At 40.4% G+C, this 61,560-nt stretch overlaps 4 protein-coding genes across 4 annotated transcripts in view; 2 read left to right on the forward strand and 2 right to left on the reverse strand.

Annotated features, from left to right (window-relative positions):
• The window catches only part of ippk (inositol 1,3,4,5,6-pentakisphosphate 2-kinase), an 18,321-nt gene extending 4,391 nt beyond the window's left edge, over positions 1-13,930 (reverse strand). The window contains exons 1-8 of the mRNA XM_079242401.1: positions 13,781-13,930; positions 8,639-8,698; positions 7,075-7,170; positions 4,578-4,644; positions 3,299-3,417; positions 2,956-3,045; positions 1,787-1,845; positions 1-14 (exon numbers count right to left, since the gene is read on the reverse strand). The exon at positions 1-14 is cut by the window's left edge and continues 59 nt beyond it. Of these exons, the coding sequence (XP_079098527.1) occupies positions 1-14; positions 1,787-1,845; positions 2,956-3,045; positions 3,299-3,417; positions 4,578-4,644; positions 7,075-7,170; positions 8,639-8,698; positions 13,781-13,861 (586 nt within the window). The 5' untranslated portion in view covers positions 13,862-13,930. The remainder of the gene's footprint in view (positions 15-1,786; positions 1,846-2,955; positions 3,046-3,298; positions 3,418-4,577; positions 4,645-7,074; positions 7,171-8,638; positions 8,699-13,780) is intronic.
• A 3,040-nt stretch (positions 13,931-16,970) lies between these two features.
• On the reverse strand, positions 16,971-29,401 carry rbbp5 (retinoblastoma binding protein 5). The gene is made up of 14 exons (XM_079241450.1): positions 29,261-29,401; positions 27,541-27,566; positions 27,195-27,367; positions 26,390-26,530; positions 26,090-26,252; positions 25,723-25,832; positions 24,841-24,960; positions 24,445-24,598; positions 24,231-24,302; positions 23,852-23,969; positions 22,231-22,300; positions 21,718-21,953; positions 21,324-21,401; positions 16,971-17,304 (listed from the first exon to the last, which is right to left on the reverse strand). Exons 1-14 carry the CDS (start codon positions 29,277-29,279, stop codon positions 17,252-17,254), a joined length of 1,533 nt encoding a protein of 510 aa, XP_079097576.1. The 5' UTR covers positions 29,280-29,401; the 3' UTR covers positions 16,971-17,251.
• Positions 29,402-32,207: 2,806 nt separating this feature from the next.
• On the forward strand, positions 32,208-40,696 carry LOC306757596 (transmembrane protein 263). Its single transcript, XM_079242702.1, has 3 exons — positions 32,208-32,486; positions 36,427-36,514; positions 38,831-40,696. The coding sequence occupies exons 1-3, from the start codon at positions 32,280-32,282 to the stop codon at positions 39,115-39,117; spliced, it is 582 nt and encodes a 193-aa protein (XP_079098828.1). The 5' UTR covers positions 32,208-32,279; the 3' UTR covers positions 39,118-40,696.
• A 2,250-nt stretch (positions 40,697-42,946) lies between these two features.
• On the forward strand, positions 42,947-60,366 carry hgh1 (HGH1 homolog). The gene is made up of 10 exons (XM_079241910.1): positions 42,947-43,075; positions 44,943-45,057; positions 49,739-49,877; positions 49,969-50,106; positions 53,219-53,370; positions 54,058-54,158; positions 54,622-54,720; positions 56,543-56,634; positions 56,710-56,832; positions 58,687-60,366. The coding sequence occupies exons 2-10, from the start codon at positions 44,948-44,950 to the stop codon at positions 58,858-58,860; spliced, it is 1,128 nt and encodes a 375-aa protein (XP_079098036.1). The 5' UTR covers positions 42,947-43,075; positions 44,943-44,947; the 3' UTR covers positions 58,861-60,366.
• The last annotated feature ends 1,194 nt before the right edge of the window (positions 60,367-61,560 follow it).

Genomic DNA, 61,560 nt, shown 5'->3' on the forward strand with positions numbered 1-61,560 from the left:
TTCTTTGTCTGTTCCTACGCAACAGAAACAAATGAACAGAAGTGATACAGCAGCAGACATAAAAAGCCTGCAAACAGGCAGAAAACACAAAACTTTTAGTTTATTTCCATTATGACATCTGCATTGTGACATTTTTCTTTTCAGTGTTTATGACCAGTGTTTTTTTTTCCCCTGTCTCTACTAGCATCAGATAGACAGATTATTGGCAATATATCTCATATTCTTAAGATCTAAGTGGATCTTAGAAACTCAGTTTGCTTTCTATGTTGTAATTTGTTGGATTTTTCACACCAGCCTGCACATAGATCTCCCCGATAACACACAGAAACCCAGGGAATATGAACACCAGTCCTCTAGGTACGTGAATATCATGCAAGCATGTCCGACATAATGTTGAAAAGACAGCAAATCTACACGTCATGTTTCATGGTTTATTTTTATGAAAACACACGGAGTGTTCCTCCTAGGTAGCAAAATGTCCCGTGATCGTCTCAATGGACTGAATTACACAGAAATCTGTTTACATTCTGTCCACACACCCAAACAAACAAGCTTTCTCCTGAAGCTACATAATCTGTCGTTTAGCTTCAACATCCACTGCAAACCACAAACAGAAAGAAGACAGAAAAACCCATCTGAACAGGTTTAAATGACTGAAACCGCATTTACTACCGTACTCTTTTAGATCTGTATATCATAATCTGTCGTTCGTTGGTTAAAAATAATGTGTCTGTAAAACGCAAGCACCCGCTGGAAACAGAAGCAAACAATCTGAACTGCATCGTCTGCTACAGCCTGCTGTGAAGGCGATGGGAGGCTGAAGCTCCGCCTCCAATCCAGCCGTCAGAGTTTTATCACACATCCCTCGTCCTGAAGACGAGTCAGTACCTTCTGATAGAAGGTATGGAGCTCCAAAATGTTGTGAAAGTATTGTATCATACGGTATTGTATAGTACAGTGTTCCTTAATTCCGGTCCTCAGGCCCCCCTGCCCTGCATGTTTTAGAGGTAACCCTACTTTAAACACACCTGAATGAAACTAAGGTATCGTTAACAGGCTGCAAAGAACTTGCTGAGGAAGTTCAATAGTCAGACTCAGGTGCTTTGGAGGAGGATCGTGTCTAAAACAGGAAGGGGGGGGCTGAGGACTGGAATTGAGAAAGAAACACCAGTATAATGTGTAAAAAAGAGAAACATCCACTTTGACCAAAGATTTAACAAATGTTGTCTGAAAATAGAAAGTGAAAGTACCAAACAGCAATGCAGGTCATGTGGACAAAAACAGGACGAGCTGTTAGTGAGCAAACTAAGAAAATAAGTAAAGAAAATGTGAACAGAAACCATCCCGACCAGCTGAGTCTGAGCTCATTTTAATACGATGCTGATGCTGCATGCCTCTGCAGAATAAAATCTTCTCAGACTGTTATTCAGGAAACAAATTAAACTGAGAGAAAACAGTCAGGATCTCAACCAGACTTCATATTTACATAGGAATTTAAATGGTTCATGACAACCACCATCCTGCAGAGCTGATCTGTGAGCTGCTGGACACTAAATGTGATGCTGAGCTTCATCTTTCAGGTTGACGATGCATCTCTCACAGGTCAGAGGAGGTACGACCAACTAGCAGTTATCATTTACTCTTCCTGATCTGAAAAATGTCAGATTAATTTTCCTGCAAACTTAAATCAGGGATATTTTCCAGGAGTGATGACGCCATATTCCTTGCCAGGGATTACAGCTGATCACATGATGTCCAGGCGCACTGAAAGAGGTCATAAACGTACCCTGAGAACAAGTCCAGAGGACAATACAGACTGCGTCTCTTCCACTTCCCATTGGCAACCTGGAAAAACAACAGGAGGGAAGTGTCAGACAGAAGAGCGGGGAAAGATTTTAGAAATTATTAGATTATTTTATTTTGTCCTCTGAATCTCATTTGTAAAGATTTATGGCTTCCAGTCACCAAGCTGTGAAATCACTGCTTTTAGGAGAAGTATGAATCCATTTTCAGATCGTACGGTGAAGCTGGAGCAACCAAGATGGTTTCTAATTACACTGTTTAGCCAGTAGGAGTGTATTGGCAAGAATCTAGCGAGCTAACATTACGATATATCAGGATACACTAAGCAAGACAATATATAGCAATTTTACCTTCACAGGTAAACACTGAACAGAGGATCTACAATTCACTGTAGAATCAACTAAAACACTGATCTGTATGTAAAAGTAAAGATCGGTTGTTTAGATGACTTTAAATATAAATATTGTGACTTAAAAAAAGTGCCATATTTCGACATATCAATGTTTTCTTACACCCCTATTATGTGTCTGTCTGAGCAGATGCTGTAAAAACGTGGCAGACTGCAGGGATATACAGATTCACTTGTTAATCAAATGGAAAAACAGTGTATATATAAATATATAAAATATTACATATTTACTGAAGTCCTTCATGACATTTAACTGTTTACTTTCTTCTACCTCATGTCCTTGTTTTCTTTTTTGTTTTATTTTACCTCCAACATGTTTGCAAATTGAAAATGAAGGGAGGAGAATTCAGCAAGGAAATCCTACATATTGCTTTTTTAATGGTTTTAATGGTATGATACAAAGACTTAACTGGTAAAAGCTGGTTAGAAAAAAAAAAAAACATGGGACGAGGCTAAAAGTTCAAACGGACGATGCTTAGCTCATTTGGAAAGACAAAGAACACAAACCAGAAAGACATCATGTCCAGTCTAGTAGTTGACTCAAACGGGACATTTGTCCAGAAAATAGATCAGAGACAAAAAAAAAAGGGGAAAGAAACATCAGACTTTTGCTGTTCTGCATTTTACCAGACTGTCGCATCAAAGTCTGAGGTGGATTAAAAGCTTTTAGGTTAAACAGGGAAGAGATGTCTGTAAAGACGCTTGTTGTGCTGCAGCATCACTGAACTGTGTGTGTTATTTACCTTGTAGTGCTGGTGCATGCAGTAGCGGCACACTTTGGTCTTTATGTCTTTGCTGATGTGTTTTGGGGACGGCAAGAACCCACATTTAGGCTGAAAACAACACAAAGAAAGCAGCTGCTGAGAAACACACACTCTCCCAGTCTCATGCCCTGTCTGGCCAGTAGTTCTGCACGATGAGGACTGAAGTTTGAAGTAAAGATCTCTAACAATGTGGCTGCTTCCAATTAAAAAGCTGGGATTAACGGAAACCTTTTGTTTTATAAGCTGCGCTCCTTTTAAAAAGTATTTTAATTGAGATTTATTCCTAAAAACAAAACTCGTGATGCAGCATGTGTGTGTGTACCTTGATCTCGATGCAGAGTGGGGGGGTGTGTGTTGGATGGTGCACAGCAGGAGACGTCAGGTTGGGCAGGCAGAGCGCACAGCCGCTGTAGATGTCCATCACCTTATCGCAGCGCCAAGCTGATGCACACAGAAAAACTCATTCATGAGCCGGAAATCAGCCGACAGGGCAGCTGCTGATAACAGCTCTTATCATTGGAGTTTTCTTTTTCAAATGTGTCATCTCAAAGTGAAAGATATTTTACTTATGGCACGCTCTGTAAGGGCGCATTCACATCAGCTCTGTTTAGTCAGCTTTACACAAACCGTGGTCCGCTTCCTGGGGCAGTACAGGTCATTTTAGGGTCTGAACGTGTATTTGGTGAGGGTCGCTACAGCAGAGGAACCCAAGTCCAAATGGATAAATTCCTTCATGCGTGGTATTGAACTCTGCCGAGACACGTATCGAGTCATTCATTTGAGTCAGGTGTGCAGCAGAAAGGATGCACCTTAAAGCTGCAGGAAAATCCCAATTCAATTCAACTTTATTTATATAGCGTAAAATCACGGCAATGCCATCTCAAGACTCTTTACAGACATAAAAAAAACCTAATGAAAGCCAATTCATAACAGCCTATATAAGGAAACCAACAGATTGAGTTGGATGCCCCCATTCTGAGCAAGCACACTGGCGACAGTGGGAAGGGAAAAAACTCCCTTTTAACAGGAAGGAAACCTCCGGCAGAACCCGGCTCAAGGACAGGCAGCCATCTGCCTCTGCTGTGTGGGGGGGAAACACAGACTGAATATATTCATTGTTGCTCCTTTATTTACTTTCAGTCCGAAACATTTTTCCAGTCTTAGCCAATCAATGAGCTGGATTTTCTTCTTCTTTGTTTTTGATCAGTAGTCATTTCCTCGCCAGAAGCTGTTGTAAATACATAAAGTTTTACAGACAGTGTGATCACTTGAGTAACACACAATCCCAAACAATCCAAACAAAGGAGGAAAACAAAGTCATGTGTTGAACCCACAATGCACTGTTTTGTAGTCTGCTTCCTGTGTTTGGTCCACTTTAAATGGACCAGACCTGTTTGTAGACCGAGTCCAATTCCTTGATCTGAATCAGAATTCATTTGTGCGTTCACATTACCCCAACGAAGCCGACTTCATGAACAAATGGACTCTTTGAATAAAAAAGGCTGATGTGAATGTGGCCTTGGAGAAGCTTGCTGCTCTTTCTGTTCCTGACAGCAGCTTCAGCTTCATGATGTTACACACGTCAAACAACGCAGTCTTACCCGGTCTTTGATGCTGAACTTTGATTGATAGTTGTCGCACAAACTCCAGAGGTAGTTTGATTACTTCCTGTAGAGAAAATTTTAAAAAGAAGACAACGTTTTGTAGACAGAACATTTCAGCACTTAGCAGCTCATCAGAGCTTCTATTAAACAAACAAACAAACTGCAGGCGGTGAATTCATCACATATCTATGAACAGAGTCCCAAAATGTGGATCACTGCCATCACTGAGCTATCCTTTATCTGGCACTAAAACTCTTTTATCCAACTACCAATTCTGGAAATCTCATTTCCCATTTTGCCATCAGATGCCATTTAATGAATTACTTTCATATGACTACAGACCACATTATGAACGGTTTGTTTGAGCTCTGAAACTTACACAAGACAGATGCATCAGAAACAGAAGCTAAAATAAGGAAGCATCTGACCTGGGAACTGTTGCTCATGTGTTACCAACCCTCTAGACTTTGTTTCTATAACTCCTTTTTCTTTTCCTCTTATTTCTGCATCCTTTTCTTTCTTTAAAAAAAGCATTTTAAATTTACTTTATTTGCTTTTTATTATTAACCTTAAATTTTTAAATTATAATTAGATTAAATGTTATGTGCTAAACTTTATAAACTTCCTTACTTTTTTTTTTTTTTTTTTTTAATTTATTTATTTTTTTTACCAAGAGTCAAACTGCGGTGATTAAATGAGATTTTGGTGACCCATTCCTCCACACTGATAGAGCACCATTTAATTCTGCACCACAGACATCTGGGACGTCACAAAGACGTTGTCTGAACAGAATCCTTCCCTCGATCTGATAAGAAAAGGTCATCTGAAAAGCTTTGAAACATTTTCCACACGATAAATGAATTATTGACAATAATCAGCCTGGATGTTTCTGGAAAATTAAAGACAAAGACACAAAGTCTTCCTTGTGATGACTCAACGCAGCCTTCTCTGCTCTGAACTTATTTTTAGGGTAGGCGGCGTGATCGGTCATTTCAGGAAAAGCCCAAATGGAGCAACTTTCAGAAAGTCAGACTGGCTCATTTAAGAGAAAAGCAGCCATGGGACCAGTATTGATGATTATTTTCTGCTGCAGTAAACCATTTTCCAGTTCAGCGTTTTACGAGCCGTCACACAGACCTGAGATGACCGTCTGGTTCCAGACATTAAATCAACACCATGTGAGGACTTGCCGATGAGTCAACGGCACCGTGGACAGGACAAGGCCGTCCTAGCATTTCATACATATTTTAAAGAATTCTCACTGACATGAAAGAATAAATAAAAACAGCTGAACAAGGTTCCCAACGGCATCAAAATGTCATTTTCTCTTTTGCAACCGCTGGTTTTGTTTGTTTTCCTCCTCCAAGCTTGTTTTCCAGTTAGAGAACTACTCCGCTGACGCTGGCCGTGTGGAACAAAGCCCGTTCAGACATTCTGCAACCTAGTTTGTTCACAAAAACAGCATGATATTTGAAATGTGCAGAGAACAGACAGTAGTCATTATTTCTACAATGTTTCCATTGCGATGCTACGAAGGAAATGCTCAACTTGGAAATAAATTATGATCCTGTTTGCACAATGTGTTCATGCAAAATCAAAAACTTTTCCTTTTATGTATTAAAAGAAATGCAACTAAACGAGAGCGAAAATGCATATGGGGCTGGGAACGATGGAATGCTGCTAGTGGGTGGTGAAACGTTGCCATGACACACCCTTCTGTACGCATTACATCCTCATCAGACCAGAAGACACAAAAACCACTTCTATAGATGTGTATCAATTATCTGGGGCATGAAATCTCTGCGTCTTCTCTGACGGTATAAATGCTGCACAAAGAAGCAAGTTTTGCTTTAAGATACCAACTAACATTAATTTGACAGCGGAAACAGCATGGCGGTCCACCGTGGTTGTTGTCATCGTATCATTTGGGCCGTAAACGGCGCCTGAGCAGACCGGTGGCAAGACGACGTAACAGACATCATCATCGCCCCAAAAAGACTCCAGCTCACATTTACACAGACAGGTTTCACCTGAGTTTCGCTCTGGAGGCCGTTTCAAACCGTTGCAGTTCAAAACAAACTTGTTACCATAGCAACGAGAAGCCAAAACTTGACAAAACTTTCATGTTTTGTCATTTTTATCATAACAAAGGCATATTATTCTGTTTTTGTAGTTTAAATAAATAGCTTTAAAGCTCATTTTCTAGTTTGGTTTTAACTCTACTCTTTCTGTTTAAAAAGGCCCCTGCGGTTTGGGGGGGTCTAAATTTAGTTGCTTTTTTTGTTTGTTTGTTTTTTAATAATTCCTGTGGCCACCATGACATTTTGACAGGACATGTAGTAAAAAAAAAATCCCTTTCTGCTTTGACTTTGACCATTTTTAATAGTAATTATTACTGATGATGTATTATGAGATCAATTTTATATTAACTTTAGAATAAATGCCCAAAAAGAGACGTAAAACTACAAATGGTATAAACTCATCAGTGTCTTACCCCACTATGGATGAACTTCTCCCCCAGCAGGCTGCTCATCACGGTGGAGCTGAAGTCAACCATGTTCTGGATCTGCCTGAACGCCTGCTCTGCTGTCTGCACAAAAAACAAAAACAAAGTCTGGGAAAAGTTCACTAAACGACATTAAATTCATCCAGCAGGGTGGACTCTTTACATCCTTCATGCCCATGGTGATAGCTGACTGAGGATGGGGTTCATCTGGAAGACTCAACACAACCCTGGTGTATTTCAAGCTTCAACAGCAACCAGCACCAAGGTCACCAGTCACTAAACTGGAACTAGATTCTGGGCCAAGTGGGACCACACTTGGGTATATATTTAGATCAGAAACTTTGTCCTGAAGCTTGCAGTCTGACCCAAATGTAGAATCAGCTGCTAATGAAATGAGCTTGATGTAAATGAAGGCCTGATATGTAGCGTGTGCCAACAGGAATCACAGGCTGCAGATCATCTACTGGTCGTCCAGCTGTGTCGGCTCACAGCAGGTTTCTCTTCTCACTTCTGGATCTCTAGAATTCACTTCTGATCGGAAAACTGATATGTAAGATCGCTGTTTGGACTTTGAAGCAATGCTTCACACAACGCAAACAGAACCTAATGCCCATGGAGGACCACGGTCGGTTTACAGCAAGACCTCCAGATTATACGTGGAGTTTCTGGAGGTCAGCACGTTTCTGTACATAAGATGAATCTGCCTGGCTGTTAGGAAAAAAAAGACACTTTTGCAGATAAATACTATTAGAAATGGAGATGAAATTTTGTTTTATACGCCACAGTAAGCAGTTTGAGAAGACTAATGGTTGTACAATACAATACTTTACAATACTGCATCTATTCCACAACGTTAAAGTTGTTTCTTATATTAATATTCTTTGTTGTATGGGTTGTGATTGTTTTTCTGGTGCTCTGACCTACATCTCTGCAGTATGTCAGTAACAGTGTCAGTTTCATGTTAGAGATGTTTCTGTGTTGACACTACTGATTCAGTGATAAATATTAAAAACAGTTTAACAGCCTCACTTGTGTGCTGCCACATGCACAGTTCTGTTTTAAGCCAAGTGTCTCATTTGACAAGGTGAGGTGTGTACAATAAGTAAATAAAGTAATTTAAAATTTCTCTGTGGTGCTTTTGAATTCAGTGTTTATTCATATTTTCAGCTTATCCAATCAGATTGCTCCTGCCCAATGATATGAAACCTTTGCTGGGAGCTCTCAGCACAGGTGCAAATGCACAAAGGTCTGGTTCTTCAGACCAAATACAGAGAAGGTCTGAGATCCAGCTGTTTGCTGCAGAACTTAACAAACATGACCACCACCCATTTTCATTTGTATACAAAACAACATCTGTTCACAAGTATTAAGTGAAGAAACTGGCTCAGTTTAAATAGAGGATGTTCTGCTACAATTTCCCGAGTCAACAAGGTCTAAAACACCTGGCAGTCCAGCGCCCCTAGAGCAGATCTTTAATATAAAATACATTGTTAAAGAGTACACATGTAAAACATGAGGTATTTACTCTGCAAATATGAGACGCTGTGTTTACCTGTGGTGGATTTTCAGAGTCTTCTGCAGGATACTTGAGCAAACGTAAAACTCTGCAGAGCTGCAGAGAGAAGCACAATTAGAAAACTGGATGAGGATTATTTAATCAGAACATTATGCAAAACAATATATCTGCTTGAAAACATTTATTCAAGTTTCTAAAGTCACATCCGAGTAAAGAGCAGGACTCTGGCTTTTTGTTCTGGACTCTGAAAATCTAAAAAAAAAACCTGTTAAATGAGGCTTTTAGGTCTCCAGAGTTCAGATACATCACAGGCTCCTCTCTTTATACCAGCACCTGACTTTGGATGATGCTGCATTCACTGTACCTCAGAAGTGGGAGTGGAAACTCATTTGCTCTCGTTTTCCTGCTTTAAACACAAGGCTCCAGACAAGGCTAAAATCTGAGACAGCGCGAGTATATTTTTCATCTATTTGTGCAAGTTTGACCAATGAATTTACCGACGCTCCCGAAAAATACAAAGTTGAGCCAAGAGGTAGAGCTGATTGGAGGATGGTGAGCATGCGGGTGGATTATTGACATCTATGAAACTCTGAGCTGCCTGTAGCTAAGAGCTAACTTGGATCTAATGGTAGCTAACTGGCTAAGCTAAGTTACACTGTCAGCTGGCTAAATTGTGCTACACTCCGATACCTGTCAATCAAAAGGACACGCCCCTAATTATGCTGAATTTCAACGTTAAATTACTTCCAAATGGATCAGATGCTGACAACGACGCAGACACAGCCAGGAAATTCTGCTTTCCAATGAGTGGCTGACAACATGCGGGAAATACAACATTTTCTGATAAAACTGGCGCCACACTACTTTGATTAAACACAGCGCCAGTCTGAAACACAAAATGCCCAGTGTAATCAAAGTGCAGCTCCACTCCCAGTTGCATTTATAAAGCAGGAGGCAGTCGATCAGTGGACCGAGGGTACCGAAGTGATTCTAAAGTTTAACACAATCAGATATTATTGATTCCATTTTATCGCAGCTTTTTTGTTATGTCAACTGCTGCTAAGTAAAATATGAATGTAAACGCTTTAGTTTCTCCATTTATTGTTCACATATGCATCAGTAAACATGAGAGAAAATGTGAATATCTGTTTTGCAAACTGATTTTGATGTGCGTCCCGAGATTTTTGCTGCTAAAAGTTGAAGTTAGGGTTCATTGTGATTCTGGTGAAAAAAGTTAAGTCAGCAGTCCTGTTGTAACAATCATTTGTTATTCAGTTCACTTAAAATGAAAAGTGGCGATAACATTTTGTCTGAATATAAAACTCTAACCAAAGGTCTCCTGATTTTCTAATCAGCATTATTTAATTTCTTTCCCAGTCGGAAGCTGGAAATATTAGTTTCCTCATCTGTCACTGAATGAACAAATATCAGCAACGTATCAGAGAAGATACAGTCAACACTTGTTCACACAAGCAGCTAAAGACTGAAATGAAACATGGAGAGAAAGGTTAGCATGAAGTGGATATGTGACAAAAAATTATTAAAGGAGGTCTCAGTGGCGTTACAAAACCAACCAGCAGCCATAATGTTCTGCAATGTCTTTGAAGAAATTGCGGAACATAATGGCTGCTGAGTAAAAGTCTGGATTTCTGCTACGAGTCTGATGTTTGATCTGAGCTCATCGGATATTTATCATCAGTCTTCTTGTGCTGCTCTGATGTGCTCCAAAGGGTAAGTACAACCAGCCTCAAAAGAGGAAGAGCCAGAAAAAGATGCGGTGAAGTGAAGCTGCAGCTCACCACACCTCTGAAATGATCAACTTGAATGAGGGTGTTAATGAGGAAGAAAACACCAAATGTAGTTACTCTTATTTTAACCAAAGTAGATGTTTTGTAAGTTCTGGGAATTAAGTCAGCTTGTTTAAAAAGTAAAAAAAAAAGAGAAAAAAAGATGGTTTCTTTTAAATAAAAAGAAGATTTGGGCTTAATGGGTTAAAATTAATTTTACTTTCTTTTACTATTGTAGCAAATAACAAGCATGAAAACAAAGTTGTAGCAATAAAACACGTTTTTTGACTTATGTTCTGCAATGATGCTCTAGTTTTGTCTGGCTTTATGGACTCAGTGTGTCTCTTTCCTTTACAGCAGTGTAGCTTAAACTCACTCTGTTCCAGGCCACAGTGAGTTTAGTCCAGATCAGCCAAAATGAAACAGACTAAAACAGGGCCAGACTGGCACATAAAGTCAAGCCGGGAGTCATACGCTCACCCAGGCCACCCCAACTCATTACTTGTGTGCATGTGCTCACACCTGCGCAATTTACGTGTACACACATCTGAGCCAAGTAAATACCAAAGTTTGTTATTTTAGACCAAACTATCTACCTGTGACTTTAACACACACAACATATTAACTAATATTTTATCTGTCATACCAGGAAACCCCATATAGGACCTACTTTACATCCATGTAACTGCTTCAGCTTACAGCAGATTTAACAGAACTGCAACAAACCACAGCAGCATCAGATGGACGTTTTAGCAACGTAGCATCCGGGTCACAAACATCTTGTACATCCAGATTTCTCAAGAGCGTCCGGTTACAAGGAAAGGTTACCTTGTGATCATTACCTTAATCTGCAGCTCCTCACTAACCTGTATCTTCCTCACACATCTCATACATAAACTAACCAGGGTGTTACTGCTGCTGGTGGGGTGCGTTCCCCCCCTACAGTCCACCTGCGTTCCTCATCCTTTCTGCTGTTCAGCTCCGGCGCTTTGCTTTTGTTGATTAATCTTTAAAACATCTTGATCAGGTTACGGACCATTTGGTGATTTGTGACAATTGTTTAGATTGTGGTAAACCAGTCACACTGATGTAGAGCGAGACCAGTCAGGCAATTTGAGGCCCAGGCCACCGAGAATTGTCCCGCTCCTCCTTTGGGCCAGTCCAGGGTGGACTAAAACAAGTCTTTGGTATGAAGGAATACAACAAAGAATAAGAGTAACAACAATTCTTTACAAAAACAAAAATATATTTTTTAAAATAATCAATTATTTTAAAATTAACTTGATATTTTTACTGTACTCAAATTATAGCAGGACAAATCTGGACCGATATCTGAAGCAGAGACCCCGGCAGTCAGAACGGCTCAGTCGGGCTCTGACAGTTTTTTGCACAGTGCAACAAGGACAGCAACTCCATCATGCAAAGTCCATGGTGTGTCAGGGAAAATACTTCAGCAGGCATTTAAAAAAAAAGTGTAGATTTGTTTAGCCAACAGACGTGTCACAATGCAAGTTTGGACAAGTGTCTGTGTCTCAAGACATTTCAAAACAATGTTAAACAAATGAACTGATAGCTACAGTGGCTCAATCTTTCGGCCGCCCAGATGTGAGCAACTGAAGAACATTAATTATTCTGAGAACATGTCAACATTTCATCAGAACTGAGGAATGATTTCTTAAAAAAAAAACTAAAAAAAAACAAACCTGAAGCAAATCCATTTTCCTGTGGTATGAATCATGCCTACAAACATGCAGTAGTCACATCTGTTATCTTGTGCAACCATAGGTTCAAATCATACGTGGAATATTTAGGAGTAGTAATGCTTTCGTCGCACAAAATAAGACCTTTGTTGTCTGGTTTTATTCAGTTACTCTGCTGTCAAATCAAAAGTTTGCTTCCAAAAACTTCTTGTTGTGCATATTTCACATAAATAAAAGTTTAAATCTATGAAAAATAAGTGCATTCGGCTTCTCTGACCCTCTAACCACAAAAACTAAGCTCTTGTTTTAATGTGTAAAGTTATACACAACTTGAGTGTGAGTGTATATCAGCATCTCTGTCTGCATAACTCTCAGGGGAATCAGGGGCATCAAAGATGCTGATGATTTTTCTGTTTTCTACAATTTGTGTTTTAATATGTTCATTGACTTTACACATATTAAATGCAATATATAATTCAATTCAATTCAACTTTATTTTTATAGCGTCAAATCACAGCAATGCCATTTCAAGACGCTTTACAGACAGGGAAAAATAAAAACATAAGCCAATTCATAATAGCCTATATAAGGAAACCAACAGATTGACTTGGAAGCTCCAACTCAATCTCCCATAAATAAATCTGCCACAGGATCAATCCAATATCTGATAACTTTGTCTGAAAGCAGGACTGAAGAAAGCCAACGTAGTCAATTAGAACAAACATGCGTAACTATTTCTAAGAATGAAACCTGTCAGACATATTTACCAACCACTAGAATAAAGAGAAACCAAGCATGGCTGACATCAGACACACAAAAGCTTCACATTTCTGGCCTAGGTGTGACAATTAAACAACAATGAGTACTGTTATTAGGCAAATAAGGGGTGAACTGGGAGACGAGCCTGTAAGAAAACACAATGTGCACAAAAACCAGCACATGGAAACTATGACTAACTTGTGTACAGTTGTCTCTTAAGCCCCCTGCTTAAGAAATCTTGACAACATCTGATGTGTTTCAACACATGAGATGTGAATCACGTACTCCTAACATTCATCATACATTAATCCCATCTATGTCACTGCTGACACGAAGGGAGAAAGGGCGAGTCAGTGAAACTAACACCTATCCGGGACAGCTAATACGGGCAGATCTTCGTGGAAATAGGTTAAACAGATTTGGCGTCTTCTCCGGTGTCGGATGACAAGATGCCACCCAGTAGCCGGTGTGCTCGATGCCGGCCGGTGGCGGCGCAGTGACCCGCCGCTGTGGCCGCTGTGGCCGGTCTGCTTCAGCAGCTGCTGGGTGAAAACACCGGGAGATAAACTAACCCGCAGAATAACACATTAACTGTCCTAAAAACAGATTTACAACTAACAAGTCTGACTTGACACGCTTCTAAATAAATCCGTAATAAATAAGATAGTTGTAAAGGTTAAAGCTTAGTTAACATCTTTCATTAGCTGGAACAACTAGCCAGCTAAGCTAACAAACACCGACTAACGACAAGGATCGTTAATAAAATTATGTCGGCTTACATCATTATTAACACACTTCTTAAATTAATAGGGGACGTTTTGACAACATTGGACAGGGGCTTATTGAGTGTTAGAAAAGCCTGAAGAGGACGCTGTCAGTCCTCCAGCTTTAGCAGAACTTGTCTTAGCTTCTCGTTAGCCTAGCTGACTCACCTGTACGTGAGAGACCACCAAACTCTTGTTTCCTTCTCCGTGATATTTCCAGTCGTTTTCGTCCATTTTGTCTAGTTCCATCACACAAGCGACGACAAACTGAGCTCCCGTCAAAGACCAGAAAGGGACACACGACGGCACAGGGGCACACAAGTACTGCGACTGAGGCTGCTGGCTGCTACAACAGGAGCTTCAGACCGCAGCGATGAACTGGCTGATACGTCACTACTACTGACCGGAAGTTCAACATTAAAAGGAAACTTTAAAAAAAAAAAAAAATGAAAACGAAACTAAGATATTCCAAATAATTAAGTGCCAAAAATACTGCAGTAAATAATGACAAATTGTGAATATAAAAAATCTTTGCCAAAGACAGCGATGGTGAGAAGTTTAATCCATTTTCTAATTTCTGTGAATTAGTTTAACATTGCTGTAATCTTTGAAAGTGTTCTCCAGGTTTATTGGCAGATCTTTCAAAGTTTTCCTTTTGCAATTTTCAGATTCATTCATTTTCTGTAAAGTTCTGTAAAGGTGAAAAATGTCCAGCTTTCACCTCGAGACTGAAATAAAGTTGTCAGCAGGGAAAGATATTGTGTGGATTGAAACAGTTTTTAACTTCATAAAGCAGAAGCGGTAAGTGGTGAGCATAAACTTACACTGACATGAGTCCTATGAAAACTAACATTAGATTTTAATTATACCAGTTTGTTTTTATGCCAGTTTCTAGATTCAGATTGTTCACATAGTTTATTTTCCATTTGTACATTGTGACAGCCTCTCTTTTAATTTTTTATGTTTTATTAATTTATCTATTTATTGTCCATAGATAGGTAGATGTGGGCAGCACCTGGGCATGGTGCACCTGTCCTATAAAAACGTTGGACTTCCTGAATCATGACTTTTCATATTTCTCTTTCTCTTGTTTGTACCTGAGGAGTGTGTGCTGGGTGGTATGTGTCTTTGACAACACTGTGTGCCTTTTTATTGCAACAGTGTGTTGTGTGTATGGAGGGAAGCTTTGTTTTAATGATTATCTGCATGTTATAACCCTTTGAAAAGCCTCTTTGGTGGTATTTTCATACTAGACAGTGATGCCATTTGCAAGGAGGCTTTTGAAGGTGGGGAATGGTGGCTTGTGTGTTTATTTGTTCGGCCACTTAATTCAGACTCGCAAATTATTCAAACTTTTTTTTTTTTTAATGCTCCACAAGTGTTTTTGCACTTACAATATCTTTTTTTTTTTTTTTTTTTTTAAAAGCTATCAGCTGAAAATTTTGGAGGCCTGTCACAAATTTTGATATCTTAATTAAGATCTCACTGAATTTATTTAAATTTTTAAATTAACATAATGTTGAAGATTTGGAATAAAGTGTGTTATGATAAGTAATTTTAAACATAAAGTAAAAGTATAAACAGAAATAATGTTGTTACAATATTTCATTTAGACATGTATTATTACGTATTTTGATCAAGTACGTAGTTTTGATCATAAATCCACAAATTATTTGTATATTATTTTATTCTAGTTTTCTTTCTTTTTTTTTTATTTTAGTAATTGAATTTGGTGTAGTTTCATCTTATTTTGATTTAATTTAGTTTCTTTTAATTTTCTTAAATGTAGTTTTTACTCGTTTTTTTAAACTTATTGAGTTGTTTTTGGACATTTTTGTTAAATTCTTTCCTCATAAAAGCAATCATACTTTTTACTCTTTTATGTTGAAGTATTTACGAGCATTGTTCCGGTTAAATGTGTCTAACTTGACTGACGCACGCTGACGCTCCGCCCCAGTCCCGTCTGCTCCGTTGTGATTGGTCAGCGCGGACATGACCATGGTGCGAAAGGAGGCGTGCAGGGAAATACCTTCATACCTTCATGTGCTGCATGTTCAGACAGGCAGGAGGAAAAAGTGGAACATGCAATAGTTCATGTTATTAACTGGTAACGTCTGCATGTGCGTTAATAAAACACTTTAAAGAAAGACTAAAGTTTCTTTTAAAGCTGGGGTAGGTAATGTTGGGGAGCCAGCAAGATGTGAAAGTGGCTCCCTGTTTATTTTCTTACCTCCACTGACGTTATGTTTTTACCAGCGTTTTTCTGTTTGTGTTCAAGATAACTCAACAATTTATGAACTGATTTTAGTTACATTTTCAGGAGTTGTTGGAAATGTGAAAAGGAAGAACAGATTTAATTTTGGTGGTGATCCGGATCATTGTCTGGATCCCGGAATTGTTTAAAATCCAGGAAAGGTTTGCCTCTCCAAATGCTTTTCTAGTTCGCAGCTCTTTCCATCAACAATTTTCTCTTTCTCGACTGTACAGTAGGAGGAGGCAAATAAACCGAGCCGGGTCGGGAAATCCTTCCTACATTTTCCCAGCCATGAAGAAGCTTACGAAATATAAGAAATGAACAACTTTAATTCGGCCCGAACGTTTCGATTGGTCCGTTTTTACAGATTTACAGTAAACTGAGGGGTCTAACTATATTTCTTATTGTTCATGATTACAAAATGTACAGACTACTATAAGGACAAGGAACCACTTCAACCAGAGTAAAAACAAATGTCTCTGAGCAAGATTACCAACCCCAGCTTTAAATAGCCGGGAGAAATTAAATAAAACATGAGACAAGTTTTAATCAATCTTTCAACCACTGATCACTTGATTTATTGACACTTAAAAGATAAAATGTGTTTAAAGACAAAGCTCATTACCATGTCTTTCCATTCTAAAGACTTGTGTTAAACAGCTATTTATTTTATATGAAGTAAATTTACATGAAATGTAATTTTCTTTTTTTTTTCTTTTTTGTATTGATAATGACTCCTACAGAGGCAGCATGCATCAAATAATTTGGATTAGTTTCCCATAATGTCACAAGACGGGCTGTAAAAGTTGCAACTAAGAAAAAAAATGTAAGATTATCTTTGAATTTTTTTTAAATCCCCAGAGGTGTTGATCTGATGGGCTGACTCCTCTCTCAGCCTATACAGTAATATTTCCAGAGGAGCAAAAACTGATGTGAATGTAGCACTCTTACTGTTCTTTGTTGATTAAACTAAGAAAAAACTATTTACCAATCAGTATAATTCATCAATAATCCATAGTCCGATATCTATAGAACACATAAAAACACAGCTGTTCCTTATTTATAAATCACAAAGTTTTATTATGTATAAAAACAACAGGACACACAGTCACGCACACACACATACTCATACGTTGACAAGACACAGGCGATCTATACATGATGAGTCCTACAGGGACAGAGGATGTGAGATCTATACTGTGACCACTTGCATTCTTCTCGGTTACTGATGTTGATCCGAGCTGGAGAAGCTTCCTGGGATGCTGGTCTGAGGTTTGGGAATCAGTCTATAAACATTCAACCAGCTGCTCACTCATAATATGTACATCAGGGTTTATGTCTGTTTTAGTTTATCGGTGCTCTTCTGCACATGACCACAGCCCCGATCAGTCCATTCCTCCAATGTCATGCTGTTTGTAGGCCTGTGACACCAGACTCCCTGCAGGGAAGAAAAAAATCCTTTCTGTCAACAGATCCACCATCAACAAAGACACTGTTACAACAATAATCATTAAAAAAAAAAACCCACAACAAACATGTTGAGTGGATTTTACAGTGGAGTCAGAAAGAGAACCTGTTGGACCAGTAAGATTGCTGCAGATGTATTTTCACTGTCAGGTCTTACTCCCCACTCAGCGGAAAACAATCTTCACAAACAACAGTTCACACTTGCAAACTAATCAGCTGCTTTGGACATGAAAACTGAACTGGTGGAGTTAAAAAGTGCCGTGCTAAGTTCAGGATCCAGAGCCCTGCAGCTGGAGTCTTTACAGACCAACCGATGAGCAGTTGATGATCTGCGGTTTTAACTTATGACATCTGTGGGGGATGTGGGAGTTTTAACACCCACACTCTTTCTTCTGTGTTTTTTTTTTTGTTTTTTGTTTTTTTTTTTAACTTTCGCCTGTCTCCTGCAAACGCTGCTGTTACAGCCGCTATGTGCCTCGCCGTGCGGCCGCCTGCGCCGTGCGGCCGCCTCTTCTCCACCTGACTCTCCGGTTGTTCTGGAATCATGACGGCTGTCAGCAATCAGCTGATGGGCTGATGCGCCTATGCATGACATCTGCACAGTAACTTTTACTTAATCCTGCTTTTAAATATTTTAATATAATTTATGATTTTATTTGTATTTTGGTTTATGCTGTTTTTCTGTAATGCTTTCATTGTTTCATGTAAAGCACTTTGAATTGTCTTGTACATGAAAGGCGCTACACAAATAAACTTGCCTTGCCTTTCCTATCGCTACTGTCTCTCCTGCTGTGTGTTGTTCTGCTGAGGAGGAGGCAACTAGATGATAAACAGAAGCCTGTTTCAATTTGATAATATTTTGTTTGTGATTGTTTTATGATATTTTCATTATTAGCTAATGATTGCTGGCGACACAGCTGTAAAAATCTGCAGGCAGTTGGATCAGGTTTAGAGGTTTAGCAGCAGAAGTGTGAATTCCTGGTCCAGAAAGTAAAAGTCCTGTCCGGCAGCTGTTCCAACCAGTCACCAAACGCACTGAATTTAATGAGCGGTGTTTATTATAGGTAAACGAGCCTGTTGGTGAAAAGATCTTTTCTAAATGTACAGGTTGATCCAAAAACATGGCAGGACTTTTACTTTCTGGACCAGGAATTGCCACCTCTGTTTAGCAGGGGTCAAGTTTAAAAAAGGGGGATGTCTTCTTTAAATACCTGGTGCTGTTCACATGTTGAACAGGCAGGTTTACATGTTAGGAGCCATGAGTGTAGTGACAGGAAGTTACAAACAGGCTCGGAAATACCAATCAGAGCAGGGCGTCTCACTGACCACGTAGTCGATACGTAGGTGATAGAAAGGATTTATGCTTCTGCAGGGTCCGGACCAGGGAAAAGGGGGGCACAAATGAGATCTACATTTTAGTCCACAATTAGCTTATTATTATTATCACTTAAAAGATCAACAGATGTTAAATTTGTCAAAACATCCAATGATATTTTTCTGTCGATGTAGAGCGAAATACAGAGTGCATGCTGCATGTTACATCAGCATTTCGGTAGATCGGGGGGGGCAACTCCGGTCCTCCTGCATGTGTTGCGACACACCCGACTCACATCAGACTTAATTAGCAGACTTTTGCAAAGCTTGACATAAAATTCTGCACAAGTCATTGATCTGAGTCAAGCGTGTTGCAGCAGAGAAACTCTGGCTTTCAAGGACCGGAGTTGCCCAGCCATGGTACTGATAAGGGACCACTAAACCTGGTCCTTGAGGGCCGGTGTCCTGCAGGTTTTCCAAGTGATCCTGCAGGAAAACTCCAGTCTCAGACTCAGAAAATCTCTGCACATGTCTGCTAAATACACATTGATTTGACTCAGGTGTGTTGCAGCAGGGACACTTGGAAAAACTTGCAGGACGCCGATCCTCGAGGACCAGGACTGGTGATCCCTGGTGTAGATAGACTGTGAGGCATCTTAACCCACCAGAGGTCAAGCATGGCAGCGTTCACCCCAACCAGCTGCTAACTAAATGCCCCAGAGTTACTCCAAATACTCTAAATAACAGGACTTCTGATAAAGCTGGATTAAAGAAGAACAAACATGTAACAGTGCACCATTACTCATATAGCACATGTAACGACACGTGAAGGACAAGACCTGAGCAGCACTGCTGCAGGCAGACACTCATTTCACACAAAAAGCCCATGGAGCGAGGCAGGAGCGGGAGCAGGAGGGTCAAAGGCCAAGCAGGAAGGAGATGTAGACGAGTCCGCTAGCTCGCAGGGAAACTAGCTAAACCAAATCCACCTTTAACATCGAAACACATCTGCATACCACAGCCCGACTGCGCCAAATTTAACTTCACACAAATTATTCAGAGTGGGGCTGCAGTTAGCAGAGGTTACATTGCCAGAAAACCACAGTCTGGGGGTGTTACGTCACACAGGAGCGGATGTGCACGAAGCTGGGGGGAAAGGGAAGAAACTGAAGGTCTGCAATCTGGTTCCCTGCACTGAAACAACTGTAAAGTGATGCAACATAAACTAAGTGACACTATTTATCTGTTTTATAGCAGCAGCATCTATTAGTGCTGCACCTTACTTAGCAACAATCACAAAAAGTACATGTCTGTGTGCATCGGGGACATCTTTCACACTGGGTCCCCGGACGTTCCTGAAACGTTCTCGGGTAGCGGCATGTGCAAACACAAATGTTCAAACCATCTGACTTTTAGTGTAGATTTCCACCCAGGCCCATCAGTGGATGAGACAAAGTATGGACTAAGGGTGGGATTTGGTTGAAATAACATCTATTTAATAACCGGCTTTGTCATTAATAAATCATATTAATAAACAATTTAATTTAACATTTTAATCATAACTTTTTTTTTTTTTAAACATGGAATTTGTCGGACAACTGAATGAAATAATAGACACAGAAATTAATACTGTAAACTAGAGTTTCCACAGCATGATTTCTGCATCCCGTGCTGCCTCATACATGCTCTGGACAGGCATTAGCCACATCCCCAGACAGGTGAGTCAAGCGTCATTTATGCTCCCTTTACATGTTTAAATGCACATATTTGTTACAAACATTGTAAAATGTCACTGACTTCAGCATTTAAGTTTCCGCTTCACCTTAAATTTGGAAATGATTTAATTAGTGAAGCACAAAATGGAATTTCTCTTCTTTTTTTTGCACATAGATCAGATTTTATAGATCTAATTGATTTTCACTAACTGACAGGAAAAAGTTTAATATCCAAACTTTCTGTTCATACCAGCTGATAAAAGCTAAATTACCTTTTACACCCACGTTTGTGTGTAGAAGTTGTTTTTTTAAAGCAATCTGGCTAAATCCACACTGACTGCCAGCAGCATATTTACCCACCGCGTGCTGAGGATTACTCGTCATACTTCCAGAGTTACAGTAACTGGACCTCCTGAGGGTTTAACTGCACTACAGTAACAAGCAGAGTTATCGCCTTAAGGCTGAAGGGAAACAGGATCTTTTTACTTCCCCTGAGGATAATAATGTCTGTAAATTGCAAAATGTTTGCATGATAATATTAATGATGATTTTTAGAAGGATTGATTGCAGTGTCCTGGATCAGTTTGGATCAATGAAACAGTGCACGTTCTGACCTCCAGACTGCGGCTTTGCGGTCGGCGGGTGGGGGTGGGGGGGGTGGCAGCAGTAGAGGGGTACGAGGGGAGGTGACTTGGAAACAGGCCAGGCTGGTAAGGTGTCAGTCAGACTAGCAGGTCAGCATTGCTAGCAGAGCTCCCACACTCAGCAGCAGCAGCAGCCGGGGCGGGGGCATGCTTACCTGTGGCCAGGCCCCCCTCTGCCCTGCCCTTCATCCCTCCACCTCCTCCTCCTCCTCCACCTCCTCCTGAAGCAGAGCTGCCCAGGGCCTCGGGCATCATGGGGAAGGAGGGCCGTTCGCCCCTGTAGGGCTTGGGCCTGAAGGGGAAGTCTTTGTCTTTACCTTTGGAGCCTTTAGGCCGCCCTGCTGTCTTCTTCTTTGACTTGCTATCCCCCTTCACACCCAGTAGGGGGTGAAGCTCTGAGGAGAGAAGAGACGGAAGCATGAAAAATGTCCAGCTTTCACCTCGAGACTGAAATAAAGTCATCTGCTGGGAAAGACAGTGTGTGTGTTGAAACAGTTTTTAACTGCATAAAGCAGAAGCGGTGCGTGGTGAGGATAAACTCACACTGATATGAGCACCATGAAAACTAACATTAGATTGTAATTATACCTGAAATACGACCAAAGTGTTGACTGAGGCTATCAAAATAAACTTAAACTTAAAGCAACACAGACAGTCCCTGCTTTGCCAGGAAAATATAAAACCTGAAACTGACTCAAACTTCCTGATTACCATCACTGGGCACCCCCTGCAGTTCAATGGTGGTGGTGCGAGCCTTCTTTTTGCCTGGGCCTCCTTCAGACGAAGGCTGCCGCTGCTTCTTATCACCACCAGCCAAAGCATCCTCTGGACCTCCTGCCTGGACCGAGGAGTCTGGTGGAGGACCAAAGGGGTTTTCCTCTGGATCCTCAACCTCAGGGGCGATGGGAAGATACAGCAGGGCCTTGTAGTCCTCCATCTCCTCATCACTGCAGACAGATTCACAGATCAGAAGTTTGTCTTTTGGACGGGAGTCCAGTCTTTCACCAGAGTGGATTCACAGTGATTAAAAACGTTCATCTTCTGAATGAAGCCCTTCACCAATCAGAGTCATGGAGAAACTAATGAACATGTGTTGTTCTGTTGAGAGGCGACCATTTTTTTCATTCAAAGAAACAATCAAGGCAACTTAAGACTCCAAATGTTTGTCAGATTAAAGCAGGAACACTTTCCACTCCCTCAAACATCTGCCTTGTTGTTTCTCACCTGCTGCAAAAAGCAACAATAGGATCAACAGTCGTCACATCCACCTCTTCATCCTCAGCAGCGTCTGCGCCTGGAACACAACCATAAGTTCATTTCAGACGCATCAACGTAGCTGAAACCACTGAACATGTGCAACACATCTGAAAACAAGCGATGGTTTAGACTGAGAAAGCAGTTTGGTAAACAGCGACATTTTTGATCAGGGAACAAATCAGTACTCAATGTGAGCCCTGGCCTGGTGACGATGGGGTCGCAATGATCACTAAATAATGGGAGACACGGTGGTTTTTAATCTGGTTATTGACTAGACTTGTCATCTCATCTATGCTAAAAATGGCTGATTCATAAGAGCAACAAGCACTTTAGATGATCCTGCAGCTCAGGAGGAAGAGCAGTCGGCTTGTAACTGGAAAGTTGGGAGTTTGATTCCAGGCTGACTATGTGCCGAAAGTGTCCTTGAGCAAGACACTGAACCCCGATGTGTTCCTTTTGGGCTATGAGTGTGTATGTAAGTCACTTTGGATAAAAGCATCTGGTAAATGACTGTAGAATAGAATAAAAAAGATGCCATGAAATGTCCTGAACTGATGTGTCCACAGTCGTTCTTCAGAACCAGCTGTGTCGGCACAATGCGGCTTGTGGAGGCATGACGTAGCGTTCACATGACGACATGTGAATGCCACAAGATCAACATTATCAGACTGTTTAGATTTTATAGTAAAAGGGAAAAATATGAACTTGCTCTAGAGGAAGGGGGACCTTTAATTACTTTGTTGTGATCCGTCTCAAAATAAAAACAACCTGAATAAAAATTCAATTAAACACTAATTTATTATTAAAAAAAACATTAAATACTTGAGTTATGATGGAAAATAAAATTAACTAGATCTTCTAAGGGTGTATATATATATATATATATATATATATATACACACACACACATATATGTATAAATGTAGTACATTTAAAAAAGGAAAAAACATTTTTTTTAACAAGCTTGAAAGTGAAGATTTAATTCTTCTTCAACGCAGCCTGACCCCTAAATTCAGGAATAGTTCTACAGACTTCTTGAAGGATTCTCTAATGCTCTTCTTTGGATGTTTCTGCCTTTTGTTGTGTTCTCCATCCAGATGATGGCTCAATAATGCTGCTGACATCTGGGAAGGGTCCATTAGAACTGCTGTCACCCAGTTTCAGTTCAGTTTTTATGTTATTTGGCAAACCTGGTTTTATGTCAAGTCACCAGTCGTGTAGAACTGGTAATAGTTCACTGAGTTAAAGGCCTTTTTGTTTGTTTTTTCTAGTATTTGAATGTTCATAGATCAATGTTAAGTAGCTTAAAAAAAACAAAACATCCCATTCCTCTGAAAATCACAGGTACAACCCTGGACTGGAAATGAAAAAACAGCCAATCTCCAAAGAAAAACTTTGAAAGCCTTCAGAAAGCTGGAAAATCCTGACTCAAGGCCATTTCAATGATTACAACATAGTGTGGAGGCTGGGAAGAGAAATATGAAGAAATGTGCAAGGATTCAAGGCTTCTGCACAGTACAGCAGCTCCATCTGTAGTTATTAAACGTTAGGACAGTCCTTCCATGAACCAGAACACATCAGTTCCTACCTGTCTGCTCCGGTTCACTCTTGTCTTCATCCTCAATGTCAAATTCGGACTCCCTCTCCTCATATTCTACGTTCTCATCCAGTTCTTTAAAGTCTGGAGCAAAGGCACTCCAGTTTTCCTGCAATTAAATTATGTAATTAAAACAAACACTTACACATCCATCAAGGTTTCATTCATTGTTATTTAATTTCACATTTCCTGTGGACTAATTCCTCACTATTGTTACGGTCCATAAATGTCCACAATATATCCTTTATGCTCCAACGGATCCAGTCTTATTTAAATTTGCAACATCAGAAAAAAATGCTCAAAGATATTAAAAAAGAAAAAAGATTAACCTGCTTTCACAACCCCTTTTCAACTACTAATGTCTACGTACCACTTGGTTCTGAGCCCAGATGGACACCACTCCACTGGAGATGGAGGCGATGATTGGTCGGACAGGATGCCACTGGAAAGATGTGAGAGAGTATAATAAGCCAACAAACACTGCATCATAAAATAACAGAAAAGTCATAAATGGGAGTGACAATGACAATGAGAACTTGCAGACTTATGCTGAGCAAGATTTTTTTTTGTTTTAACATCCTTACAGCAACATCCAGCAGCAGCTCTCCTCTGGTTCCATGCAGGATTTTCACCAGGTTGCCGATGCTCTTCTCCCAGATGTAGAGGGCGTGCTGCCGGGCTGAGCCGGCCACAATGTACTCGCCATCACCCGAGAAGCAGCAGCGCTTCCACGGAGTCCTAAATGAAGAAGAAAACCCCCAGGAAGGACATAAAACAAGTGGAGAATGCAAGACCATAAAATACAACACCATCATAGAAAACATGTTCTAAGGCAATGAAAATATTTCAAGCAAACCATTAAATTACTGCAATTTTCCTTAAAAAAAAATATTCCACATCAACCCGACCATGAGCACAAAAACTAAACTCAACAGCAGAACATGTTCGATGTAGTCGAACAGCTTTACGTATTAACATACCTATTAACTAAGTCCTGCAGTTTCTGCATGGGTTCTGGCTCGCCATCACGGCCACAAGTCAGGATCTCTCTGCCGTCATACACTCTGATTATCCGGTCTGCTGTGTTTATCAGGAAGCAACTACAGAAACAAGCAAGAGATTAGAAGTAAGAGGGAGAATCAGAGGGAAATGCTCAACTTTCATAACTCCATCTTCTAGATTAACTTTTTGTTTTTTATTTGTTCAAACAGACTAGTTGAACTCCAGATGAAAGCAGGTCTGTTCGCTGAAGCTGTAAAATCTACTTCGTGTTTTATTACTTTCTTTCTTTCATTAAAATCCCCATTAGCAAATGAAATGTCAGTAGCTATTCTTCCTGGGGTCTCCTCTATATTACATTATAAATTATGTAAACAATTTTATACACCATGCACACCTACAATCACACATATACATACAAACAAAACATAGAATACAACAGTTCAAAGAGAAAAAATAAATAAAAGAGAAGAAAAAAACATTAACAATCATTCACAAAATAGCTCTTATAAACTAACTAGACATGCTTTATCTATGCTAGTTCATTATCATGTCTATAATGTAAACAAAAGTTTAAGTTTCTTTTGAAAACTTTTTGTCTTATTTTTTAGTGATAGAAATCCTGGCAATCCATTCCATGCAACCACGGCTCCATAAAACACTGCTCGCTGAAACTGATTTGTTCTGCCTCCCGGCACAGCGCACCTCACCCCGCTTATTTGTCTCGTGCAATAACTGTGTTGATCAGAAAAAAAGTTACTATTTCCTGTAAAACTTCAGGACTTTCTGTAACTATAATATTATGCCTTCAATCTGTACTTAATCCAGGTCTCGGTACAGAAAGACTTCCTGCTGCGTCTCACCTCCCCTTGCGTGCAAATTCAATGGACTTAATGGCTGTGGTATTGCTGGTGCCAGTTGTAACTCTGAAGGAGGCCACCAGTTCCTGAGTGTTTGTGTTCAACACCAGGATCTGAAACGACAGACAAAAGGAAAAAATGTTGTGACATGTAACATGTAAGAAAACAAAACAAAATGAGTCAACATCATCTAAACCTTTTCAGATTAGATTTTTCATCTGATAAAATGTAGAATTGTGTAGATGAGAAAGTTGGCAGATATGTGGAGGAGTCTTTACATGAACTGTGATTTTAAGATTCTACAACTGGGAAAAAGTAAAGTGTACATTTTTCCAAACTAAATAAAAGCTTCAGATGCATGAAGTCCGACCTTTCCTTTGGCATTCCCAGTGTATATGTACTCTCCTCGTCTGTCGAAAGCTGCCACCACGTTCAGGTCAGAGTCATCGTCCACAGGCAGGACGACATGTTTGGAGTCTGACAGTGTCAGCAGCACTGGGGCTGACTTCATTGGACACACCAGAACCTTGTCCCTGAAACACAAATACAATCTCTTCTTAGTGTAAAATATAAAAGGCAAAAACTTTAAAGGTAAACTGAGCTAACAAAAAGTCATTGTTGTGCCTCACAGCTGCTCAAATCTGGAAAACAGACACCATCAGCCACTCACATGTCTCTAGGATGGCACTGAAGTTTCAGGATAGGGGAAGGAAAGCGGAACCTCTGGTCACAGTCTCCAGTCAGGACGTCCCACTGTGACACAATGTTGTCTGTGGAGGCGCTCACCAGCTTGTGGCCGTCTCGACTCCAACTTTACACATAAACACAAACATAAAAGCTTCAGGATTTACTGAAAAACTAAAAACAACAATGTGATCACAGCAGGTTGGGAATTAGACGGTGTGTATTCGTAAGAATCTGGCGATACAATATGTATCACTATACAGGGGTAATGACATGATCTACTTAGATATATTGTGATTTGATAAGCAAAACAACATAATTTATTTTTCTTTACTTGAATTTAATGGTGAGAAAATGTCACAACATAGGAAACACTCAAAGCTGCTAAAACTTGGTGAATAAGATCAGAGGATCTACATTTTATGACAAAACAAAAACAAAAAAAACACTTGCTCTTTATGTACAAGATGAACAAAGAAATTCAAATCTGCTTCATCAGTAAAGATCTGATTATTACAAAAACCTTGACAAAGTGCTTTTGAACTTCAATATCGTCACACAAAACATTGAGATATTTCAGTATATCATCATTTTTCTACACTAACTGTAAATTACTCCCTACTTAAGAAACATAAGCCATTATCTTGTTAATTGTCCATTACTCAATGAGAGAAGCACAAAAATGTAAAATGGTTTAAATGATGAGTAAATATGTAAATATCCACAAAAAATGTGAACTAGAACAGAACTAAGAATCGTGGCCATGTGAAAGACTGAAAGCTGTGTCTCACCATAACGAACAGACCGGGTGGATGTGTGCACTAATGATCTTTGCGATTCCCCTTGTAAGAAAGTCCCAGATGACAATACGCCCATCGTTGCACCCCACAGCCAGCAGGGTGCCCCAGCGGTTGAAGGTGCAGGTGAGAGCCATGCTGATACAGTCCAGAGTGCCATCTGCTTCCTATCAACAAACACACACACATACACCCAATGACAACTCAGTGAGTTTTAATTTATTATGCATTTAAAGTAGCAATCCTTCACATGTAACTGGTTTTCAGCACACTAATATTATCCTAGGTGCAAATTAATTACTTATCAAGCTTAGGTAAATGTTATAAAGTAATGACTTACCTCTGGATAGTTCTGCCCAAATGATTCTACAAGTTGGAAGAAAAAATAGATCAATTATGAGGAAAAAACATTTAGATGGTATGCAGACCTCCAAAAGTTTTAAGCTACGGTCTGTGGACAAGCAGGAATCTGAGAGCAGCAATCTCACCTAAATACTTACAAACTTGTATATTTTACCAACTCTGTAACAAAAACATTGGGTCTCATTCACCAATATCTTCCTATGCAGCTTCTTAAATTTGTTCTTAAGTTTTACTTCAGATTCACAAACATGTTTATAGACCACAGAATTGTTTGAATCTTTCTTATATTGTAGAATCCAGTCTCTCACAAGCTGAAAGGACAGGTTAGCTGGCCTTACTTTGAATCGGTCAACACCCAAAAATGCCCATAAAAGATAACAACTTAAATGGAAAGTGGTTCACTGTGGAGTTAAATTTTCTTTACATAGCTTGCAATTTAATTAACAAAACAGCAGAAAACATAAATGCTGATTCTGTTAGAGCATGTCTTATGTCAACACTGATGTTCGTAGATACCCCTGCGTGTTCATAATAAATCTCACAAACAAGACACAAAGATTTTGTAGAAAGTTTATGAGAAAGATTTCAGAACAAGTTAGTTTATAAGAAAGGTTTGCAAACGAGGCCAATTGATGATGAATGTAGCTCTGAATCACATCATTTCTACAAGGATTAAACATTACTTTCAGAAGTCAGATATCTACATGACAATTAAAAAAAAACATATTTGTTTCCATACAATTGAGTAAAATAAACTTTAAAGAAACCTATTCTATTTCACGCTCCCCAAAGCTTCTCTTATCATTTAAATGACAGTGTGAGAGAGAGAGAGAAATTTTTCATGTATATGACTACCTGGATGATTTAACACAAAACATGGAAAAGATTTTTTTTTTTTTAAATTCATCTAATATTTATTTACTTAATGTGGCAAGTTGAAACAATATATGAAATTGTCTATAACTACATTTCTTCTAGTTTTAAATTAAATATCAACAACTTTTAAAGCATTTTGGTTCATTTTAAACCTCAGCTAAGAGTCATAAAACCCAAGTTTCCAAATAAGACTCAGAAGTCACGTTGAAATTTGAGAACATTTTAGCCCATCTGATACTTGCCCTGTGATTTTAAATCATTCACTAAACAGACCAGTCAAAAAGACAAAAGAACAAAAAACAAAAAGTGAATGTTAACAAAATTAAATCATCTCCTTATCGAAACATCTAACATCAACTAACATCATCATAGCATCTGCTACAATGATTGGCTGTGTTCACTAAATTGACTATTTATACAAGTTGTGTATCGTTTTATTACTAAAGACCAGTTTTATTTTACTACTCTTTTATAGGTAATAACCAGCTAACCCTGCGATCCAAGCACAGAAAACAACACACGCAATTCTAGCTAATTTCTTGATGTATGGAGGCTAACGTTAGCCTGTGGCATCTGCTTCTATTTGTCAAACATGTAGCTATAAAACTGTATCAGGCCATAGTTTGAAAACTAATTCAATGTTATATATTTTACAAAAGCAAACAATGAGACTGAAATGTTTTAAAAATGATCATCATTTAAATTTGACGTATTATAGCTGTTAAGATGCTAAGCTAACCTTAACCATAACAACGCACAGTGCTCGCGGTGAACAGACAATGAAGCTCACAGAAAGTATAAAAGTATATTCTGTTAATTACCGAGCAACTCTAAATTCATTGTTGGACGTCCGCAGATCCAAAGTCCCCCCCAAAAAGTATATTCCACTCAGTATTTTACAGAAATTTACTCGTTTTCTTTCACATCTGTTGCGAGCTTGCGACCATAGACATCATTTATGCTTGCGACAGCCGGGGAGACTGGCGCCGAGCTTCACAGAGGACCCCAAACATTGCGCCTGAAGAAATGCCTGAAAAATACACGCCATTTCTTTCCATCTTCTCCATTTTTTTATTTGTTCATTTTCTTTACACAAACATGTGTGTGTATATATATATATATATATATATATATATATATATATATATATATATATATATATATATATATATATATATATATATATATATATATATATAAATCATATTTCAAGATTATTAATTTTAATTTCCCACTCATTCCCATTAATAAACTTTTGGTGATGTGTAATTTGACATACATAACTTCAGAACTTTTGGGCCAGTATTCTGCAAGTTTTATGTTTTTCTGCATCAACACACCTTACTCAAATTAATAAGTCATTAAGAGGCTATTGAAAATCTTGACAAGCTTTTACTTTGACTATTTCTTTTGAAGCAAGTGTGTTGCAGTTGGGAAATATCTCAAAGCTGGCCCAAGAGGCCCAAGATCCCTGCTGTAACTTTTACCTTTGTGTCTTTTTTCAAATAGTCTTGGACTTTCATTTAGCAACCTCTTATGTGCTGTTCTTATGGTGAGTCTATATGAATAATTATATATACCTGACATTACTGTCTTACTGACTTACTGTCTGCTTTTCGTCACAATAACTTGGTTTGTATGATGTCTTCAATATACTTTCTGTGCAGAGGAATCAAGACTGTTTCTAACGTCACATTGTATGTCTTATGCATTGTTCACTTCATAAATTAAGACTATTTTTGTGCCATTTACTTGTATAACTTTGAATTTGCATTAAATATTAGACAGATCTACACATAACTCTAACCTGTACACATTTACACTACAACAGTAATAGGTGCTGATGCAGGATCCGGGGATGGATCCGGAGCTACATCGTCAACCTCCGCCCACAGTTGACTTCCGGTTTTCACATTAAAGGCCTAAACTGAATTGGGTCGAAACCTCCAGAACACTCTGGAGCAAGGATGGCCATCTCTGATCCTCAAGGGCCACAGTCCTGAAAGTGTTAGGAGTTTCCCTGCTGCAACACATGTGACTCAAATCAATGAGTAATTAGCAGACTTGTGCAGAGTTTGATGCCAGGCTCTGCTCTGCGCAAATTTACATTCAGTACAGGAAAACTAAGGTACCATTACATTAGTATGTTGTTTACAGTTGTGATATAGGCTTTTAGCAAAAAGATGTGAATAAATTACTATAAAATGGCAGAACATATTAAGTAAAATGTTAATCAAATGTATTCTGTGTCATGTATTACACTACTCTACCTATAATCTACCTATATATATACATATATATATATATATATATACCTACTGATCAAGAAAGCTGGTTCTGTGCTTGGAGTAACTCTGGAGCTGATTGTCCAAAGAAGAATGCTGCACAAGCTGATGAAAATGATGGAGGATTCTTCACACCCTCTCCACAACACCGTGAAGAAACAACAAAGTGTGTTCAGTGAGAGGCTTCTTCAGGTCCGGTATAAGACTGAAGATCATTCCTGCCAGCAGCCATCAGCCTCCGGAACAAGACCCCCTCTAGTTAATTATCTACTACAATACTGAATTTCCCTTTGGGGATTAATAAAGTATTTTTCATTAATTTTATAACAGTAACGTGTAACCTTACTGTAGTTTACAAATAGCTGACTGTTTGCGTATGTTGTTAGGACTCAGTGGTGACAGGTCTTTCATTTTGATGGTTCTGACAGTTTCATTGACATAAAAACCTACAAATGAGGAATGTTGTCTCTATTTTTAGCATGTGACTGCATTTGCAAGTTATCTACTAGGTTGTGCAGTTTGTACCTATTGTTTTCAGAAACTGTTAAGCAACTGGTAATTGTGTTGTGATAAATGTATCAAAGTGACTGAGAAAAACTGTAATGTAAGGATATTCAGATGAAGCCTGGGGAGGTTTCTTCGGATTCTTTTTTATTGCACCAAGAAGAGATGCATTCCTTTAAACCAGTGTTTTTCAATCACTGTGCCGTGGCACACCAGTGTACCGTGAGAGATTATCAGGTGTGCCCTGAGAAATTACCCAATTTCAACCAAATTGGTCTAAAAAGCAACTCTGTGTTCATCCAAACAGGCCCCAGTGAAAGATAATAAAATTCCCTTTTCTTGTGTTAAGCTGATTTCTAATTAAGAGGCTTTGACAAGATGGACTTTATAATAATAATATGGACTTTAAAAAAAAAACAAAAAAAAAACATTTTGGTTTGTGGTGTGCCTTGTGATTTTTCTGTGAAAAAAAAGTGTGCCTTGGCTCAAAAATCACTGAAAAACAGTGCTTTAAACCATCACAGACATAACTTACCAGTGTCATCTGGTGCAACGATAGTTAAATTCAGTTTAAAGCAGTTATATGTGTGTTTACTGATGCAGCAGCAGACGGGTTAATTGAATGGGTTTCCGCTGAGGTGTGAGTCTGAAGATTTGCTGCAAAAAGATTTAACATCAAGCTCTAGTCTGCTAATAACTCACAGATTTGCACCAGGTATATTGCAGCAGGGAAACTCCTAATAATTGCAGAGCTATGGCTCCCGAGGACCCAAATGGGCCACCCTCTGTACTACGACGAAGAGACATTTAGGAACCCTTGGCTCTTGGAAACATCACTCTCCCATCATTTCTAACCTTGAATACTAAAGTATTTTACTTTGAAATCCACAACCGGAAATATCACGTTGTGTTTAGCGCACAGACGCGTCTGACTGTGCGTGTACGTGTGTGCGTGCTCGTGGTGAAGGCGCCACGTCGGCAGAACCAGCAGAGAGAAGAAAGCTGCGTAGCTCCGCGCGGAGTCCGGAGAAAGTTGGAAGGCTGCTTGTTGATGCATTTAAGGCGAGAAAACTCAGAAGAAGAAGAAGCTGTTGTCAGCTCGAGCTGCTGTTTTACTCAGCCACACACACAAACACACACACACACACACACACCAAGCCTTTTCTCTCAGCACAGTTTGAGTCTGAAGCAAGCTGCTGTCTCAGTTTCCTCTGCCAGGTGTGTTTTGAGAGGAGAACAACTGGGAACAATGGTGAAGGTAAGCGCTCATTAGTGTCTAAATGTGTCAGAAAATACTAGAAAAACCTGTTCTAACCGCATGTGGCTGCATTTCTCCGCTTTCTACCGCGCTGATAGTTACAGTATTTAGGAAATAAATGGTCATTTTCCAGTCATCATATTGAAAGAGGCGTCGCCGCAGATTTCACGCAATCATCCGCTGATGGCAAATATTTTACACACTCTATGACTTTATTGATAACAAACATCAGCAGTGGGACAAACCTTTAGGTTCTGGTGTCACAAGAAAAAGACAAAAATGAGGGAAATATCTTTGTTTTGCTTTTTTTTATTTATTTTTTTTATTCTATTTTTTTTGTGAGGAATCAGACCTGTGATCTTACAGCTGAGTTGCTGTTTGTTTAGCTCTTTGAATCAGAAGAAGGAGGCCTTGGTTAATTGAAAGGGTCACAAGCTGGAAACCTTCACAACTGAGTGTCACGGCCTCCTCATGTTTTCTGCTGTTAACTTCTTATACATAAAACATGAGTAAAAAGCCTCTGTACATTTAAAGTTAAGTAAAGAAAAAAAAGAAAAAAAACAAATGGAAGAAACTTTTTAATCAAATGTTTCAGCTGAATAACAAGTCACACCTTTACAAATCCCATCATAACGTGGAATTTAGAGTGTGCTAAATATGTAAGATAATGACATGTTTAAGCATGACTCTGGGCCCAGCTGGTTTTAGCCCTATGAAACTGTATTTCAGCTGCAAACCAGGAAGAAAACAACTCTACCTTCATATTGATCAGCTATGAAATCTGCACTTGAAATGCAGAGAAACACTGACACGTGATTCAACACCAACAACCACAATCCTGAATTCTTGAGATTTGATGCCAGAATATTTGGGTTTTGTAACGAGAGCCTGCACACAGCGAGGCTTCCAGTCTGTTTTACATTCAGAGCATAGTTCAGAACAAATCTTCTTTAATTAACTTCTCCAACTCAGCCTGGAGGCAGTCTCAAATTAGGGACTTCAGTTTCTCCACTACTAGTATAAGATCTAACTTCAGGATTTCTTTGTGAGAAATCATAGCTGTTTGGTTTAGAATTGCATTAAAATAACAAATAGCCAGGGAAAGTAACAAAGACCATAATGTCTTGACTTTTACTCTAGTCTCTAGCATGGGTCAAACCCCTGGAACACCAGGTCCTTCGTTTCCCATTGTGCAAAAAGGCAGTATTACCCAGCAGGAAACTACATGGATGTGTCAAGAATAATAGAGTAGAATTCATTTCTCTCTCTGCAGGGAATTTTACAAGGATAGTGGGTTTTGTTTTTTTTTCAGCATACCCTTTTCGCCAAAGATGAGCTTTTAAGTAATGTTTCTTTATTTTGTATGTTACACCAAACACTAACAGGGATGTTTGGGGTAAATCAGTCAGGTCCTGCTTCTGTTCCTGAGTACTCAAAGTTCATTTATGCTTTACGGCAGCGGTGGCCAACTTTGGTCCTGCTGAGCTGAGGGAGTTTCCCTGCTGCAACACACCTGACACATCCGACTTAGTTTGCAGACCTGTGAGGAGCTTAACATCAAACTCTGTACAAGTCTGCTAATTAGCCACTAATTACAGTCAAGTGTTTCGCAGCAGGGAAACTTGCATGGCTGCGGATCTCGAGGACCAGACCTGCTTTACAGTAAATTTACATGCAAATGGAGACTCATATCTGTCTTCTGCATCCTTCACATGCATATTTTGATCTGTTCTCTTGAGAGTCTACGGATGCACAGACATGACAAATGGAGTAGGAGAACTGGAAACTATGGGGACAGCGTTGCACAGAACAGTTCACATGCAACCAATGAAAAAAAGGAGCTGCAACTCATTTAGGCAGTATATACACCGAGCAGGCATTACTATGATCTACTGTTGCTACGTGGTGTTGTCCGAAACGAATGTCGGCACTCAGACGCAAACTGAACTCTACACTGCCCTCTTGTGGATGTGTTGCCTAACAACCATGTGTACGTAAAGGAACCATTAAAATATATGACTTAAATCAGCTGAAGTATTTACAAAAGGAGCCTTAATGAGGCTTTAGGTAGAGAATATACTTCTTTTATAACTTCATGTAGACACTAACTACATCATGTTCACATTCCTGTTCAAGTTGTTACCAGAGGAGTCCACAAGGGGGCAGATTACAGAACTCAGATGGAGGTGCTGAAATTGCAGGGTGTGAACATCAACATCCTCTGTATCATTTGTGGGTAATTAGTCTCAGGCTTGTGGGTGACGAGACCATAGAGCCAACTCGGGTGTGTAGTTACTGGTGGACAGAACTCCCCTTTGGCAGCAGTCCCACTCTTTCTCAATCATCTTCCTTCATGCACGCTCATAATAGTCTGATTTGTTTCCACATGCGGTACTTTAGCATTTCTCACTGAGCTTCAAAAATGGTATTGACCTCTCACCAGCTATTGTGACAAGCATGTTAGTCACAACTGTGGCAGTGGTGCATGGCGAAGATCTGGGTCATTTCAGACTTTATAAACAAACTTATTTTAGAAACTCTCTTCCATCTTTACCATTTCAGAAGCTGCCCTTGCCAGTTACATAAATTTTGTAGCTTCTAAAAGCCCAGCATTAATTTCTTGATTGCCTAAAACAAAGCCAAAGCCCTAAAACAGCCATGAAAAACGTTTGTATGTAAACATTTGCTTAACCTTAAGGCCCATTTTTATTCTTAAAGTTAAATGTGTGGATGCACTGAGCCTTCTTTGCCTCATATACCTTCATGTATTGCATGTTTTAGTACATTGCCAGAGCTTGCCGATACATGAACAGAAAAAACGGAGCGGTACCACCTGAAATAGTGACGACAGTGTTGTGTGGTTTAGCTTACTTGCAACCAGAGGTAGGAACAAAGAGCAACAAGGCAGGAGAGATGGTTGACCCTCATGAAGGGTCATGCACTGCCTCTCCTGATATGTTTTTGAGACTGTGTTACCACGGTCTCCGCTTTTTGTCTGAAACTGGCCTCAGGACTCAAATGCGAATTCTCAACTCAGCACTGCCCTCTACTGGATGTATTACCTAGCAACCTTGCCAACGTAAAGCATTCATGCTTCATGGGTGGTGACGGTTGACATGAACATACCCATTTAGTTGCATTATGGTTGCATAATTGGATGTATGAACTATACTAGTGTTCGATGCAGGGTACAGCCAAAATACTTGTCCTTGCATACATGCACAGACTTTGCTTTATGTTTTGCTCCATCGTCCACAAACAATTCTGGTTTTGGCCCCTAAAATGAAAAAAATAAAAAAAATCCATATTTAAAACTACTCAGAGAGAATTATGATTAAAAATAAAATGTCCATCCTGTTGCTCCCCTATTGTGTGACACCGACACGTATGTGACCAGTGTGTATGACGGGTTCTATGATATGCACTTCCAGTAGTGACTGAGATACTGGTTTTGTTACAAATTTACATATTGATACAAAAATGTTTTATGGTTAGAGTAAAATAAGAGTTAGATATAGAGCTGCACATTCTACCCAGGTAATTCAGAGTACTGCAACTAAAAGAAATAACTAAGTACCCAATATCTGTCTATCTCTCTGTGTTTTGTTTTGGTTGTTCGTGTCATGTTAAATTCAAAGACTGTAAGCCAAGAGGAACCTGTGATTCATTTCTATTGTTTGAATCATAAATCCACATTAACTCTGCTGCTCAAGTTTCTGCCAACCCTATTATGTTTCCTCTGTCGCCTTTTTTAAAACACTTAAAACTTGTGCTCATATATAGATAGATAGATAGATAGATAGATATAGATATACACATACATATATATTATGGAAGGCATCAATGATCAAAGTCATTGGTACATTTTAAGTGCTAAAAGTTTACAGTATATCTAGGTTGAATAATTTATGTCAGTCTGCGGTATTTGTGTTTTTTCCAGGACGTAAACAGTGTCAATGTGGAGCCCCAACCTGGGACCAGCCTGGCCTTAGATGAAGCTGAACCAGCCAACAGCCAGTCTCCAGAGGGTAAGCCCTCCAGGGTGTGTCTAAATGCTGAGACATCAGCAGGGAATATGCTGTAATCTGCGCTCACTTGTTGCCTGCTGCTATTTCAGAAGCACTTGGTTTGTCAGGGGAATGTGCTTGTTTGTGTAAGAGTGGCTTCAGCTCTAGTTTGCTATTTGTGTCTCTGCACTGAGAGATTTTGCACCAGTGTAGTTGCCCTCTGTGACCCCAGGCCACCATGACGGTCCAACCACAGCCACCATGACCCTTCAGAGGAAATGCAGAAATCTGACTCTTGAGTTGCTGCTCAGCAGAAGTTTTAAGAAAGGCTCTTGGTTTTAATCAACAAAAATGTCACCTTTAGGGATTTATTTTTGTTTTTTTAATCTCAGCTGTTGTTATACTTCTGACCAGCGAGGCTTTATGAACCTTTTTGCAAACATTACTGAGATTCACGGCAACTGTTTCCCACTAAAACATTTTGTTTTTGTGGGAATGGGTCAGGGCAGGGCTGTGCAACACCGGCCCCTGAGGGCCACAGTCCTGCAAATGTTAGGAGTTTCCCTGCTGCAACGTGCCTGACTGGAATCAGTGGCTAATTGGCAGGCTTATGTCGAGTTTGATGTCAATCTCTGCACATGTCCACTTATTAAGTCTGATGTGCATCAGGTGTGTTGCAGCAGGGAAACTCGCAACACTTGCAGGACCGCGACGCTCCAGGACTGGCGTTGCCGACCTCTACAGGGCTACCGAAGCCAGCGCTCGTCACGATTTATCGTAAGGTCCATTTGTACTCACCGATGTAACAATGGGGGTGCCGCCCATTTTTCAATAGTTGCCATATGTCGCCGCCCTCATGCATCTTTTCCGTTGCCATGGTTGTTGAGTCAGTTCATCCCCTAATGAAGAGTTCAGTTCACTGCTGCGTTTTGACATCAGTTGGAGGCCGTAGTTCTGGACACTCACATAGCCTTTCTTCTAATGTTCCCGCCATGTCTACAGTTTTCATTCACCTCATCTTCTTCTTCTACGTCATCTTCCTTTTATTTGGCAGTCTCTGCGTCGTCCTCTTCGGGTTGCTCTTCTTCTTCTCTGGTTTGTTTGCTTCACTGGTTGCATGTCAGCCGTAAAACACATCACTGCTGCTGCTATTTCTGTTGGCATTGCTCTGTTTTTCTGTGTCCAGGGACTGACAGCTAAGCCCTTTGAAAATGGACAAAATCACAGATCTAACAGATGTAAGAGACGAACTAAACTGTCAGTTCATCTGCGATGTCCATCCTTTCGTCTGTGTGTTCGTATTCTGCATCAAGCATCAGTGGATCTTGACAAGGAGAGTCTTAAAGAGAAAAAGAAAGTCCTAATAACTGGCCATTATCAGGTTTTTATGACCTGTACAAACAAGTAAACCTACAGTCTGAGAGTGAAGTGATCTGTTGGGAAGATCAGAAACTCTGACATCCTTTATATGCAGTGGAGCTTTTTAAGAGCATGAAGTCTAGTCTAAAACTTGTAAAAGTGCATGATCATGTGATCAGATCAGTCACTTTTCAAAGCACTCTAGCAAAAAAAAACAAAAAAACAAAAACATTTTTACACAGTTCATTAATAACCAAAACTTTGCCAGTCTGCCCTTCAACATATTGACGTTGACAGTAGCGTTCAAAGTAAGTTTTTGACATAAAATATAAATCCAGTTTCATCAAATTTTTAGTTTTATGCTCAAAATAACATGTTAAGTATCATGTTATTTTGAGCATAAAACTAAGAATTTAATAAAACTGGAAATACACACACATATCCTCACATCATTCATATATATATATATATATATATATATATATATATACACACACATATATTTGTAGACTAAAAATACATTATAGACAATCCTATCTATATATCTGTATGTCTACACAGTGATGCAGATTTATGTTTCATGCACCTGATTTGCTGCAGGTTTCTCAGTCTTGTGGAACTCCATGATGAAATGTAGGCTATGAGAAACACTATTCACTATATGTGTCAGATAAATATAATATAAAACAATGCAGTTTGATGTGTATTTAAGTCTAATACAGGTTGATGCTCATCCAGCGTAAACAGAACTCACAGGAATCCAGTTTTCATTGCTTTCAGCTTAACAGGCCAGGATTTCGTGTTTCCTTTGCATTTTCGGCAAAAGTTTTAGTATCATGATTGTTCGAACATGACTTATTTTCTTTCATCCACAGAATTAAAAAAACAAAACAAAACAAAGGAATTAAACTAAATGGCATGTTTCTGGAGACATGTCAGAAGCTACATGTGACTAATGGCATGTCTGATGTGTTTCAGAATCTGGTAAAGACCATGCGGTGGCTCCTCCCGGCATGGTGTGGCGGGTGACCGGCGGCCTCTTCAACGTCACCAAGGGCGTTGTTGGTGCAGCAGTTGGTGGAGTGGCCTGGGTGGGAGGCAAGAGTCTAGAGATCACCAAGTCGGCCGTGACCACGGTTCCCTCAGTGGGGGTGGGGCTTGTGAAGGGCGGCGTGTCCGCTGTGGCCGGTGGCGTCTCCAGTGTGGGCTCGACAGTAGCCAGTAAAGTCCCGTTCACAGCCAAGAGGAAAGACAAGGCCGAGTGAGGGAGGGGGGAGGATGATGGTGACGATGATTTGGATGAAAAGGATCGATTGATGGATTTGCCCCGCCCTGAGCCAACGGAGAGACGCTGCCAGCTGATCTCTGCCCGTCAGACACAGCAGTGCCTTTCAGCATAGTCGCTGTTTCAGCATTATAATATCCAGACTTTGATGCAAAAAACGGTGTTTGACACTTAAATGTGTAGTTGTACTATGATACCATGGCAACCAAAATGCTTCAAACAATCTCAGTGTATCCTGGAGTGGAGTTTTAATGAGTGGCTCCACATGTGAGGCACGTGGTGGACTTTATGACGAACCTTTTTATCTGTTTACATTTCAGACTGAGGCTGTCCCAGTCCTCTTTCTGCTCTTCTCTCCAGTCTGCAGACATTTGCTGAAATCTTTTCAAGTTAAAATGCCGATCTTTAGTCTTTTTGCTTATTTTTCAGTTGTTAGTATGATTATTATCTGTGTTGTGGAAACAGGAATGTTGCAGCATGGAAAGCGAGGCTATGCGGCAGTTTAGAGTCGTCTGTCTGACCCAGTTAGTTGTCTGAAAGAGCCCGGAGCTGTGATTTCCCCGGCAGTTTCCGCTCTGGTTGTAGGAACAAATCTCTGAAAGCACTCAGAATTACGCCAACACTGGGCTCAGGTCTTTTCAACTGTGTCATTGTGAAATATATTAAGTGTGTGTGAAACGTCAAAATGCTGCAACGGCCTGTTGAACGTTGAGTAAGAGCTGGTGAGATGACATTTGGCAGTATCTGATTCATCGATAGTTGTGAGAGTAGGGCGTGACGTCTGAACAACTGACTCAGTAAAAGTGGAACTGTTCCTTTAATCAGAGCTTTACACTGTACTGTTGTGCAGGCAAAACTCGGCAGCGTTTATATGCAATCTCATTTCAATGCAACATTTGGATTTAATTGTAACCATTGCGAAAGGAAATAAACTATGTGAATGTTAATGTGATATTTTTTTTTCCAATGTATCAATAAAGTAGTTTGGAAGATAAAAAAAAATACCAAACATGCTGACTGAAATCTGTCCTACTTCATCGGTTTCTATTTGTTTTAATTCAATGTTAAAACTGGGGTAGGTGATGTTGGAGAGCTAGCAAGATCTGAAAGCGGCGCCCTGTCTTGGCTCCTCCCACTCTGGTTTTGCTCCTTGTGTGATCCATGACTTTTTTTATTCACAGCTCTTTCGACCAACGATTTTCTCTTACTTGATTGTTTAGCAGGAGGAGGCAAATGAACCGAGTCGGGTCGGGAAATCCTTGCATTTTTTCAGCCATGAAGAAGCTTACGAAAAATAAGAAATTTACAACTTCAATTCAGTCCGAACGAGTTTTTACAGATTTACAGTAAACTGAGGGGTCCAACTATATTTCTTATATTTCATGATTACAAAATGTAAAAACAACTATCAGGATGAGGAACCACTTCACCCAGAATAAAATAAAATGTCTCTGAGCAAGATTACCTACGATAGTTTTAAAGGAGATTTTTACTTTGGTTATTTGCAGCTTAATAATTTTGTTTGAGGGTCAAATAGATTTGATTTAAAAACTTAAAAGCAACACTGCTGAACTTTGGGAGATTCTTGCACTTTGTTGGCCCCTAACGACGGCTAATCCAGCATTTGTCTTGCACCCTGTTTCTTCTCTGAGTTCTCTCCACCCAATAAAAGTCAGTCTGATGTTGACTCTTGTTTCTGTCACTTTCTCCATTCTTGCTGGCTTCTTCCAATAATGTCTTTCTGTTACTTTACTAAATCAGCCGGTGTGCTGGTATCCAGTTGCTGGTGTGTGACACAGTACCATGAAGCAGCTGTAAGATGGTTTCCTCCAGGCTGACAAAAAGTTGTGGCTTTTCAACCTTGGAAAATTGCAGGACAATGACGGTTTTAGCAATGGTATTAAGTTTTTTTCTTTTTTCATTTCTGTTTTAAGCAGATTAAACAACAGAATAGTTGCTACGAAGCCTGAAAAAGACTGTTCATAACCCTTAAAGTCCATTCTGCTGCCATAGCTGCTTGGTTTTTATTTAAAAATTGAATGACTCATAGTACAAAACACATTTTTCTTGTAAGGTTGAAACATCTGATCTGTGACAATATTTCACACAATACAAGATTGTTTTTTTTCCTTTTTTTAATTACAAAATTAGGACGAAGTACACAATATTACCCAATCATCATAATTCATGGTACAGGATATCCATAATTTCCAAGCAACTTTATTTTTTCTAATATTCTAATATTTACATTGTTTAAATATACTGATTGTTTGACATGTTTCCATGTATTTACTGCAAAGTTTGTTCTTGCAGCTGTTTTTTAAGTACGCTCCTCTTAGACTGACTTTTCTCTTCTTCAGTTGGACAAACTTTACTCCTTTTCCAACAGATCCAGCTGTCATGCTAACGAATTTGTCATTTAAGTTTAATTTTGTAGCCAGCTGGTGGTGCAAGGTGAATATATCTGTTTCATCTCTCTTTTTCTCAAGTTTGTCACAATAATGAGCATTTCAAACTCAATGCAAAATACTACATTCAGCATTGTCCCACCAACCTGCAGCCATATGGTTCATCTGGACTGAGTTGAAAAAAGTGCAGGTGGATAGTTTTTGTTTATTGGATGTTGGTTTCTTTACTTCAGAGTTCTTTGTTTGTTGATATTTTTTGTTTAGTTTTTGGGGGGGGTTGTGAGTGTTTTTGGTTTTTTTTGTTGTTTTTTTTTTATGGAAGCCCTTGTTGCATTGGGTATCTTGTTAACTCCCAGGGAGAATCAAACAGCTGCTCCTCAGATAAAAGTTGATGTGAAGTTCATGATTTGTTAATTAATTTCAACTTAAGATTACTTCCAAACTGAAGAGCCATAAATAATTGACTGAATCATTATCTACAATAGTTCATTATTTGGCCGTTGCAAAGGAATGGTAAAAACAATTCCCCCATTTAAAAAAAAAAAAAAAATCAACATTCATTAGAAAATATGACAGAATTTAGGCATCTGCAGAATAGAGTCATTACAAATCAAACTGGAAACAGTTCAACTGGTTTCACATATATTTACAATTAGAAGGAGTATTTAAGACAAAAACAGAGTAAAGCTTCTAACGTTCTTGTAAGTGAATCATTTCTACCAGCTACCTCAGACAAGCTTTCTGTTATTTCTTTAAGTAGACTTCATGAATACTTCTTTGGATGGTTTCTGCTATTTGTTCTGCTTTGTCCGGGTGATCCCACCCTGCCTCCATAACACAGAGTTCTGAACTCTGGGGAAGATTCATCACTCCTCCATCAGAGCTGTTGCTACCCATTTACAGTCCAGTTTTTGTGTTGTGGTCATACACGTGCACACCTCAGCCGTTTCTCCGTTTCCCTACAGTCACCTTTCCATAGAAATGATTTCTGATGAGGCTTCGGCCAACAGTAGATGATCAAGATGCATCTCTCAGGTCTCAGGTCCTGTATCAGGTCTTCACTAGACATTTAGATGCTGCTCTTCTCCTGTAGATAGATGTTTAGTCTTTAGACTTTTTCTTTTGTCCTCCATTTGTTCATCTCCTCAAATGTTTTAGAGTACAGACTGCGAGCCATGCTAACTTTTGGCGAGTTTTTAGGCTTAAATCCAGTTTTCTATCTGTCATGCAGGGTTATCTCTGCTGTTTTTAGTTTCTTTTGAAAAAAAATACCAATGAATGAGGAGTCGCGAAGGGTTTTGAAACATAATGAAGGTGTTGAACTCTTTAAACACTAGAGGGCAGTAAAGACTGAAGAAGAAGTGTTTTAACTTCCTGAAAACATCCAGAAGAAGAAAAAACGGAAGTTTTTCAGTCTGATGTGTCCACATGTCTGTTTCTCCCCAGTTATGTCTCATTTCACAGGAAAATAATTACCTACTGGAATTATAAATGAGAAATAAAAACTGGATCCGTTGTGCTGAATTAAAGGTGAGACTCCTTACAGTAGATGTTTTATTTATTTTTAAGAACAAACATCCTTTTTTCCACAGACTTCAGCTGAAGTTTGGATTTGTAAAGGAAGAAATCAGAATATTAGTTATTAATGCAACTTTGGGTTTATTCATATGGCAGTTTCGCGGGGGAGATGATATTAACAAGTCTTGTTTTACCACAGTCAGCTGTTTACTCACACATACAGAGATATTTTACGTTTTGTGACATCTGCTGAACTGTCAAAAGAAAACTAGTACTGCTGTTGAAGTGGATCAAGACTTTCAATCACTGCAATTCTGACATGATTTATTGTTGCTGCAAAATTTTGGAATAAAAAAGTAACTTTATGTCTTGGCAATGTGTCTGATCAAGATTGTCATGTTTCAGAGACTGTGATGGTCACCACACAGGATTGATTGAAGCAAAATTACTTCTCATACAATAGTAAAGGTGCTGTAAAAAAAAAAAAAAGTTGTTAATTTAGAGCTTTGGTGATTCAGACAATGTCAGAATCAGCTGAAAATGCGTCTGACACTTCAGTGTCTGCAATGCAGTGTAAACATTACTGTGGAGTGGATGGCAAGCCATTCTTCCAGTAAAGCTGTGCGCAGCTCCACTCATTCAGATGCACACTGACTGAGAGTGCATCTGACTGAAATCTGCAATTCAGTCCAAACATGCACAGTTAGGTTGCAGTCAGGGGACCGGACTGGCCACCCCATTCTTGTGATGCTCTCTTCAAGAAATCCCTTCACCAACCTTGCTCGATGTGGGCATTGTGATCCATTAGCAGGAAATCTGGCCACATTGCTCCTGCATAATGTCCAACATCAGGCCGTAGGATTTCATCCCTGTATCTCTGTCCAGTGAGGCTGCCGTTTTCAATAACCACAAGATTTCTCTCCATGCCATGACTGAAGCTCCCCCAAAGCTGTCATGCTGCACAGTGTTCTGTTGCAAATTTTACTCTCCAGGGCGTCACAGACTCTCTTGCATCTGTCCAAGAAGTCTACACAGAAACGAGACTCGTCAGTAAAGAGCACATTGTCCAGCACTAGTCCACCTTGAGTGCTCTCTGTGGCAAACTGCAGCCATGCTTGCATGTGTGCTCTAGTCAGAGGTATCCTCGCTGCTGGTCTTCGAGCCCTCAAGTCAGCTTCATGCAGTCGTCTTCGTACTGTCTGAGTGAAACACGCACTCCTGTTGCATTATGCAGTTGTTCCGCAGGCTGACTGCAAGCAAGAACCGGTTCCTTTGGGCTTGTAGTGTGAGGAATCTGTCTTAGGCAGATGTTGTAGCCCTCTGTTGTCCGCCACCATCACTTCTGCTGACACTACCAGACCTGTATCGAGCCCATGCCCTGGAAATGACACTCTGTGCTGTCACAGTAGCAGCTGAAACTCCCCTCTGCGTCATTCCTCCTCACAGCGTCCCAATAGCCTTATTCAGGTCAGCATTACTTATTCTTCCTTTATGCTTTGCATGTGGCATTGTTGTTGCTTTTCACTTCAAAAGAAGCTGTTAAAGCCTTAAATGATCACCCACGCCGAGTGAAGGTCATCATTGCTTGATTGTGTTACAGACCATGCTGGACCTCGTGTCAAACAATCATGTTTGGAGGTGACACAAATTAATAAAGCATCAAGTTTAGTTCACCAAAACATTGCCAATACATCACACCATCGAGATGCACTGAGATAATGTACCAACGATTTTTTGCCTTTATTTACCTTTTATGAGAAATCTTGTCTACTTATGACATCACACAAAACAGAATAATTTATTGTGCTGATTCTATCGCATGTTGTGGCATCAGTAGATAAATGCCTGCTGATAAATGGTTGTGGTTTGTTGTTTCCAGACAAGATGCTGAGTGATTCTGAAGCTGCAGAGCTGCTGTCCTTCCTGACCCCCAACACACGCCCTGATGTCAAAGGGAGGGCCACCGAGTACATCCTAGGACTATCTGGACACAGGTGGGATGAGGATAAAGACGACAATAGAATAGTTTGTGCCCACTACTCAGCTGTTCTCGACCCTGATATAGATGCTGGTTCTCAGCCAGAACACTTCCTCCGTTGTGCGACCCTGACCTGTTTTAACTTTTAACTTCTCACCACAGACATATGAAAAGGATGCACATCACATATGCTGATTAACAGAACACCGATCCTAAAGGCTGTGCTGCCTATGCGCTGAGTTATTCAGCATTTGTAGTAAAATAAATGTAGTAGTTTCAAATCTCTCTGTGTTGTCTGCAGTGAGAGTTCCTCTTTTCATTTGGCAAAAGTGCTCTGTACGCTGTTTCCTCATCAAACTACACCTTATTAGCCTCAATAGAATATAATAAAATAATCCTTTATTTGTCTGTTAAAAGGAAAAATCTGCATCGTACAGCAGCAGGGTGGACCAAAACCAGAGAAATGAAACACTAGCAGGCTAAACACACAGTCTCCTGTCTGCCTGACATGTAATGGTGAGACATGCAGTTCTATACGTGTTTTGTGATCTGAGCTAAATTCGGGCGATTTGAGATGATGTGATAAGTATTATTATCGACATAACTGAGTATAGTCTGGACTTTATCCTCTCTGTTCATAGTATGTTTGCAGCTGATGAAACTCGTACAAAAAAATAAAATGCTGAAAATATTAGAGTGTTGATGCAGGTAAAAATCAGTCCTGAAATAATGGATGTCCAAGAATCCCCCCTGGTATGGAGAAATACTGAGAATTATCCCACTGGAAATAGTTTCTACTTGGATGACAGTATGGAAGAGTTTATTAGAAGTTGTATGTGAAAGTGTATCATCTGAAAATGACAGCATTTTTTATGAAGAGAAGTATTGTGCAGCCAGTAAATGAAACATAAATGGAGACAAATGAATTTTGCAGTGAGAAACACAGTTATTACTTTGCAGACTGTGTTAGCACATTAGTTAAAACAATCTTGCACAGTTAAATGTAACGCAGGTTCAGTCCTTTAGCAGAGCTGGTTTTACAGTTTGGCATCAGGATGGAAACCAGCGGGAAACCTGCAGTAACATGACGTTGTTGAAAAGTGTTTTAACTCGCTGCGTCTCAGTGCTTTATGGCTGCTGCTCAGATAGAACAGTGTCAAATAATGATCATTAATCTGGCAGGAATATTATTGTTTGCTCTTTTCCTTCCCTGGCAGACCTTGCTATCTGTCACTGCCTCTGCATGAGTAATGAAAATATTACAGGTCCCCTCCCATCCTAATCACAACTCTTTCACCTGACAGCCATCTGGAAGTTGTGACAGGAGAAAGTCGAACAAACAAACTCAAGACTTCTGTTTTTCCACCCCATGAAAGACAATGACAGTGAAAATAAGCTACTTTTTAATCTAAATGTTTAAAGCTCATCTGACTTAATTCATTTATGTATTGAAGATAAGTTCATTTCCAGCATTAAGGTTCCTCTGTAGTGCGGTAGACTGATCCAGGAGCAACTCTGTAATTGCTGCAAATGTTTGATTAGATTATTATTTTTTCTTCATATAATGTCTTGTCCAGCATTTAAGCAAGCAGAAAAATTGTCTGGATCCTGTGTTCTGCTGAGCACAATTACTTTGCCAAGGGGAGCTTTATAGATATAATGATCCCCTTGACATTCCTGATTTTCTTATTTTATTTTTTAAATTTATTTATCATAATTGTTGGTATCACAGATTTTACTGCTGGACCAGACCGGATGGATAGAAATGGGACAGAGAGAGAACCAAATTAAAAAAAAACAACAAAAAAACAGTGAAAAACACCTCGTAGAGAGAGAAAGAGAGAGAAAAACATACATACATATGCATATACATGCGCATATACACACATATACACATACAAGCCAACTATATAGATTCATTGTCCCTCTGCAGGAGAATAAAGTCATTAACTGTCAGGGGCACCAGAAACTCTATAAACATAGAAAGTAAACTAACTGCTGTCAGTAAATAAACCTGCAGGAGGACTCACAAAGGAAAGAGGCAGGCGAGGAGAACCTCGAGACCCGGACAACTGGCAGCCATGCCCAAGCACAAACCCCAACCGTCCCACTCCGGAGCCAGCCATGCGTCCGCCCAGGAGGTGGCGGTTGGGGGCCCCAGCTAGAGTCCCCAGCAGTCAGGGGAAAAAGCCCCCAGCGGGGCCCAGACCGGCAAGGGCCAGTCCCGCCGGGCACCTGGCAGACAGAGTGCCAGGACCCCAAGAGCCCGAAGGCAACCCCCCCACCCCCCGCAGGCAGAGGGCACATCCCATGCCAACGTACGGCCAGGATCCCCAGATCGCCACTGAGCGGCAGCCAGACCACATCCCAGTACACTGGTCGCGTACAAGACACCCCCCCCCCGAACACACACATCCAAACACTCACAGACCCATACTTCCTCCCATGCGTCATCTCACACTTCCTTACCCCCCATACTCCCCCATACACACAACATACCTACCCCATAAAACAACTCTCCTCACAAATCCCCCCTCCACACACCTCAACACACGGCCCTCTACTCACCACTCATTCACACATTTCTTTCTTTATCCACACACATCCCCACCCCAACTCAAAATCACTCACTCCTCCCCACACACAGATACCCCAACCCACCCTTCTGTATCCACTCACACGCTGCCCCATGTGCGTGCTCACATCTCCCACCCCATCCCTCCATTTCTACACACCCACACACGCCCCTTCAAACACGCCCCTACCCCGACCCCCACTTACATACTCCCTCTTTATTCACACACACACCATACCCCCCACCCCATCCCCATTCACACACTCCACTCTACACAAACACACACACCCCTACACCCCCTCCATCTACGTTCAGTCCTCCTTATACACAAGCACACTTCATCATACACACACTTAACCCATTACGCCCCCCCACCCACCAACATACCTCCCAACATACACACCTCCACCCAACCGCATACACTTACCCCCTACCGAAATTCTTTCAGCCCGATTTGTACCCTTAACCCCCCCCCCCCATCTTCCATTTGCAATTTCCTCCATTCTCTCCCACACGCCCTTATCTTTCTTTCCCAACATGCCTCGTGTGAGACGCCCCTGGGGGAGAGAGGAAAGGAAGGCCCCAATCAGGGCCCCCATTACTACTGCCCACCACTCCCAGCGTCCCACCACCACCCCGCAAATGAAGCCAACCCAGCACCTCCCATAGCCGAACAGCACCTCCCCCCAGCCAAGCCAGCCCAGACCCAGGCCTATTGGACAGCACTTTTCCCCGCCTGAACCCCCGAGGCAAAGCCCCAAAAATAGGAGTGCAGCGATCAAGACCACCTTGATGGCCTTTCTGGCCCCCCAGCACAACATGCACACCTCCCAACACCCTGCCTGTATGTGATGTAGAGCGGGGAAGGAGGGGGGTCTGGGGGTTTAGGTCCAGAGGGAAGTGAGCTTCCCTCCAAAAAATGAGCACGTCCCCATTCCTGGGTTCCCCGTGGATCAGGACCAGGACAAGCCAGGGACAGCTTCCCCAACAGCCAGGGCCCTCAAGGGCCACAGAAGGCACTAACCAACCACACAAAAGGGGACGGGAAGACAAGAAGAGGAGGGGCGGCAGAAGGAGATCCCAGACCAAAGGTCTACCATCCCCCACCAACACAAGACGCCCCCCCACACGAAGACATATCACAGTCCCTCCTCATCTACACCCCCATACATACACTCACCATAATCCTAGTATAAACCCATCTACACACACACACACCTGCAGACACACATACACCCACATCTTGACACATACAGGCCCACACACACATTTTGTCTACCCACCACTAGTGGGGCTGGGTCGGTGGGCATTGGCTCCGTGGCGGGTGGTCGTGCCTCTGTGGGGTGGAGTGGGGTGGGCAGTGGTCCTGGGGTCCACTGCCAATCCAGTTCACCCCAGCACAGGCCAATCCCCCACCCCCAAGAGGGGGGGGGGGCAGCCCCTGGATCCGGACCCCAGGACCACTGCCCACCCCACCCCACCCCACAGAGGCACGACCACCCGCCACGGAGCCAATGCCCACCGACCCAGCCCCACTAGTGACCCCGCCCCACTGCCGCAAGGCAACTCCAACCACTGATCCTCCCAAAAATTTGTGACCATTCATTCTGATTAACATTATGATATAAGTCTGCTTCCCATTTAGAAGTTGAGAGAGAGATGGAGTCTTCTAGCTTTAATAGTAATCTATATATGTTTGATCGTAGTTTCGAGGAATTCCGATTTAAGAATTCTGCAGCCCTGACAGGTAGCTGCAAGTTTAATCGATCAGGGGGTGTATTTCTTACCGATAATAGATTTAAGTTGGTGGTATTGTAAGAATTTGGTACTGATGATTTCATATTGTAAAGTAATTACAACAAATGACAGAAAGTTTCCATTTTCTATTATATTTTTTTAAACTGTTTTACTCCTTTATTCTTCCACAGAGGGAAGTTTATCATCTTTCTGTTTTGTAGGATGTCAGGATTACTCCAGATGGGTGTGAGCTTACATGGAATAAGTGCAGACTTGGTTACTTTCAGGAATTCCCACCAAGCCATTAAAAAGGAGCTGATGCTAATGCTTTTAAAACACTTTGTTTGATTAGAATTAAAAATAAGTCTTAAATGTTTCTTTTCAGGGATGGTTGCCGCTTCCTGCGCTCTAAACCCGCCTTGATATCCGTTCTGTTTGCCCTGACATCTGACCCATCTGTTGCCATAGCGAAGGACTGCTACCACATCCTCATCAACCTGTCAGCTGATGAGACTCTGCACCAGGTAAGCAGTGGGGAGCAAACTACAAAACAGATGATTTATCTTCGATTACGAACTTATCACAGGTGCGTGTTTTTTGGTTTGTGTTGTCCAGGTTTTGGTTAATGAGGTCAAAGTCCTTCCAGTGTTGTTAAAGAACATTCTGGATCCGGAGTACTTGTTCGCTGATCAGATCTCAACCATCCTGTCAAACCTGACTCGTCATGAGAGGACCTGCAAGACAGTGTTTGAGGTGAGCCTGTGGACTTGGGTTGTCAGGTGTTCGTCAGTGAACAAAAGCACCTGCCAGACTGTGATGTTTAAAGCAACAGCACCTAACAATACCTTACCATCCACTATGTCAGGCCCATCTTGCTGGTTGGACCCCCTTCTACCTTAGAAACAGCTTGAATAGCAGCATAGATTCAACAGGGTGTTGAAAACATTCCTCAGAGATTTTGCTCTATATTGACATGAAAGCATCACACAGTTGCTGCAGATTTGACAACTGCATATGATTGGTGACAATCTCCTGCTCCACAACATCCCAAAGATGCGCTATTGGACTGAGATCTGGTTACTGTGGAGGCCGCTGGAGTATAGTGAACTCATTGTCATGTTCAGGAAAGAAGTTGGAGGTGATTTAAACTTTGTGACATGCTGCATTTTCCTTCTGAACATATCCATCAGAAGATGTCACACTGCCTTGACAAAGAATGCCATATATGTGTTAAACATGACAAACTTTGTCCTGTTATATGGTGCATTTTAGAAAGAAGTTGATAAACTACAGTGTGATGCACACCTGAGCATAAGAAAGGCTTAGCTTAGCAAGTTAAGGCAGGTTAATGTTTCATAGCTACTAAAGGTTGATAATGATCCAATAATATTTCGTGAGCTTATATTTCATCAATGTGGCCATGATAACATAAGTAGCATCACTATTAACACCAAAAACAGAATACTTCTACTCTTCAAGAAGTCATTTATTTTTTTCTAAAATAATACATTAAAGATGCATTGCGTAACTTTCTGACCTTAAAACTGCGTGTTCTGGACTTGTTTGAGGACACAGTGACAACTATCATGTGCATTTCTGGAGACGCCGCTACCCAGCAACACTATACAACTTTTTCATCCTGGACGCTGTGTGACGTTGCAGCAGAGTTTTGCTTCACGCTAGAAAACACACTGGCTGTTTTGAGCACGCAACATGGCTGATTCAGCAAAGAAACGCAAGAATGTTGAAAAAGAGAAAGGAACAAAACAAGAGTCATTGTAAGATTGTCTTTCGCTGGAAAGAGCTAACAGGTCAGGTGGGATGCAAGATGGATGCTGAATCAGCTGTTGATAGGGGGCGTGTGACGGCAAAATGGCTTAAGTTCTACAGTGTGTCTTTAAAGAACTCAGACAGAAACACAATTCTGCATGCATGATAAGCATATATTATATATATTACATATTACAGCGTAAGCAATCACTTTGGCGCTCCTGCCTTGCTGCCATCCTGTCCATCACACACAGGAGACCCTCCATTAAAGCCTTTCTGCCTTCCTTTGCACCTTTTCCTGAAGAACTGCAGCATACTACTGAAGCGTGCATCACTTTGCCCCTGCTGATCAGCATCTGATGCAGGCATGTCCTTTAGCCTTTTCTCTTTCCTGGGAAAAACACAGGGAGGGTGGAGGGAATGATTTCTAACACTGTGCAACTCAGAAAGATGTATTTAAAATGCAATAGCATGTTTTCTTTACCAAGCATGGTGCTGGAAGCTGGCTGCTACTGACTGATGGTGGGTGATGTTGACACTGGCTCTGCAGTGACTGGGGGGTTGAACATTTCAGAATAAAACTAATCAAGTTATAAAAATGAAGTATTATAGTTGTCATCAGTTTTGATCCCCATCCAAACAAAACGAGCTGCCTACATGCATGCCTACATGGTATGTTTGTGCTTGGTACTTGTCACCAGCAGTATATGAAGCAGCAGAGATGATACATTTGCATGTTGGGATGTTTACCTGGTGCAGGGTGGCCGAGGGTGCTGTTAGCGACAGATGGCAGAGCGATGCTGATTGATCCAGTGGCTGGTTCAGGTGCAGTAACTGAAGGTATAGACATTTCAGAATATAAACACACGTTATAAACACGAATGACGGCTAATAAAGCTAACCTTTTTTTTTTTTTAATAACACACATGACTAGGGGAAGAATAAATACAAGGTACATAATAGTGAAACAGTCTGATTCGTCAAAAGATCTAGCAGTAATTTTATCAAGACTTTAACATTTTAAAAAATATTTTAATCCAGTAGTTACGAATGAGCCTGTTGTTGCCGTCTGGTCATAGTGGCTCAGTGAGTTTCCCTTTTTTTTTCATTTAATTAAAGAAGTATTTGTATACCTGTTGTATACATGATCTGTTTATATTTGGCTTTTGTTGCAGCATTAAACTGAGAGCAGACTTCACACAGCAGCAGCCTGAAGGGTTGAAACAAGTCAGGATGGATCCGTGCTTTCATGTTTCCGCCTAATTCTGATCCTACCATCTGAATGGAGCTGAAATGGAGACTCATCAGAAAACATTAAAGCAAAAGAAAAAAAACCCAAAACATTTTTCCATTTGTTATTGTCCAGGTTTGGTGAGTCTGTGTGAATTATAGCCTCAGTTTCCTGTTCTTACCTGACAGGAGTGGCTTTAGGTGTGGTCTTCTGCTGTCGTCCATCTGCTTCAGGGTTGAATGTGTTGTGTATTCACAGATGATGTTCAGCAGATCTTAGTGGCTATTTAAGTTCCTGTTACCTTCCTGTCATCTCCAACCTGTTTGTCCATTCACCTCTGGCATCCAAATGACTGTTCGGTTACTGCTTACTTGACATTTTCTTAGTTTTTCCAGATCATTCTCTGTAAAATGGTTGTGTGTGAAAATCTCACTGGATCTGAAATACTCTGACCAACAACCATTCCAGGCTAAAAGTCACTTAAAGTCCCCTTTCTTCCTGATTCTGATGCTAAATTTGAACTACAGCAAGTCGTCTTGACCATGTCTGCATCAGTAAACATATTGCATTGCTGCCATTTGATTGGCTGATTAGATATTTATGCTAACTACCGGTGAACAGGTGGATCTGAAAAAGTAAAGGAGGGTGTATAAAGTAACTTAAGATATGGGGAAATCTTTCCCACCTTTCTTTGTTTGGTAAATCTCATTGTCATGTTTTTTTGGGAAAGTCCTAGTAATCAAATTCTGCACTCCGGTTATGAACAGATTCAAAGTCACACAGTTCAGTCTTGTTATTCCCATCAGGTGGAGCCCTCTGTGTAAACGCACTACTGAGAGATAAAGAGTGTATGTGCTCTGTCAGGTCCTGCAGGAGGAGGTTGGTTTGGCAAAGATGGTGGAGATCTTCTGCATCGAAGCTTACAATAAGAAGGCTAAGCTCCACTACCTGGGTGCTCTGCTGTCCAACGTGACTCAACTGCCTGAGGCCAGAAACTACATCATGGACAAGGACAGGTAACTGCTGACAATGCAGAATGAGCAGAAACAGGAGATCCACGCAGATCTTTTCATGTGTGGATTTGAGATATTTAGTCATGTCTGCTGTTTGCTTGTGGTTGATGTCATGTGCATGGGGTGGGATCAGTGCATATCACACCTCCTAAATCAGTGTTTTTCAACTTCTTTTGAGCCAAGGCACACTTTTTTTTTCACTGAAAAATCACAAGGCACACTACAAACCAAATTTTTTTTTTTTTTTTAAAGTCCATATTATTTATATAAAGTCCATCTTGTCAAAGCCTCTTGAATAGAAATCAGATAAACACACAAGAAAAAGGAATTTTATCATCTTTCACTGGGACCAGTTTGGATGTACACACAGATGCTTTTTAGACCAATTAGGTGGAATTGGGTAATTTCTCAGGGCACACCTGATAATCTCTCACGGCACACTAGTGTGTCATGGCACAGTGGTTGGAAAAACACTGCCCTAAATAATAAATTTGGGGTAAATACTGCTCTTCATGTTAGAGAACTGAAAAGAAAAAGCCAATAAAAGGCTGTAAAAGGAACAAATATCTGCATCTGGATGTGCAGTCTCTGCAGGTTAGGCATGGAATAAAGAGGTTTCAGGTCACTGTAGACACGTTTTAGCTCTGCAGCCTGTGTTGCGTGTGCTCATGTTGTCTGTGTGTGTTTCAGGTGTGTAATCCAGAGGTTGTTGCCCTTCACACAGTACCAGGCGTCGGTCGTAAGAAGGGGTGGAGTCATAGGAACCCTGCGCAACTGTTGTTTCGACCACAGTAAGAGACTCATGTCCATCACTGGAAGTGATGGAAAAGTTTTCTCCACTGGCTCTTGTCACAGATCACCGCTGTGAATTCCATAATCGCACCATCAGACTGTGCTCAATTTGTTTTAACACTCAGAGTGGAGTCCATCTTCTGCTGAACACGAGACGAGTGTGTGGAGTTTTCACCATGTACAGCTTTGGCTTCAGTGGAAGTTGCGTTTTTTGTGTTTTGGTGTAAACTGGATGCAGATTGAGCTTCCTTTTTGCTTGTAACTCTGAGCCAGGCTGAAGTGAGGATGTCACCTGCACAGTTTCTGTGTGCTATAAAAAAAACTTGATAATTTTTTGAAAAGCTCAAGCAAAACCTTGAAATAAGTCAAATTTTAGATGAGAAAACTTCATAGCAGCCTCTTTGTAAAGCCAGCTGTTTCCACATTAAGTTATTCAAATGAACGCTCTGCTCCACTGTCCAGCCCATCATGAGTGGTTGCTAAGCGACGCTGTGGACATCCTGCCTTTCCTCCTGCTGCCACTGGCTGGTCCAGAGGAGTTGACGGAAGAGGAAAATGAAGGTAAGTCTGAGGTATTTTCTGCATTTCTCTGGTTTCCTGTCTGTCAAAGAATTGACTTAAAATCCTGCTTAGATTACGAAGCACTGAATTGTTTTAGGCTAAAATACATTCAGGATCTTATGATTTGTTGTGGACCAACTAAAGTAAACTTGAACGAGCAGCATTCAGTTTTAATATTTCTCACATGTAAAACAACCTTCCAGAAACCTGAAGGTCTGCCGAAACTCTCAGCTGCAAACTTTTCTGTTTGCTACCTTTTATCAGAACTTTGATTTTACGTTAGCTTTTTATGCTCTAATTTAACATCTTTTCCGTTTAGGTGAGTTTTGATGAGCTTTTTAATCCTTATTTAACATCCCACTGTCATACTTTTCATGTTCTACATAAAGCACATTGAATCGTCTTGTACATCTACACCAGGGGTATTCTGTTGGGTCCTACAAGGGGCCACAATCCAGCAGGTTTTCCATGTACTTCTGCTTCATCTCACCTGAATCAAATGAAATGGATCTAACAGCCTATCAGGTTCTCCACAAAGATTAATTCTTTTGAGTCAGCTGGATAGCGGCCCTCGTAGGACCACTGTGCTACACAAACTTGCCTTGTCTTTATGACATTAAAACGTAAAATACCAACCCTAGTCCATCAGGCACACTTCAGGCAGAGGTATTTAGAAATAAAGATCATATTTGTTAAGTGGCAGTTGCCATTGTTAAACAGGTTTATCACCAGACCTGGTATTTAAAGTTAGTCATACATCTCAACTCCCCAGCAAAGTCCTATTAACCCTGAGGGCTCTGATAACTATTTCAGTTGTTTAAATACTTTTGCCTTTAAATGCCATTTAACCTTCATCTCTATGGTCCGACAATTATTTGTTCTCTTTGAAAGTGGAGTATGTAAGATTTTCAATATTTAAAAAAAAAATTAACTAAAAAAAATAACTACAATCATAATTAGATAGTTTTTTTAAAGCATGGCGGTTCCAGTCTGTCCATATTTGATGTGTTATTAAACTACAAGTTTAATTAATGACAAAGACCCTTCTTAAATGTTTGCCTACCAGTAAATGCTTTTTGTCATTTGTTATTAATTAAACTTGTAATTTAATAACGCATCAAATATGAACAGACTGAAACCTACATGTTCAAAAAACTATCTAATTATGATTGCAGTTATTTTATTAGTTAATTTTTTTTTTTTAAATATTGAAAATGTTACATACTCCACCTTTAACCTACATTATTAATATGTTTGACCCTGAAGTGCACAAAAATCATCAGTTCCAAATAGAAAGCTGTCATCTGGAGTCTCCAGGTCAGCTCCACCAGACTGTCCAGCTTCAACCTCCAGGCTGTCAGGAGATGAAATCTAACCAACCACCACCACCAAAACATTTTGATGAAGTTCAGATGATCATATCTGCTTTTATGATTTATTAGTGTCAAACAAAAACTGGACCAACACCAGAGAAACTGGTTGTTTTCATTTGATGATGCAAAAATACTTCGGCTTCATTTAAAGCGGGGGTTGTTGACCCTGGTCCTCGAGGGCTGGAAACCTGCAGGTTTTCCATGCATCCCTGTTCCAACACACCTGACTCAAACTAATCCCTCATTATGCAGAACTTTATTGGCTGTTGGATCCATTTCATGGAAGCCAGGTGTGTGTGGAACAGGGACACATCAAAAACCTGCAGGACAACGGCCCTCAAGGACCAATGTTGGGTACCCTTGACTGTCTCTGTTACACAGATAATCAACCATGTTGAAGCATGTACGCGCTGCTTACAGTGACTAAGAGAAGCTGATGTCATGCTCAGGTCTGCCTGTGGACCTGCAGTACCTCCCAGAGGACAAGAAACGAGAGGAGGACCCAGACATCAGGAAGATGCTTCTAGAAACTCTCTTACTGGTACGAAACAACAAACACACACATGGTAAATGTTTGCTGTCATGCAGAGCTCCTCACTGTCTGTCTGTTGCGCAGCTCACAGCGACTAAAGCTGGACGGCGTACGCTGAAAGACAAAAACGTTTATCCCATCATGAGGGAGTTTCACCGCTGGGAGAAAGACGTTCACGTTACAGAGGCCTGCGAGAAACTAGTACAGGTAGGAAACACCTGCCAATGTGTTTACAGTCAGCAGTCATGGTGCAAAAGGAGTGTATCCTCCTCCAGATGTCAGGACTTACTGCAACCTCAGATGAACAGCTCACATGTATGCATCACTGAACTGGTTAGCAATAAAATCAGGAAGACATTTTCATTGGCTTCAATTTATTTTTTTTAATGTGACTATCTTATTTATCCATTATATTTAAAACTATTTCTAATCCCATTTGGGTCCTCATATAACCTCAGACATACTGAGCACTTGTTTTTTTATGTTCCCAAAATTAAAGGGGTGCTATTATGGTATTTGGAGTTTTCTGAGCTTTCTACAGTGTTACAGTGTTGAATCCTCATCAGACATGTGAACGGCACTGTTTTTTTATCACCTAAACGCATGTTTGAGTTTGAGTTCCAGCACGCTCTCCGTTCGGTTTCCATGGCGACGAAAAACGCGTCGTTTTAGAGAGTTTTTTCTACTTGGAAATCCTTGTGACGTCCCGGGGGATAAGGTTCGGTGATTGGTTACCTTCTACTGGTTAACAAGGGCATGTACAAATACATCAGGCGGGTGGAAAACGTGGGATAAAGTTATTTCCAACGATGGCTGGTGAGTTTACCAAAGAGAGACATCCTGCTGCATTCGTTGCTGTGGGTTGCTGTTTTCCACTTTGTTTTCAGGGTCTGATTCAGGTTCCAACATGTAGGGCTGTAAGCTATGTGTTGACATTGTATTTTGTTTTTTTATTGAGTTCATATTAGTCTAATCCTTCTGTTTATGAGATGTTACAATGACGGCAAAAGCAGTTGCAGTGCGTGCTCCCGATGTAGTGCAGTGGCGGGAGGCAGGGCTTAATGCGGAAGAGTCTCAATCCACTCGTTTTGCCCACAGGCTGATCTGACAGCCTACGGAGAGGGTCGGTCTGAAGTAAATAATGAGATTTGTGACAATAAATCCATCAATCCCAGCCCTTCTGGTCTCAGAAATAAAAAATAAATTAGCCTGAAATGCACATAATAGTTCCACTTTAAGAAAGAATTTGGCCGTCGAGCATTCAAATTCAAAGCCACATCAGACTGGAACAATTTATCTGTGTCAATCAGATCCATCACTTCTCAGCAAAGCTTTAGGACAGCTATAATCAGCTACTTACAAACAACTTGCTCTTTTTCTGATACTGTTGTATTCTTCTAAACAACTTTACTTTGAGTTATGCTGTGCAATGACCCATCACGATTGTTTTTTAAATGTCAACGGATATACTGTACTTTTCTGGTAAATGTATTTTATTTCGCTTGTGCTAAAGGTTAGGTTTATAGGGGCGATTAGAGAGTATGTCTAAGTAAGGATTGTATTGTTATCTGTATCTGTCTGGCTGCGTTGAGGACCCCCCAGATGAATCATCTCAAGGGGTTATCCTCTCAATAAATTTCAGATTTCATGTTATATTACACTGTTATTGAAAAGAAACTAAACCCAAACAAAAAGTCATTTTGTCACAAATTAAACCCACCGATTGTCAGAAGAATTTATTTTCACTGAGCCAGCATCCACGCACAACGAAAATTATTCCAGTACAACCAGTCAGAGAGCAGACAAACACATACATGTAAACATAAACATGACCAGGCAGACTGACCTCAGGATCCAGCAGCTCGTAGAAGCTTCTTCAGCAACATTACTAAACAACATGCAACATGACTAAACAATAATAAAACATTTTAAAAGGTGAAGGTAAACTTCAGTTTCCTGAACATTGCCCTGAAGAGAGCAAAAGTTGAATGAAAAACAAACAAAAAAACAGTAAATATTTGCAGATTATGAATGAGTCACCTCAACCCACCATCCTTCCAGGTGTTGATTGGTGACGAGCCGGAGAAAGGAATGGAGAACCTGCTGGAGGTGGAGATCCCTGAGGATGTGGAGGAGAAGCTAAAGGAGGCTGACGCCAAGATGCAGGAGGAGCTGGAAAAAGAGGAGAAGCGGATGCAGGAGGAGGAAGAAGAGAAGAAGAGTCATGCAGAATGAAGAGACAGAGAAAGGCAGAGTGGACTGATAAAATAAACCATCTCAGACATCAGTAAGGCATCATTGCTCTGATGTGATGGGTCATTTACTGCAAGAAACACCGTCTGTATGAAGGTCACAGAGTAAATTACCTCACAGCAGTTTTTATTTCTGAACTACTCCTCAGATTATCACCACGTTTAGTTGGAGTAAGGAAAGTTTGACAAAAAAATTGATTTCCAGAAAGGTTTTCTGATTTAAACTACTTTCTGAACACCTATGTACAAAGGAAATAATTTTGTGTTTTTGCTGATCATGTTTGTTTGGAAAATGTAAAAAAAAAAAGTGGGTTAAAAACACTCAAAGGGAGTTGGGAATTATATTTACCATCATTTTACATCAATTCTTTTTTTTTTTAATCAAGTTTTTGTACAAAGCGCTGAGCTAAATAGCCAAATAATTTACTCCTGATTGGCTTTTCTAAAACACTTTTTTAGCTTTTAAGAAAACATCATGGTGTTCAGGAAAGATGTTTGGAGAAATTTGCAAGAATGTGGTAAAAGCTGAACACACATAATTTCAGCTCTGATATGAATATTACTTTTCTATCAAGTTGACAACTTATTCGTTCATTCATTCATTATCCTAACCGCTTAGTCCGATGAAGGGTCGCGGGGAAGCTGGAGCCTATCCCAGCAGTCTTTGGGTGAAAGGCAGCTCGCCAGTCCATCGCAGGGCCAAGTTGACAACTCCCTAAAGTAAATAAAAGACACTAAAGTGACTGATATTGTCATAGGCTGCTCACTCTGAGCGCCCTGTCCTCCAATACACATGAATCCCAGTTAGTTCGACTGGATGGAAATAATCTGTGGAACAGAATTATGCCCTTTTCTTTCATAAAGATGCTCCTTTGTTTCCCAGGCTAAATGAAATAAGGACAGAAATGCCACAGGTCCTATCTTTAATAGTTAGAGAATTCAGTTGTCCTTCTTGGGTGCTGCTCAGACTGGACCCTCTTACTTTGGTGGATGCTCCTTTTATTCCCATTTTTGACGCCCTCACCTGTCACTTTGCTAATTCAAATGTACTTATTCAAATTTTTGTTGCATTTTCCAAAATTTCCCAAATTTTCTGGAAAAGAGATTCAGCCTATGGTTTTACTCCAACAGATAGTGAAATGTAAGTGTGTCATCAACTCCTCTGTATTAAAAAAGTACATTTTCATCATGAAACACTATTGTAAATAGACACTGACTGACCAGCAGGGGGGGGCATGACCCTTTACAGTTTTTTCTCACACAGACCTCAGCCTGTTCGCTCGCTCAGCCCCCCTCTCCACCCATCTGTGCGGACGTTCATCTTGCAGCTTGAAAATAAACAGACTGTAACTGAAAAATGTCAAACTCCAGCGTGACCCATGGTTTGACCCAAAAAGAAACTTCGGTCAGTGAAAGCACATAAGAAGTCATGACAACGTGGTTTTCTTTATTTAAAGAGTCTGTAATGTGATCCTTACGCTCAGATCAGTTCCATGTAAAACCGAAGATAAACCTCTGCGTACTCTGTGTGTGTGTTCACTGTTTCTTAATCTTTGTGGGGACCAGATCAGTTTAAAACCTCCAAACTAATCATATTTTTACAATGTGAGGAACCATGATGAGTTTTTAGGAAGTTAAGATCTCCCCTGAAAGTGAGGACGTTAATGAATAAATATAGAAATATAAAGGACGTCTTTGAGCTTCAGTTCGAGATCAGATCTTAGGTTTTTGAAAATGTGTGATCATCTGTGGTTTTAGAGTCTAAAAAAAATGTTTATCTGCTGAGTGGTTGTTTCTTTATCAGTGTCTCTGTTAACATTTCCATCTTGAAATAAGGTCAGATCAAAAGTTTGGTCATAATGGCCTCATTTCACACCGATACATGTGAATTATCTCTTTCCGAGAGCAAACATTTGGAAACCGTCCTTCCACTGAACTATTGAATAAAAGCGAGGACTGAAACAGATCAGGCATCTCTGCAAAATGTTTACAGTAAATCATTAAAACTGATGTAATTATTCAGGTTGGGGTGATTTATTCATGTTAATGTGCTCTACCCTTCAGTGCACAGGGAAAACACTTAGCAAAACACATCACAAGAAGAAATAAAGTATTCATCCCTAAAAAGATATTTTCAGAGCTCCTGCTGTTGGACTGGACTCGTGTTGTGACTGAACACACTGCTGCATGTTTGTTCTCTTTCTGGAAAGGAAAAAGAGCGCTTGTGTTAACCTGGGGGAGGGGTCCGGAGTTTATAGTCCCAGTAAACATTACTCTCACCTTTCCATGATGGAAGCAGGCTGTCATCAGATACTACTTAGATAAAAATGTTCAGAAATGACTCCCATTTCTTTTCTGTAATGTTTTATTCATCTTAATAATTGTGACCAAGGTTGAGTGAGCACAGTCGCTTCAGACATTTATCAGAATAATAAAAACTAAACTGTTTCAACAGTCGCACCATAAAACAGAGGGTGGTAAATATAATGGATAAAGTACAACAGGGAGGAAGGAAGACTGTGCTCATCTGATAAGCCAGAGGGGAGAAACTGTGGAAAGGATTCACAATTTGACTTGTCCTGAAGACAACTTGCTAACAAATATCCAAAGAAAAACATGAAGTGCAAAGTGTCAATACAGAAGCAACCCTGTAGAGGAGGAGTGGTCTGATCATGGAGGCCCT

The sequence above is a fragment of the Telmatherina bonti genome, assembly GCF_933228915.1.
Source record: "Telmatherina bonti genome assembly, chromosome: 6".
NCBI classification, from domain to species: domain Eukaryota; kingdom Metazoa; phylum Chordata; class Actinopteri; order Atheriniformes; family Telmatherinidae; genus Telmatherina; species Telmatherina bonti.

Coding starts and splice junctions, on each gene's coding strand:
- rbbp5 (XM_079241450.1), bottom strand. Junction 25,833..26,089: donor CTGGGAATGCCAAAGGAAAG/GTCGGACTTCAT, acceptor CTGTCGTTTCAG/ATCCTGGTGTTGAACACAAA. Junction 22,301..23,851: donor GAGTGAACCGGAGCAGACAG/GTAGGAACTGAT, acceptor GTTGTGTTCCAG/GCGCAGACGCTGCTGAGGAT.
- LOC306757596 (XM_079242702.1), top strand. CDS start 32,280: ATGCATTTAAGGCGAGAAAACTCAGAAGAAGAAGAAGCTGTTGTCAGC. Junction 32,487..36,426: donor AACTGGGAACAATGGTGAAG/GTAAGCGCTCAT, acceptor TGTTTTTTCCAG/GACGTAAACAGTGTCAATGT. Junction 36,515..38,830: donor CAACAGCCAGTCTCCAGAGG/GTAAGCCCTCCA, acceptor GATGTGTTTCAG/AATCTGGTAAAGACCATGCG.
- hgh1 (XM_079241910.1), top strand. CDS start 44,948: ATGCTGAGTGATTCTGAAGCTGCAGAGCTGCTGTCCTTCCTGACCCCC. Junction 45,058..49,738: donor CTAGGACTATCTGGACACAG/GTGGGATGAGGA, acceptor GTTTCTTTTCAG/GGATGGTTGCCGCTTCCTGC. Junction 50,107..53,218: donor CCTGCAAGACAGTGTTTGAG/GTGAGCCTGTGG, acceptor GTGCTCTGTCAG/GTCCTGCAGGAGGAGGTTGG.